Source organism: Chenopodium quinoa, unplaced genomic scaffold, assembly GCF_001683475.1.
Source record: "Chenopodium quinoa cultivar QQ74 unplaced genomic scaffold, ASM168347v1, whole genome shotgun sequence".
NCBI lineage: Eukaryota > Viridiplantae > Streptophyta > Magnoliopsida > Caryophyllales > Amaranthaceae > Chenopodium > Chenopodium quinoa.
In genome coordinates, this window is record NW_018743033.1 from 124,343 (window position 1) to 196,431 (window position 72,089).

General features: G+C 34.6%; 2 protein-coding genes, 1 long non-coding RNA gene and 1 pseudogene across 10 annotated transcripts; 1 reads left to right on the plus strand and 3 right to left on the minus strand.

Moving 5' to 3' along the window:
- Nucleotides 1-2,333: 2,333 nt before the first annotated feature.
- Nucleotides 2,334-3,035, minus strand: LOC110730616 (annotated as a pseudogene).
- Nucleotides 3,036-18,705: 15,670 nt separating this feature from the next.
- Nucleotides 18,706-28,121, minus strand: LOC110730489. Of its 3 annotated transcripts, none has more exons than XM_021910288.1 (11): nt 27,810-28,121; nt 26,746-26,873; nt 23,315-23,359; nt 23,085-23,198; nt 22,223-22,291; nt 22,085-22,141; nt 21,785-21,898; nt 19,791-19,871; nt 19,638-19,706; nt 19,493-19,558; nt 18,706-19,118 (listed from the first exon to the last, which is right to left on the minus strand). In XM_021910288.1, exons 1-11 carry the CDS (start codon nt 28,012-28,014, stop codon nt 19,086-19,088), a joined length of 981 nt encoding a protein of 326 aa, XP_021765980.1. In that variant the 5' UTR covers nt 28,015-28,121; the 3' UTR covers nt 18,706-19,085. The 3 variants fall into 3 exon arrangements, with proteins under 3 accessions (XP_021765980.1, XP_021765979.1, XP_021765981.1); XM_021910287.1 differs by lacking the exon at nt 18,706-19,118 and adding an exon at nt 19,120-19,400; XM_021910289.1 differs by lacking the exons at nt 18,706-19,118; nt 26,746-26,873; nt 27,810-28,121 and adding exons at nt 19,120-19,400; nt 23,687-24,687.
- Nucleotides 28,122-50,740: 22,619 nt separating this feature from the next.
- Nucleotides 50,741-58,555, plus strand: LOC110730490. 6 transcript variants are annotated; one of them, XR_002513070.1, is made up of 13 exons: nt 50,741-51,276; nt 52,015-52,330; nt 54,542-54,611; nt 54,709-54,812; nt 55,503-55,691; nt 56,325-56,701; nt 56,803-57,124; nt 57,220-57,405; nt 57,508-57,618; nt 57,701-57,760; nt 57,846-57,944; nt 58,028-58,200; nt 58,286-58,555. It is a non-coding gene; the product is annotated as an uncharacterized LOC110730490 (long non-coding RNA). The 6 variants fall into 6 exon arrangements; XR_002513071.1 differs by having other exon boundaries at nt 58,028-58,181; XR_002513074.1 differs by lacking the exon at nt 58,028-58,200 and having other exon boundaries at nt 50,742-51,276; nt 56,807-57,124; nt 58,286-58,554.
- A 4,605-nt stretch (nt 58,556-63,160) lies between these two features.
- Nucleotides 63,161-70,495, minus strand: LOC110730492 (triose phosphate/phosphate translocator, chloroplastic). The gene is made up of 12 exons (XM_021910290.1): nt 69,847-70,495; nt 69,687-69,752; nt 66,356-66,421; nt 66,167-66,245; nt 65,032-65,152; nt 64,740-64,835; nt 64,311-64,423; nt 64,128-64,205; nt 63,885-64,001; nt 63,696-63,795; nt 63,496-63,596; nt 63,161-63,396 (listed from the first exon to the last, which is right to left on the minus strand). Exons 1-12 carry the CDS (start codon nt 70,110-70,112, stop codon nt 63,379-63,381), a joined length of 1,221 nt encoding a protein of 406 aa, XP_021765982.1. The 5' UTR covers nt 70,113-70,495; the 3' UTR covers nt 63,161-63,378.
- Nucleotides 70,496-72,089: the final 1,594 nt, after the last annotated feature.

A 72,089-nucleotide genomic window follows, 5' to 3' on the forward strand; every position in this document is an offset into this window, starting at 1 on the left:
CGAATCTTACGAAAAATTTGACGAAGCGAATAAAACTACTAAACTGATATCCTCATACTGATATCCTCATCAAAATAAAAGTCTACCTAAAAGCATGTTACGAAAAATCCATAATCAAAACTAAGACTAAAGAAAGTAAAAAGCTTAAAACTATAACTACTTACGTACCGTCCCTAACAACCCACTAAGCTAATTGGGTATTTATAATCATCCACTAAAACCTATTAACCGACAAAGCATAACAAGGAGGCGCGCCCGGTCACCTAGCAGCATTTGGGCTTGTAACTTGGACCTTTATATGAATGGGCCCAATATCCTTCTTTTTGGTATCCAAATATTGGACTTGCAATAAAATTAGTACTTCAAACGAACCGAGTCCTTAATCACCGAACCAAATTAAATAGCTCAACCTTGGGCTTCAAATATACGTTCATAAAATACGATTCGACTCTAATATTTTCGTAGTGCCTTAATAACCTCGGGAATTATCATAATTCTGCAAATTCCTACAAGAAAAAAACCAACTCTACAAAAACACTAGAAAATGTATATTAGTAATAAAAATAGCTTCGTAGAGCTCAAATAAGCACAAATATGACCGTGGGACAGGGAATAAAAATATATATAAAATAGACTTATCAGCAGGCAAGAAGTTAGCTTGGGGGGAATTGATGTATGCGTTTTATACCATGTTTTACCCCGGTTTTATAGCGTATATTTGCATGGTTTTGGGCTCTACGGAACTATTTCTCGCTAACAATCTCTTTTCTAGTGTGTTCGATCTGTTTTATTGAGTTCATAGGAATATGGAGGTTTCTTAGATGAATCAGACTTGTTTTGGATGATTATAAAAGAATTGTTGAGTGAAGAATGAAGATTTCCCCAATGCTCTATCGAGCATCCCATGCCCTGGCTGCTAGGGCGAAGAAAGGAAGAGCTAACTACGAAGAATAGTCATTAGATCCCACGTGCCCTATTGAGCATGTCATGCCCCAGCAGACTGGGCGAAAGAAGAATCAAGGAAGAAGTCAGTTTTACCTTGTCCGCCCGATCGGGCAGGCTTCGCCCGAGCAAACCGGGCACTGTTGGTTGAAAATCGCCTTTAATTAATTACGGAATTTTATCTTTTTAGGGGTATAAATACCCCTTGTAATCACACTTAGAAATCATCTTTTATTATTCCCTAGTATTAGAACTTCTTTAAAACCCTAGTTTTCTCTCTTTACGTAGTTTAATTTTCTACTCTTTAGTTTAGAATTATGTTCATGTAGATTATTATTCTAGGGTTAGGTTGAACCCTAGACATGATTAATACTTGATTTATTCTTTTAAATTCTTAATTAATTATTTATATTGTTCATGCTTAATTGATTGTGCTTATGCCAATACTAGATTAGGGATAATTGGTGTTGTTATTATTCTATTGTCTTGATCGCAACAGGAGTTGGGTTTTGACGGAATTGAATAGATCAATTAAGGGTATGAATTTCTCCACGGAAGTAGGTAGAATGGATTGTTAGGAAGTTAGGGTGTCGGATTTAATGTCTTTAATTTACATGATTTCACGGAAGTAGGTTTGATTGTTAATTAGGGAAGCCATTGACAATTCGGGAGAGATCTTTGGTATTTATAGGGCGTATCTTTCCTTGTGAACATATAATTAATTGGTTGGGAGGAATTTGTCTTGTATTGATTATGCTAGTGGTGATACTTAATTCTAGATGTTTTTATTATTTGATTTTCTTGCTTTAGTAGTATAATATTTTCAACCTTATTTCGATTGACTCGACTAGTTATAATTCATAGCAACTCAATATTGATACTACCTTCTCTGTGGGATCGACCCTGACTTACCCTACTACATATTAGGAGGTTAGTTAGGCTTTTATTATTTTTGTTACGTGAGCGACCGCCTATCAATACACATCATTAAACTTTCATTATCACCGGTACACCTAAACTTTTCCCTAAATACCTACAGTGACCTTAACGTTAACTAAACGTTAATTAGGTTGTGCTGTCAGCATTTTAAAGGTTAATTAGGCTAAACCCTTCTCATTTAATTTCCCTCCAAATTTCCCTTCCATTTTTCCCTCCATTTTTTCCCCTACTTATACCCCTTCCCTTCCTGTTTGCACTCCCCCTTTCCATTCCCATTCACGCTCTTCACTCTCTCCCTTGATCTTCTTCTTCTGTAATTTCCCCCTTTTTTTGTACCCTTTATATCATTTTTGGGGATGACTACTTGCTCAAAAAGCTAAAGAGCTACAATTTCAGATACTCAAGAACAAGTGTAATTGTGTAAGTGTATGATGCATGGAAAATTCTCAAAATTAGATCAATGGGGAAATACAAAAGTCACAGTTGCTTTTATCTAACAAAACACGACTAAAATCAATTGTCTGGCAAAACAATGTATTAACTGCTCCTGAATCACTTCTTCAGTAGGAAGTTCCAAATTTGTCTCCCTTTCAAAGATGTAACTTCCTTATCTAAAATCCCACAGGAGACGATATGTTTGAAATAATTCATATCAGGATCAATGTTGAATGCCAAACCATAAGATGTAATCCCAGATTGAATACGAACACCAATTGCACCAATCTTTCCATCTTCGACCCGTACCCTAGTTTCACTTTTGTGTCCAAGGTGAGCTTAAATCCATACATGGCTGCAAGTTCGATCATTGTTTGCTCAAGTTTCTCCACATAACTTCGAGCACCAACTCCAATACCACGAAGAGATATGATAGGATATAATATTGTTTGATGTGGACCATGAAAGGTTACGTCTCCTCCCCTTTGAGTGTAATGTAGTTCAGCTCCCATATGTATCAACTCAGGCTCGGGAACTAGCAAATTGTGATCTGTTTTATGCTTTCCAAGGGTATATGTAGGAGGATGTTGTAAAGAAAGAAAAGTATTTGTTATCTTTTGAGCCTTTTTATCATATACCAACTTCTCCCGCAGCTTAAGTGCATTCAAGTAGTTAACAGTGCCCAACTTCTACACTTCAAGACACCGGCGAACTCCCATTCTCTGTTATATAAAGACAAATTTTACTTCTAATTAACCTTTAAGCTGATTAATGTGGAATTTGACGTAGAACATACCAAAAATGTAAAAATAGAATCCCAAATTCCACACTCCTAGTTTTCTAGTATCAATTGAATAATTTGGAGGGAAATTAAATGAGAGGGGTTTAGCGAAGAAGAAGAACAGGGGAGAGAGTGAAGAACGTGAATGGGAATGGAAAGGGAGAGTGCTAACAGGAAGGGAAGGGGTATAAGTAGGGGAAAAAAAGGAGGGAAAAATGGAAGGGAAATTTGGATGGAAATTAAATGAGAGGTGTTTAGCCTAATTAACCTTTAAAATGCTGACAACACAGCCTAATTAACGTTTAGTTAACGTTAAGGTCACTGTAGGTATTTAGGGAAAAGTTTAGGTGTACCGGTGATAATGAAAGTTTAATGATCTGTATAATTGATAAAAGCCAAAACCCGGAGGGTATTATTAATAATTTCCCAAAAGAAAACCCCGTCCTTCCCAGTTCTCGATTTCGTTCCCTTTTCCACATTTCAGATGCTAGCACCCCTTTTCCTTCACGCAAGCTCTCTCTTTTCCCATAGGCTAGGGTTTGATTGAGTTTGAGAGTGGATCAGCGCGCGGTTTCATGGTGATGGAGAGGGAGGGCGGTGATTTCATGGCGAATTCGAAGGTGATGGGTGGGGATTTGTGGGTTTGTTTGAAGTATGGGGATGGGAGGGAAGGCGGTTTTGAGGGTGGTGCTGGGGAGAGAGGTTGTTTCCAGTTTGGCTGGTTAGGTTGGGGTGGGGTGGTTTTCGGGGAGTTTGTGGTGGATGTGGAGGTAGAGGAGGTTCACGTGAAGAGGGTGGTGTTTGGTTTTTTATTTTTTTCCCTTTTTTTTCGAAATTTTAGATTTTTTTTTTTAAAAAAAATTAAGATCATTAATATTAATAAAATGTTAAAATAAAAAAAAAATCTTAACAAATTACAACAAGACACGTGTCAAAAGTCGTGTTATTTTGAGATAATCCAAAGGTCTTTTTATTTTTGGAACACTACTGAAAGGTCGTGTTATTCTTGGCAAATATTCCAAAAAAAAAAAAAATCTTACCATTTTTGTTCTTTATTAGTTGTGTTATTCTATTTAAATGTTACTACGTATTACGTATTAAGTTAGATAGGGTGTGTGTCTTTTTCTGTTATTATTAATTGTATCGCTATTTGATTTGATAAGTAAGCTATTTTAGTATTTAATAAAATAGATGATTTAAAGAGTTAGTCAAATCATTTAAAGTTACCAGTCAGATTGCTAATCAAACAGTTTAAACAACTAGTTATACCAACTAGCTAGGTATCTGCTAAGTACCAAACAGGGGCCTGAACACCCGCATACTTTAATTTGTAGTTTGGATCCTAACAGCGTTAACCTAATGTTAAAAAAAAATTGAGTTCAATGGAATGCAATTATATAATATTTTGAATTTGTTTAATAAATCAAATTATTTTACTACTAATTTTTTTTAATTATCCTATTTGGAGCTTTTAGAGATTTCAATATTAAATATATATAATAATATCTAAAAGTGCATAAATACATACAAGCTACTTCACCTTTGATACCTCACTTGAACTATTTGGCAGAAGAGCTTCCAGACTAGAATAAGAGTACATTTCATAATATTTTTAAAAAGAAACGCAATCTCCTTGCTAGAATTGCAGGCATTCAACGAGCTCTTACACTCCAAAAAGCAAGGGATTTAATAAACTTGAATCAAAATTAAGGACAGAGCTGGATGCAGTCCTTGCACAAGAAGAATTACTTTGGTACCAAAAGTCGAGAGTGGAGTGGATTCGTGATGGGGATCGGAACACCACATATTTTCACCTAAGTACTATTACTCGTAGATGGCGTAACAAAATTGCAGCAATTAAGAAAGAGGCCGAGGGTGAATGGTTCACGGATAAGCAGTTGAATATTTTGAGAATTTATTCAATAGTGAGGAGGAACAACCCCATGAGGACCTGCCTTGTGATATTTTCCCTGAATTCACAACTCAGGATTGGAATAATTTGACCAGACCGTTTCTCAAGTGCGAAATTGATAAGGCTATCCAAGATATAGGTGCCCTTAAAGCCCTGGGTCCGGATGAGTTTCAAGCTTTGTTCTTCTAGAAGCATTGGGACCTTGTGGCAAATAATGTGTATGCTCTAGTCTTTGATGCTCTTACTGGTAAGGGCTTGCCGCATAATCTAGATAATACCTTTTTAGTCCTAATCCCAAAAGTTGATAAACCAGAGTTAGCATCCCAAATTCGTCCAATTAGCTTGTGTAATGTGGTTTACAAAATAATCACGAAATCTATTGTGAATAGAATTAAGCCTATGATGCCACATCTTACTTCTTGTACGCAAACTAGTTTTGTTCCGGGAAGGCAAATAACCGACAATATTGTTATTGTACAAGAAGTCATTCACACAATGAGAAATAAGAAAGGCAACAAGGGGTTTATGGCTATCAAAATTTATTTTAAAAAGGCGTATGATCGACTTCGATGGGACTTTATTTGAGATACTTTAATGGAGATACGATTTCCTATCTTGCTAGTTGACGTTATAGTGGAATGCATTACAACTTCTTCTATGCGTGTGTTGTGGAATGGTGAACCAACTCAAGCCTTTTCTCCCGAACGTGGAATTCGGCAAGGAGACCCCTTATCACCATACATTTTTGTATTATGTATGGAGCGACTTAATCAATTAATTGAAGAGTCAGTCATTCTTAATAGGTGGAAACCTATAAGAGCCAGTAGGGATGGTCCAAGGCTTACAAACTTAGCTTTTGCAGATGATATAATATTATTTGCTGAAGCAAACTACGAGCAAGCTAGTTGAGTGAAGCATTGTTTGGATAGATTTTGTGCAGCTTCAGGACAAAAAATCAGCTATCCTAAATCCAGGATTTATTTTTCATGGAATACGAGTGAGACACAAAGACATGAAGTCACTAATTACTTGGGGATTGAAGAGACTGCAGACTTAGGAATGTAATTGGGCATGCCTACAATGACGAGCAGGGTAACTCGGGATACGTTTGGCTATTTGTGTGAGAAGATAGATCGCAAGCTCTCGGGGTGGAAGACAAAATATTTATCACTTGCGGGAATAATTACTCTAGCAAAATCAACAATTAGCACTATGACTTCCTATGCTATGCAAACTGCTAGAATACCAAAGTATGATTTGTGATGATATTGATAAGAGAACAAGAAGATTCATTTAGGGAGGTGATGAGGAAAAACGCAAGGTCCATTTAATTTCATGGGAGAATTTGCAAAAACCAAAGGAGTTGGGAGGCCTTAGCATACAATCAGCTAGACAAACTAACTTGCTTTCTTAATAAAACTTGGGTGGAGAGTTCTCACGCAGCCAAATGCATTATGGGCAAGAGTCCTTCAAAGTCAATACTGTAAAGGGAGGTGTGACGTGGATATGTTTGAGCCAAAAACAAACATGTCAAATGTATGGAAGGGAATTACGGAAAGTGCTAAGATTATTTCACAATGGGCTAGGACTGCAATCAGTGATGGTACTACAACTTTGTTCTAGGATCATAGATGGGCCTGCGCGAATACCCTTAGGGAGATGGCTGTTGCGAGTATTCCATTGGATATTGAAGGTGCGACTGTAGCAGAAATGTGGGATAGCAGGTTGGAAATGGGTTGCGTTTGCGGATTTATTACCCCAGAACACGCTGAAAGAAATTGAGGCTCACGCCCTTATAAATAACCAAGAGAGGGGTGATCTTATTTACTGGAACAAGGGAGGCAAAGGCAAGTTCTCTATCAAGTCAGCCTTGCAAATAATTAGAAAGGATAATACAGAACTTGAGGATGGCTCATGGAAGCTAGTGTGGAAATTAAGGGTGCAGCAACGTGTTCGAATTTTCCTATGGCTAGTACTTCATGACAGGGTAATGTGCAATGCTAACAGATACAAACGTTCGTTGACTGAGGACCCATGCTGTAAATTGTGCCCAAATGTTGAAGAAAATACAATCCATATTATTAGGGATTGTAAAGCAGCGTGGGAGGTATGGCGTCAAATGGGAGGTCCTGCAAATGCACTTGACTTCCGGAATGGCTCACTCCAACAATGGGTAATTCGTAATATCAAGGTACAAAGTCACAATGATCTTTCTCCGGAAATTTGGCCAACATACTTTGCTATTGTTATTTGGTGGCTTTGGAGGTGGAGGAATGCAGTTGCTTTTGGCAAATCAAATGAAAATCCTATTGATGTTAAATCCTTTTTGTTAGAACGTTTTGAGGAAGTTTGGCGGGTCATGGGGGATGGTGTAAATAGAAATATAGAGGCCATGGCAGCTAGACGAGAAGAATTTATTTAATGGGCGACACCACCAGCTGGATGGATAGCCTTAAATTCGGATGGGGCTGCTAAAGGGGCTCCTGGTCCTGCAGGAGGAGGGGGGATCATACGGGACAACAATGGCAGACTGCATTATGCGTACTCTTTGAAGCTTGGTCACTGTATGGCCTTTAAAGCTGAAGTTCTTGCTGTGGAATATGGGCTGGAGCTAGCACGACAAATGGGGATTAAGAAGGTGCAGATCCAAGTTGATAACCAAGCGCTCTCTTATATTCTCAAAAGCTCGGAGGACTATAATGGAGAGTGTATCCATGACATTCTCCATTGCAAAAGCCTAATAGCGAAGCCGGATTGGGAAGTAAAAGTCATGCATATTTATCATGAAGCAAAATTGGCTCGCCAACCAAGGGAGTTTCACAGAACAACAAATTTGAGTTGATTTAAGTCCGGTCTTTAGCTCATGAGATCTTATTATCTCTATTTTTTTTGAAAAAAATAGTATTACAAAGTATGTTTTTTATATTATGTACCTAGAATTATTATTATTATTATCACAGAGTATTACAATATTACATTAAAATTGTACAAGATTTTAAACGAAACAATAAAAAAGTCCTAAATCCACAAAAAAAAAAAAAAAAAAAAAAAAAACCTAAGCATTGAAATGTGCAAGTTGTCAACAACTCAACATTATCAACACAACCAAGAGAGTTTCTCCACCACATACACAAAAAACAAAGAAAAAAAAAGTTTCATCAACCTACATTATCAAACTGCTTCAAGGATCATAGAGAGGAATTGGACCCCAAAAGAGGACCCAAACCAACAAGACATTAGGAACCAAAATTGGAATCAAAGGATTAACTTCACTCAATAGCTTCCTTCTTAACAATCTTTTCCTGAAATACAATCTTTTACTTTCATCATCCCATTTAGCTTCTTCAACTCCTTTGGCCAAAATCAGAGGTGGGGGTTGATTGTAAGGGCACTTTGACCTTTAAGAAATAGGGGGTGCCCTTAATCTTTTAAGGAAGAGAGAGAAACTCCACTTTAAGTTAAATGTTGGGTTGTTTTGATATTTGGGGCAGAGTAAAGGTGGGTAATCCCAATTAAGATAACAAGGAATTTGGTTAGCAATCAAGTATTGAGAGTGAAGTGATGGGTTTGTTATTGGGTTTGTTAAGATGTGTGTTAGGGCTACGAATTTTTTCTCCCATGTTGTATCCTCCATTTTTGTTGCTTTGAAAGAAAGCTAGAAATGAAAGTATTGAGTGAGAGGATTGGTTTGAATTTTTTGTTCCATACGTCTACTCTTGTAGTCATTAGTCAAGTGTAAGATGGCTTTGGGCTATGCCTTGTGCCCACCAAGTATGTCTTATGGTTGGATAAGCCAAGCCCGACCCATCCTACTTGATATGTAGGCCGTATTACACAATTACACATTGCGTCATGTCAAAGTATGTTATTTCGACTCTATTTTGTGTTCATGTTAGACACTTGACACTCATACGAGGACATGAAATCCTTCCTTTACACTTCAATGCTTACTTAGATGCTTCAATCGTCTTTAACCACAAAACCATAGAAAATACTCCATATAAAAATAAAGGTACGAAAAAAAGAATATGTGCTATAAATAGACTTCAGATAACATTTTAACAAGATTAACAATCAAGTTAGTTATAATGTGTATAAGTATTTTTACAATATACTTGCAATTCAAGTAGAGTTATTTTAAATTGGAAAAATTGATGGGAATAATCCCAATTTTCAGTACTTCGCTCAAAGCCTCAAAATAATCCCAACTATCATTATTCTCAAAATAATCCCAACTATCATTATTCTCAATATAATCCCAATTTTGACAAAATCTACTCAATTTTGGTCCAATTGACTTGTTACTTGCTAAGTAAATTGTTAAATTAACTAATTTCTTTGAAAAAGATAAATATTGGGATTATGTTACTATTTTGTTAATCCCACTCTTTCTCTCTCCTCATTCCTTCTATAAAGCTGTCCCTTTTCGTCGCTATCGCCATCGCCATCTCACTCCTCGGTTGTCTCACTTCAATTCCCCATCTTCGTTGCAACTCTTCCTCTATCTTCCTTATCTGTTGTAATGTTTTATTTTCCACCTTTTCTAAAAATGGGTTGTCACTAAACGGTTGTGTAGATAAGGGGCGGATTTGGTTGTGGTTGTGGGGGTGGTGGCCTCCATATCCTTCTTTGAGCGTCATCGTATGCTTATTCTCCGAATGATGTACATTATAAGACTACATTGAAGAAGTGCTTACTTCTCACTCAAACCGACGAATAACCAATGCAAAGGAAGCAATCATACTTCCCAATGATAATATAATATAATAATGAAGAATTACTAAAACGTTTTTAATATTAATTAAGCAATCCTTCAATCAAACAATGATAAAACAAGGATGAGTAGAATATAAGTGAAAAAATGATGATATTCATCTAATCTAAGAGCACTTACAGCAGAGAAAAAATCCTCCTCTAGAATTTTTTTTCCCCCCAAAAAAGTACCCCACCAATGAAATTTCTCAACAAAATTCTAGAAAAATTTCTCAACTTTTATCTTACAGCTATGGGCTGACTATTGGTGGGGTAGGGTGCAAGTTTTGGTTTTTTTTTTTTTTTTGATTAATTTCGTGTGGCCCACCAAAAAAATAAACATACAATAATTATTCAACGTAAAATTGCAAAAGTTGTGGTGAGATTAAATGTTAGCCAATGATCTTCTTACACGTGTCATTTTTTGGAAGAACTTTATTCTAACAGTAAAAATATTATCGTTTTAGTGTAAAACGACTATTTTGTATATAATAAATTATATTTTAAAAAAACAAAAATTACTGACGGAAAAAAAAAATCTCTATAAGTAGACATCCATTTTTTCATATTTTGATACAAATGAAAATATCGTTTTTCACTCTTTAAATTCCTTAACTGTATCATTCAAGTGTTTAATCAAATTTTATCCCCTAAATTTTTGTGTTATTTTGTTCCCTTTTTTAAAAGTAAAAATGGATCCTAATAATCCCAATCGTACACATTTTGTGAACGACTTTGATCCTTCATCACTTATGAATCATCCACAATTTTCTCATTTTTTTCAAATGTATGGAGAAAATTTTTCAAATTTTCCTAATATTCCTCCACAACAACCACCTCCAGAAGAAATGATTCCACCAACTCACCAAAATTATAACCAAATTCCACAAGTCTATCAAGGAAGTAATAGCCAATTCAATAGTGATGAAGAAGAAACCGTTCCAGAGACACCACAGTATCCCCCAGAGCGAAATAAGCCAATTCCAGTTGCAAAAAACACCCGTGATTGGTCTGTTAAAGGAGAAGAAGCTCTAATCGAGACTTACTTCAACAATTACACAAACGCAATTATTGACAAAGATAGAAAATTTGCTAACCTTTGGAGAGAGATACATCGAGAATATCATGCGGCTCATCTATCTCGACCATATGAGATTCCAGAGCGGAACAAGAACATGTTGGAGACTCATTGGAGGAGGATGACTGCCGTCCTACTCATCCGGGCAAGTGTTATGGAAGAAGCTGGTAAAATAACGGGAAGTGGGTAACATGATAGTGATGTGGTAAAAATTGCCCATGAATTGTTTCGAAGGTTTTAAATTTCAGGTGAACGAATATCCAAAGTGGAGAAAGTTCATGAGGTGGGGTCTGAATAAGGAAGAAAGGAATAAATTTGATGCTAAACACAATGCGGAAAAAGAAGTTGAAGAGAGCAGCGGTAGTGGTAAAAGAACTAGAGATGATGCTACTAGTTGCTTTGTATCTGGAGGTATAAGTCGCCCTGCTGGTGTTAAGAAATCCAAGGCCAGAAGAAAAGGCAAAGGGGTAGCATCAGAAGATTTGGCTGTTGTTGGTGAATAGATGTTTACAATGGTAAATGCGATATTGAGGTTACCCTTAAACAAAAGAAACTTGATTTTGATATGCAAAAGGAAACGAGGAAGCAAAGACAACTAGAGTTGGAGGAGAAAAATCTCCAGATGCAACAAGAGAAGATGGAGGCAGATAAACTGAATCGAAAATTCGATACATTGCAAGTGTTGTTGTCCAAGACATCGCTTAGAGAAATGGATGAGAAGTTTAAGCAAAAATTACTCGAGGAACTGTACGGGTAAAAATGAACACTTAGTATTTTGGCTTGTCATTGTATAGTGATGTTTTTTATGGTATTGTGTAATATTATCTCCTTAGTATTTTGGTTTGGCATTGTGTAGTGTTGTTTTTTTATGGTACCGTGTAATTTTATTTATGGCATTGTGTTGTCTTGTTTCTGACGTTATGTAGTCTTGTTTATGACATTATGTAGTCTTATCTATGACATTGTGTAGTCTTATTTATGTCATTGTGTAGTCTTATTTATGATATTGTGTAATCCTTATGGTACTTTGTAAATCTGTAATGCATGTTTTATGACATTGTATAGTCTTTATGAAAATGTAAAGTCATTTTTACAATGAAATGTGTGTCTCCGAATAATCACATCTATGCCATCTGTTGTCATTGTGTAGTCGTAATCACCTTAACATTGGAAATTTCTATACCAACTTTCTGAATCATATCATATGAACAAATGTGCCTCATTCATTTTATATAAAGACTAGGTGAATGGTTTGCAATACACATTCAAAACATCATCCACAGAAATTTACTAAAATTAACACAAATGTTGTTTCAAAATAGCTCTTCAAGCTCAAGTTCTTCATCTGATAGTAATGAAGAATTTCACCAAGTTATTGACGACCTTGTCAATAATCACTTACCATCTAAATTGTACCCAACTAGGGGTGGGACTTTTCAAACCGAACCGTGAAACCGCCCGTTACCGAACCGAACCATCACGGACCGATCTGTTTATAAACCGATAAATGTAAACCGAAAACCGAACTGAACCGTTCAATATCAAACCGAAACCGAATTGAACCGCTCAATGTCAACCCGTTACGGACCGTAAACCGATAACAAACCAAACTGCGCAAATCCGAACCGAAACGAAACCGAACCGAATGGTTTATAAACCCGTTAATGACCCGAACCGTTTATAAACCGAAACCGTTTAAACCGAAAAAAAAAACCGTTTAAAACGAACCATTTGTAACCCGCTAACCGTTTAAACCGACCCGTTTATGAACCAAAACCGTTTAAACCGCACGTATAAACCGAACCGTTATAATCCGCTAACCGTCTAAACTAAACTGCCATAACCCGTTAAACCGTTAAAATCGAACTGTTTTCGAATCGCAACCTGTTTAAACTTATCCGATTACAAACTGCTTAATTCAAATTGAATTATTTACAACCTAAATGGCTAAGTAGTAAATACAATAAAATAATTAATGTTAATAAGATCTAATCAAACGGCTTAGGTTTATACAAAGGTTTATATCACCTAGATCTAGGCCAACGGCATTATTAATATCATTTTAGATTACTTATTTATTTTAATTACAAGATATATCATTTGTATCTTTTCATTCCAGTAATAAAGTCCACCCAAATTATCTTCATTGTTCCTTGATATTCATGATCATCCAATAAGATAACATAAGATTGGAGATAAATAACATTAAAATTAGAGTAATATCAACAAGCAATTAAAAAAAGTCACCATTTTCATTGATTAAAATTCACAATACATATACCAATACGGCAATACATAATGAAACTACTATCACTACTACCAAGATTAGATTTCAGATTTATCAACTGAAAAAATGATACATGATAAGATGAAGGGAGGAGTGAGAATGTGAGTGATTTGGGAGCAGAATCTTGAAACAGAATCTTGAAGCAGCAGCACAGCAACCAAGAGCAGAGGAAATAGCAGCAACAAGCAGGAACCCGCACAGATTTGGGAGGAACTTATTTTTGTTTTTCAAAATTGCTCTCAGATTTACGTTTATCGTATCATCACTGAGCAATGGCTGTTTTAACTTAAAACTTGAAAAATGCTGCCAGCAAGTACATATACATTGAAGTCTCAACATAAATGACAAGGGCAACGATGATTCAAGAAAAATTAAAACAGCAAGCATAAGAAACGGCAGCAACAAAACTTATCATAAATTCATAACACAAAAGGCAGCAACACAGCACCTCAAGCTGGCAGGAGGCAGGAACCAGCTCATGCAGGCAACAATATAGGCAATAACAACTCAGCAGAGACAACAACCAAAAGGCAAAAGCACTACCAGCAGGCAGCAGCTCATAACAAGTTCAAGCAACTTCAAAATTATAGCTTTTGTTTTTTAAAATTGCTCTCAGATTTACATCACCGAGCAATGGTTATTTTAACAAAAACTTAAGAAATGCTGCCAGCAAGTCTGAAAATAAATGACAAGGGCAACGATTTTAAAAGTCTAGAAAAATGCTGCCAGCAAGTCTGAAAATAAATGACAAGGGCAACGATTTTTCAAGATAAAATAAACCACAATGAGACACAAATACCAGTTATGCAGATGAAGCACTTTCGGCTTTAATCTCTTTACCAATAAGGAGGACGTCTTCCTCAACATCCGCTTGATAACAGAATTTCATTTGCACTAGTCAATGTTTCAAAATTCAGAATTATACAACAAACGTGATTACTCATTTTAGGCACAAATCTACCATTTTCCCGTAAAAAACAAAAATACAATCAACAACAGATTTTACTCATTTTAGGCATATTTCGACTATATTCAAGCAAGAACAACAACAATAATCAAATTATTCAAATACAAAAACAGAAAAACTGTATTAAAAAAAAAACGAAAAGGAAAAAGTAATTACCTTTGACGGCTTGAAGGAGATTTGAAGATGGAGAACTTACCTGAACTGGAGATCAAAAGAAAAAATCAAGAATTTATCAGAACTTGAAATTAAAAAAAAACCGAAACGAAAACGAAAAAAACGAATAAATTAACAAAAAAATTACCTTAGGGTTTGACGGCTTGAAGGAGAGGAAGATTTGAAATCAGAAATCAGAACTTAGATCCAAAACAAAAATGAAACGAAAACAAAAACCCTAAATAAACAAACCGAAACAAAAACGAAAAAAATCAAAACGAAAACAACAAAAATTAACAAAAAAACGAGAATGTAAAGCGAGAAATCAGAAATATAGATCCAAAACACAAATGAAACGAAAACAAAAACCCTATATTAACAAACCGGAACAAAAACGAAAAAAATCAAAACGAAAACAACAAAAATTAACAAAAAAACGAGAATGTAAAGCTAGAAATCAGAAATGTAGATCTAAAACACAAATGAAACGAAATTGAGCTTGAGAATTTCAGAACGAAAGAGTGAGAAACTGAGAAGTTAGAGAGAGAAACTATGACAGAGAGAGAAACGGCTGAATGAGTGAATGAGAATGGCAGAGAGAGTGAGAGTGAGAAATGGCTGAATGAGTGAATGAGGTTTAGGTTTTACTTCAGTTGATCTAACCGTCCATATTCAATCTCAACATCTAAGTTAGATCTAACCGTTCATTTTTTTTTTTTGTAGATTCTAGAATATTCATCTAGATCTAACGGTCTAGATTTTCTTTGTGTTTTTCTAGGTCTTTTTGACCGTTTTTTTTAATTATTTATTATTATTATTGTTATTATTATTATTGTTAGTATAATTATTTGTTAATATTATTATTATTACTAGTTTACTACTACTATTATATTATTATTATTATTATTATTATTATTATTATTAGTTTATTACTTATAAGTTATAAATTGTAAGAAACGCAAATGTTTCAAAATTGAAATTGATTCAATACGACATAGTTAATGACTTAATGAGTTAATGGCTTAATGCTCATCAATGTGACAATATCTGACATCTGTGAGTCTGTGATTGTATATCAGTATATATAATAAACTATAAAACTAATAATAACTTAATAAGTAATAATACTAATAACTAATAAAGTAATGAAAATCTAACCATTGTTTTTCATGGGCATTCAATCTAACCGTTGTATATTTGACTATTCGTACATTACTAACATTAGTATTGCATAATGCTTTCATCACCACTTTAATTAGTGATTTCGTGATTTCGTCCATTTAACTTATTAAGTTATTTGAGTTAGTAATCTAAATAAAGTAACAAACTAAATAACGAATCCATTTAATCTCGTGTAAGTTATAATTTATAAGAAATGCAATGTTTGGAAATGGAAATTGATTCAATAAGATATTGTTAATGTATATGTAATTATATTATTATGTATATGATGTATATCATATCGTACGAATGTACGGTTGGTATCATTATCATACTATCATAAGTATCATTGCCTCATTGAATTATTGGTATGTACTAATCGATAAACATATTTAGTTATTTACATATCTGATCATTAAAACTTAAAAGTTTAAAACACTTGTTGATCAATCTAATTGAATACTTGTACATTCTTAATTATCGATTTATCGTATTATAAGTATCAACTCATTAAATCATGGTCATGATTTCGTGATTTCGTCCATTTAACTTATTAAGTTGTTTGAGTTAGTAATCTAAATAAAGTAACAAACTAAATAACGAATCCATTTAATCTCGTGTAAGTTATAATTTATAAGAAATGCAATGTTTGGAAATGGAAATTGATTCAATAAGATATTGTTAATGTATATGTAATTATATTATTATGTATATGATGTATATCATATCGTACGAATGTACGGTTGGTATCATTATCATACTATCATAAGTATCATTGCCTCATTGAATTATTGGTATGTACTATAATCGATAAACATATTTAGTTATTTACATATCTGATCATTAAAACTTAAAAGTTTAAAACACTTGTTGATCAATCTAATTGAATACTTGTACATTCTTAATTATCGATTTATCGTATTATAAGTATCAACTCATTAAATCATGGTCATGACGCGATCTTTAAAACAATCATGAATTCAATTCATGACCCAAACCGCTTATAAACCGAACCGACATGATCCAAACCGTTCATAAACCGAACCAATTGAACTGTGTAAACCCTCTACTAAACCGGCCCATTTCAAACTGAACCGACATGATTCGCACCGTTTATAAACCGAACCGATATTGACCCGGGTAAATCCGCCCCTAAACCGACCCATTTCAAACCAAACCGGCTTGATCCAAACCGTTTGTAAACCGAACTGACATTGACCCGGGTAAACCCGCCCCTTAAACCGACCCGTATCAAACCGAACCGACATAATCCGAATCGTTTATAAACCGACCCGCTTATGACCCAAACCGAATTTAAACCGCAAAGAAATAAACCGAAACCAAACCGAGCCGTGACTAACCCAAACCGAACCAAACCGACCCGCCTGCTAAACTAAACCGTTTCAATCCGAACCGCTCCAAACCGAAACCGACTCAAACCGAGGTCAAACCGAACTGCCAGACCGAAGTCCCACCCCTATACCCAACACCTCCACCTAAAAATCAACGTAATAATACAATTGCTCATGTTCTAGTTCAAATGGATAGTAATCATGAACAAGGGCATAACTAATTGTTCAACGACTATTTTGCGGATATTCCGGTATATAATGAGAGTCAGTGTCGCCGGAGGTTTCGGATAAGACGACCTCTATTTTGTAAGATTGTGGAAAATGATGAGTTTTTCCAGCAAAGGCGAAAATGCATCTGGGAAGTTGGGGTTGTCTAGACTCCAAAAATGCACGGCAACGATGAGAATGTTAGCGTATAAGGTGGCTCCTGACGCAGTTGACAAGTATCTACGTCTGGGTCAAATGACTGCACGGAAATATCTGAATAATTTCTTTGCAGAGATAATCAAGGGATTTGAAGCTGAATATTTACGAAGCCGACGGACGAAGACCTACGAAAGATCCTTTATAGAAATGACCAACGAGGTTTTCCAGGGATGATTGGCAGTATTGATTGTATGCATTGGGAGTGGAAGAATTGCCCAAATGCATGGAAAGGTCAATATTGCGGACGAAATAAGAACGCAACCCTCATTTTACAAGCTGCTGCACGTAAAGATGTTGAACGTGCATTTGGTGTCCTACCAGCGAGGTTTGCAATTGTACGACAACCAGCTCTTGCTTACGATGAAGATGTGCTAGCTGACATTATGAAGGCTTGTATAATAATTCATAACATGAAAGTAGAATATGAACGAGATACTTATAAGAATGCTGAAGTAACAAGAAGATATTACGAAACAAATCGCCCAATGTCACGTCTAGGAGGTGAAGCTAGTACAAGTGGTACCATAGATTGATGATGAGACATTTCAGTTTCAAATAGGGCGTCCTACCGACTTTAATAAATACTTGGAGATAAGGGACGCTATGCGTAATAGACGAACTCATCAATCCTTGAAAGATGACTTGATAGAGCACATTTGGGAAAAGTTTGGTGACAATAATCCTTAAAATCCAATGACGCTTTAATCATCATGTATCGTAATCATATTTCACTTTTTATTAATGTAATGCATTTCTAGTTTTATTACTTGTGTCTTACAATAATCATTATTATTTAATTAGTTTGTAATTAATTAAAGTCACAATTTTAATTAATTACAATTTAATTATCGTGTATATGGGTAGAAAATATTATGAATAGTAATTAATATAAAAATTGAAAATAAGTAAGAGAGAGAATATAGTAGGGTATAGTAAAAACTAAAAAGTAAGAAAGAGAGTGGTGAGAGAATTTTTTGATTTGTTGTTGGTGGGATGAAAAAAATTCTTTCTTTTAAAAACTGATGTGGAGGAGAGGGAAAGGTGGAGAGAGAGTGAAGAGGGAATTTTTTTTTTTTTTTTCTCTGATGATAGTGCTCTAACAAACATATATTATAAAGATGTAGTATGATAGGGGTAGTGGCGATAGGGTCTGTGTCAGTGATGGTGGAGCCGTGATAGGGCAAAGATGGTAGTGAGTTGGTGCATCAATGGTGGTGGGTGGCTATAGTGTGGGGTGGTTACCAAAATAATAAAAAGCTAAATTATGTAAAACTTTGATTAATTAGATTAGAACCAATGAAAACAAAATTCTTGTCTAATTAACCTATTCAACAGGTTATCAACACCTCTCAACAGGTTATGGACCAAATTGAGCAGAATTTTTCAAAGTTAGGATTATATTGCGAATACTGATAGTTGAGATTATTTTGAGCGGATCATCGAAAGGTGGGATTATTCCTATCAATTTTTCCTTTAAAATTAGGAATATGTTTCACTTATGTCGTTCCCTCTCACTTGTGTCCACATTTAAATTAGGACGGTGTCCTTATGTCTGAAATTTCTTACTCTTACATGTCAGATACTTATTTTTACTTGATTGAATAGGGTCTTCTAATAAGCTTGATATTGAGCTAGGGCTTACTAAACTTGCAAGCTTATTAGTACTTCATATTTTGAACTAAAAACTTGGATAGATCACCAAAGGACTAAGTAGAATTTGTTGAAGCTTGATTTCATTAATTTGATTTCTTCAATAGCTCAGGAAGGTTGAAGAAGCCGTAAAAAGAATGATACCTGAAAAAAGAAGAAAAATGAAAAGGCAAGCCGAACAGATTGACATTACCCATATTTTTCTTTTCCGCAGCTTTCTTATCTAAGCTTGCAAAAGGCTTCCTCCTAGTTATGTTACTCGTGTTCCATGCGCTGAGACAGACTGAAGACAACCGCCACAAAATGATAATCATTAGAACATATTTTGCAAAACACTATACAATCTGTATTAGTCTGCCATTAACATTGTTACACTGAAATTTCGCGTATAGCAGTAATGATATATATAGCCTACATTCTATAATCCTGAATTACGTATTATCAACGCCAAAACTGTGTCATTTCTTCTAGGGCTCTTTTGTATGTGCATTGTTCTTAGTTATCGTCAGTGTGGCAACAATCATCTCAAAGCAAACAAGAGGTAGAAAACAGCTAGAGCAGAAACCTATATTAAATCCAACTTAAGATCAGCTTCCAGCTTAATTATGACTTTATGAGAGAGTATTCACCAGACAAGAAGATCCACATTTGACTTACCAGAAAAGGCACCAACGACAGCACGCTCAAGGCAAGTGTAAGCAGGAAAACAGCCACAGAAGATGCCTACCATAAGCAAACTTGAGATTTGCTTCAGCTCAATCACGAGAAAGAATTGTAAAATCCAGGCTCGTCATAAACTTACCAGAGAAAAAAACACTGATAACAACCATCTCAGAGCAAGAATGGTAGGAAATACAACTACAACAGAAACCTGGAAGAAGCCAACTCAAAAATATCAGTTCAATTATGAGACAACTTGTTTATTAAGGGTCCATAGTTATGTTTGTTAACTTACCAGATAGAACACCAACTCTTCACTGGAAAAAACAGCAGTAAAATCATTTATCTCCATCTTTTGTCTGACAAAACCTTGCAACTATAAGCATATCTATTAGCAACAAGCACACAACTAAATATAGTATACGATAAGCTCAATGTCAAGAAAGCAGTAGGAAAGCATGCACAGTTCAGGTACACATCAAGCTAAGGCTATAAGCGCGCCTGGCTACTGTCTAGTGTCTACCAACTGCCAAGAGCGTAAAATCCCTGAATAAGCATCCAAATAGGCAAGAGAAAAAGCATAGTAAATTTTCCTCCATTACAGAATAATAAGCTGAATCTGATTTTCTGGTCAAATCTCATCAACATTGATTACTAATTTATCACTATTATACATAATATGTGACAGAAGCACATAACTAGCCTCAAACCAGAAACCGGAATTCATTAGTATCCTAAACCCAACAAGAAAGCCTGAAATCTATCAGAGTTCAGTTATTCAATCTAATGTCAAACACAGCATGCTTTTCATGCATAATTTAAATTTTGGGCATAAATCACATTAGCTCCAGCTCATATTGCCCTTATTATGAGATGTAAGCTTCAACCAGATCAAGTTACATGCTTTGATGTATAGCTCAATTAAAACAAATCTAGTAATTCTTTGATCATGCCTTGCTAAATGATAGGCTATAAAGCTATAGTGATTTGGTAGACTATAACATCCTTCGTAAGTGATAGCCTCTAATCCGACATAGATATTTAAGAGACTATTTCACTTAAAAGTCCTAGTAAGTCCATGTGGTGAGCTCACCTATCATTGAATAGATGAGATTATTGTCTCACTTGTAATGAAAAACTGTTATAATAGCTTCTGCCAGACAATAGGTTAAATAAAATAGCAGAGCAGAGGGTTCAAATTACTGTAGTCAGAGAAAATCAAGGGAGCTATGTCACACCTTCTTCTAGGTTACTTGTTTTGCATTTCATTCTCTGTACTGTTGAAAATCGAAATAGATGACCAAAAATTAAGAGATAAAGTAGGAACTAGGACGACATCTGAGGTCATGAGGTGAGAACTAGGGAGTAAAAGATTGGGGAAATACCCCCACATCTTTCTCAAAAAAAGAATCAAATCCTCATTTCAAGATGAAAGTTGGATGTAAGATACTACTCCCAACACCAGGCCACATGGTTTAGGTCCTAAAGAAAATATAATTTAATAATTTTCACATAAATAAATTATGCTTAATTCGGGATACTATGTATTAGGTAATCCATGTCCCTTTGGCTTGATATCAATAAATTTTCTGAAAATGCTAAATATGAATCATTATCAGCAGGCAGGTACCTGCAATATAGTGAAGAAATTGCTAGCCAAAAATCTTAATCACCACTTGAGTTTTGTGACTAAGGGCTTGCCTTGCATTATCTTTTTAGGGAAAATGTACAAGAGATGTTTGTGAATGATAGCAAGGAAAAGCTTATGTAAATTGAGTCTTTACAAGTTCACAAACAAGTAGTCTAGCTTTAAGGGTTGCTGTTGTGACAGATGCAAGGAACATAAACAAAGAACAACACAAACATGCTTCACTAACAATGTGTTAGCTATGTCCACCGGCAAGCAAGAAGATGTTTAATTGATCTAAAGGAAATAAAATCATGGAAAAGGCTAGGTTAAAACCTCAGGAAATAAGCCCAGAGATCCCATGATGTAACTAGTTCCCATGTAAGATCTGCTATTCTCATATGAATTTTGTTTGATTGAACTAAGTAATTTTTTATTGATCAAATTTATTGATGATTAAATTTATTTATATGAGCAAAAATCAAGGCATATTTTAACAAAAAAACACTCAAGCCAAAGCATCAACAAGCAATTCCGAAAGATCTCCTCCCCACACTTCCCAACCCCCACCCCCAAAAGAAAAAGGGGGAAAAAAAGAGGGAGGGGGGGGGGGCACAGAGTGAATGGTAAAGAGAAGGGGACTCAATTCAGAGATGACAAACCTGATGGTGATACTTTTTGATAGCTGTATATGATCTTCTTAGTAGGTTTATAGCTTCCGAAGAGTAGGCAACTAGCATGTCATGATATCTTCTACCAGGTAATTTGTTAATAAACTACAAGAGACGCAGAAAGGTTAACTAAGGAAATGTAAAACATACAGAAGTAGTCAAAGGGAAGGTGCCATATAAATCACTAAGCAATACACATTTAACATATAAAACTTTCACAGAAAAGGAGGGGGTGGGGGGGAGGAGGAGAAAGAATCAAACAAAAAGTTCAAACACGTGCATAGCTACAACCTTAAAGAATAAACATCTTTCATTGCGTAAGTGCTGTCGTAGCTCCCCTGTTCTTCTCTGCCAAAAAGTTCTAAACTCAGTAGGCAGCATAAAAGATATAGTGAACAGAAAGCATTTCAGCAGCTAGGTGAGAGATACTTCTATGACTTCGCGAGCCTGCTCAAGCTTTTGAACATGAAACCAAAGTTCTGGGACGATTTTTGCCATCTGTGAAACAATAGCTCATTAGATGAGGCTAGGAATGACATAGCTAATACGGCATACTGTTTACTAAAAAAAGAAACAAAAAAACCTGTTGGCACCCAGGAAATGCACGATAATAGCGTAACAATTTCAATGGTTAATCAGTAACAACAAAGGCATATAACAGCTTGAATGTCTCTTATAAGAAAGGAGTAATACCTAGTATATATACTCCATACATGATTTACAAAAGGAGGACATCTAAGTGGCATTGTAACTTTAGGATACACAACAAAAACATATAACAGCTTGAATGTCTCTTATAAGAAAGGAGTAATACCTAGTATATATACTTACATGATTTACAAAAGGAGGACATCTAAGTGGCATTGTAACTTTAGGATACTGACAAGTATTTTGGAATATACCATCAATAAGAACCTAAGAGGTCACAAACAAACTGTATAATATCTTTCATGGAAAGCATGCTAGAAAAACAATTAAAATTAAATCAGATCCTGTTGGCACACATGGAATGTATGACAATTTGCAGGCATAAAATACTAGTGTTTTAAGCATTTTGTATTATTTGAAAAACAAAAAGAATTGCTTGCTAGTTTGAGCAGTATTGTTCATTAAATTTTCTTCTTAACTTTGCTTTCATTCTATAAAGGCTGCATATGACTTACTCGGGATGAACTTTTCATGTCAATGTGACAGACGGAATTTTTACTTGTCAAAAAGTGACTATACAGTCTCAGAGAACATTTCAGTTGCATGCATTGATGAAATTACTCTGTTCTAGCTTATACCTTACCAATTCAACTTTTGAAGCAAGCGATTCCACTGATCTCTTGTCAACCTTAACCCTGACTTTCAATTGACTGATGTTCAAGTCATTTCTTCTCACGACAGCCTCCAATTCTCGTACCTAAGGATGCCCAAGTGAATAAATGTAGTGGTATTTATTCCCTTTCAATGGTTTCAATAAATCGTTAAAAGGAAAAACCAATTTAAAAGGCACTAAACCAATAAACTTAAGCATACCTGTTCTTCAAGCAACTTTATCATTTCCTCATAGTCTGGTGCATCCTACAAATTATTGTACAAGATGAGTAAAGATGATAAACTTTATACCCATTCGAACACCAATGCTTCCAGCTTATTTAATCATTTAATACAGTACGAATTAGTAAACATTGAATCACATAAGACAAGATCAAACAAATAAAGGCTTCCATAGGTCAAAATTATTCGGCAAAGTGTTATGCCAAAAAGGTAGTCAAACACTCATAAACGATCATTTATATCAACTAAACAATGAAGGATGACATGTGCAGAAAAAAACCAAGAATACACATTTGGATATGCATAAAAAGGAAAATTTAACATAATACGGTTCTCCCATAATGGACCAACCTTTAAATCTTCGCAAAATAAACACAAGTTTGTATTTTTTCTCCCGTAGCAAACCAAGCTTGTCACTTGACCCATTATACCAGGTTGCACTCCACGTGTCATGTCCTTATTGGTTAATTTTTTTAAAAAAAAATCTAGTAATTTTGTGTTTAAAAAATACTAAATTAAAACACCCTCCCTTACCCCACACCACTGCCAACCCCACTCACCCCCTCCCCTGCCGGCGGCCGGCGGCCGGCGCCCAACCCATTCCCTCGGCGCCCTCCCCTTTCCCCATTCCCGCTACCCTCGACACCACCCCTCCACCCTCGACACCACCCCTCCCCCCTTTCACACAACCGGAAACGACCCCCAAGACGGAGTTTTAAACTCAATTGAACTCAAGGTCAGAAATTGCGATAGAGTTGTAGAACAAAAATGGCGATCGAAATCTTGTAAGCCTATTCAATTGGACCTCAATCTTCAACCTCATTAGTCTGGTCAGCACCTCATTAGAAACGACCTCTGACGAAAGACATGAATGGCGACAATGGGGGAAGGTTCCGGTGAGAATTTGCGGAGGAGATGGAATAATGCGCCACCGAAGATTCCGCTTCCATTGATGCATACGGTGGACGGAGGTGGCGGAGAGGAAAGACATTGAGAGGGAAGAAGGAGGAGGAGAAAGAGGAGATATATGGGAGAAGTTGTGGTGGTTTCATGGTGGGGGGACTGGGAGAGGAGGGGATAGCAGCGGGTGGGGGGTCTGATTTTTATTTATTTATTTTATTTTATTTTGTTAATTTTAGAAAGATAATTAAATGAAAATTAAAAAGTGACCAGTGTTCGGGTCACAGGTCATTTTGGTTTACTAAGAGAAAAAAAATACAAACTTGTGTTTAATTTGGGAAGATTTAAAGGTTGCACCATTATGGGAGAACCACACAAAGGTTAGTTTGTTTATGTTAAATTTTCCGCATAAAAATGAAGTTAATGAACCCACTTTATGTACTGTAGAGTTTATTATCATGACTAAAATACATTCTCTAGTAGGTTTCATGCTCTCAGCAATTTGCCTTTCTCTCGCTATCAGGGCTCTATAGTCTATTACATCCAAACAGCTTTCACACTCAAATTGTGGAGGGTACAAAAATCCTGGCTTGCATATAGAGGTGTCAAAAGCACACCCAACCCGATCCGAAACCGACCCGAAAATATCCGATTTAGATTTCGACTCGTGTGAACATAATAATTTAACATAACTAAACTTTAAAAATTGACCTGACTCGACCCGACATCATCAGACCCGATTCGAAGACCCGAATTGACACCTCTACTCGCATGAAGATTTTGCCGCCTCTATCAATCATACAAGATAACTGAGACCCTTGAACCACTGCCCAGCCTCATTAGCAGATAACCCACATCCAAAAACACTTACATAATGAACTAGTGGTAAAAATACATCAATTTGTTACAAGAGAAAATCACTTTATCTACAGAGCAACAGGATCTTGATTTTTGTTGGAACATTTTTGTTGTTCTTGTTTTGGTCTTTGGATGACATGTGCAGAAAACAACCAAGAAAACACACTGGGATGTGCATAAAAATATACTCATTTATGTACTGCAGATTTTATTAACATAACTAATATACATTCTCTAGTCCATAGTTGACATAGCTAAATTGACAATCCACTGCTGAAATAAAGAAGGCTGGTTGAGATGGTATTAGATAATTTGATTGCATTAAAGACAGTGTAAATGAAAAAAAAACACAATAGGATTTTTGTTTTCCTTGTCGTCTTCTTGGAGATGTACGTAGGTTTACTCATTTAAATTATTTGAATTTTCCAAATCTACTTGCGATATACTAAAATATAATGCTCAATCCTAAAGCGATAATGTCAATATTACCTTTCAAAATATGCACACAATTACGTACACAATGATGAGATTTGATTTATATGAATTAACTTGAAGGAAAAAAATATCAAATGTATTCATTCTCTCTAGAAGGAGAACTCTAGAAGTAGAAGAATGACACCAGTCACTCCAAAAATGTAGGACAGCATCTTCCATACAAAAGTCACTTTTTTGCCATCCATAGCTAAGGTTTAACACAGATGGAAGCAATCCATTTCCTGGAAGTATTTCTTTCACAGCTAAGGTGTCAACCATGAGAATCAACAAGCACTTAAAACATAGAAAGCTAAGACTATAGCCGAAAAGCTCTGTAAAAAAAGAGCATTCTAGAAGATATGGCTAGCTAATCAATGCAAATGACCGAGCCAAGGCAGAGGAAACAAGTTACAAGTGCAAGTACTAATCCAACAAGTTACTGCTAAGCTGCATATTGATACTTCCATTTTAATTTGTTGAAGCTGTAGCTAGAACAGTTATGAAAATAAGCTTAATTTTCAATCCCCTGATAGTTCTAATTTTAAATGCACCTGAACTTGATTATTAGATGCCATCCAATCATCAAAATATCAAGAAGCTCTTTGCAATGTTGATGAGCTCATCAACATAGTTGAAAGTCTCTAGAACAATTATCACTTCAGGCACTTTAATTTGGTTAGGCATGGGTAAGGTCATAAATCATGATGTAGCATATTACAAAATCATACAAACTTATACAAGTGTTATCACATTATAAGCATTTGTATTGGCATATCATGGCTTTCTCACCTCTTTTCCCCTTTCCTCCTAACTTCGCAAAGACAACATGGGTATATTTGTATAGTCAAGCAAATTCAACAATGCAGATGTGTAAAATGATATACTCCTCTAATCTCATACACTTGTAAGGAATACAGTTCAATCTAGTTAAAAATGCATTAGCATGATAAAGTGGTGTCTAATATTACATCGATATCATGAAATGACCTACAATCTTCTATTGATGTTGAGAAAAAAAAATCACATGAAACTATGCGTTAATATTGTAGAGTAACAAACATTTTGGATCAAAAGACGTTGGCTAATTGGCTAACAATCTAACACAACATATATTTTGGAATGAAGGGAATGACAACTGACAACTTTCAGATCATGGAAAAAGGTACGAAGCTGCTGACCTTTAAGTTGGACAAATCAGACTCCAGGTGTTGTATAGTACGACTAAGCTCTTCAATTTTCATCTCACAATTTCCAATAAGAAGGCTTTTACTGTCAAGTTCTTGGCCAGTCATCTCACTTAAATGTTCTGTAGCAATATTGATCCACAACATAGATGAGTAGATATCATTCAGGACAAATATCTAAAGGAATTAAAACGACTGCAAGGAATAATAACCAAATTGTCAAGCAAATCAGAACGAAAATTCCAAGTTTAATGGAACAAAGTGACCACAAACAAAAGAAAAACATAATTAGTCAGCACACAAAAAGGCACAACAGATTTAATCTATTCAAACTTTAAGCTGAGGAAAAGATAAGCCTTATCAAGGCAATTTGCCAAAAGATTGCGGCCTTTAATCCGTTTCACACTGTTTTTGGTTACAGCCTCGAACCAAGACACTCAGCAGGTTTATCTATTTTATCAGTCAAGCAAAATATTAGCAATTGTTTCTAAAGTAACAGGAAAAAAGAAACACAGAGAATCTTGAATCATCATACAGTGTAAGAGTAATTAATTTTATTATTACGGAGTACTTATATTAGCACTGCTCAGTTGGATTCAAATCAGCTTTGAAATCGACAAAATTGCAGACAAATGTCAGCTGTTATTCAAGCAAACTAATCAGAAATTAGCATAAATTTCAATTTACAAGAAAATTTAGCTATTCTTATCCTCCTTTCTACTCAAAATCTTAGTCGTTTCACAAATTTCTTCTAGTGCAAGAAATTAAATCATTCTACATTATGGATGCAACTTCAAATATCACTATTTAGAATCAATTTTCAATTATAAGCCAATCTACGAAGTACTTGTATATTACAATGCGATTTACTGTGCCAATTTACAAAATCAATGCAATTAATAATGCAAATACTTTTAATAATATGCTATTATGCTCTATCAATCATCGAACTTAATTACTCACAAATCAAATCTAATTTACGGAAAATTTTCAGATTAATCTCAATCAAAAACACGTCGAAATAATTATTAAACAAGGAAGAATTCAAGAAGAGATACCTAATCGAGCAATTTTAAGCTTCATATCCTGGATTTCGCATTCCAAATTAGTGTCAGAATTTGAGCAAATTTGGTGACTTTGAAATTGAGGATGGTTGGTCTCAGTGAAATCAACAATGACAGCATTGGAAGTGGAGAAGAGAAGTGAGGAGAGAGAGAGGAAGAATGCGATTGCGAGGTACGCCGTCGGTGAGGCCATCGTCATTGCCACTTTGCTGCTACTCTTCAAGTCTTGACTTCCCACTTCCCTCTTCCCTCTTCCCTCTTAGTTCTGTGCTTCTCGTTATGAAATCGGAGTAAAGAAAATACGGAGTAACGGTGTATGTACAAGTGAAGGCCCTATTCTTTTGAGTTTATGAACAGAGCAAAATAGATTTTATTGTTGTTATTATTATAATACTATTATTATTAGTTTTAATATTATTATTATTATCATTATTATTATTATTATTAATATTATTATTAGTATATTATTATTATTGCATTATTATTATTATTATTAGTTTTATTATTATTATTATTAGCATTATTAATATTATTAATAGTATTATTATTATTATCGCATAAATATCATTAAATATTATTATTATTATTATTATAAAAGCCTACAAAATCATTCAATTTACAAGAAATTAGGGGGGTCGAAATACAACATGGGCCCCACCCCTCTAGATATAGCGAATCCGATCTTATTGAAGATGTGAGCAGATGCACGAGCACCAATATCCTGAGTCTTTGCAAACGCCTGAACTCTCTTCAGCAACGCAACAACATCCTTCTCTAATTTCCCCAATGAAGAAAAAGAGAAAGGAAAAACTCATAGTCAATAGCCCTGCAACTAGGGGTGTTAAAAAACCCAACCCGGTTGTCTCGTCTCGATTACCCGATGACCCGCAAAAAACCCGATGGGAAATTGACAATTTTTTCTGTTTTTCTCGGGTCGGATACCCGTCCCGCTAAAATAGCAGTTTCGTGGGCCGGGACATGGGACAGGCTTTGCTAATCTCGGGTACCCAGATACCCATTATAAGAAAAATAAAAAATTCGTTTTCTTACAACTTAGATCATCTCTATATGGTATTCTATCAAGTTATTGAAGGAGTTGTGTCCTTAGTCGTTTGTGCAATTACTAAATATATAAATTAGGATTAATTATGGAGATAAATAATTTAGTCATTTTAGGTGGTCATAGCGTTTTGCTAGAAACCAAGTATGATCTGTGGGTTTATTATGAAGCTCATTGCTAATTTGACTGAATCCTAGGATGTCACACAATAAAGTATTGGTTTGGATCAAAATCTATTAAGGCTCAATAGTGGGCCTTGATGGCAGATTATTTGTGATTAGGGTTTTACTTTTATATGTGATTGACCTATAAAAGTAAGTTAGACAACCCTAATTAAATACACTGTTATTTTCTGCCTCCTCCCATCAAAAGTAAGAAGAGTGTTACATTCATTCCTCTTCCATACTAGCATACGTGGGGATCCAATTCGTACTTGTGGACTGATTAGAGGAGCAAGACTTGGGGCTCAAGATCTCCGCGGTACAAAGTAAACGAGGAATTCACGCATCAAAGGTTGTAATTCCTAACCTTATTATTGATACTTACTAGATAAAAGCCCGTGCGATGCACGATTTTTTTCATACATAAATCTCAAGAAAAGATATTTTCCTATAGACTCTAAGTTTATATATATATAATTATTTGATTTATTTTACTATTTAATAATTTTAGACGAAAAAAACACATAATAATTTAATTAAAGTGTTATTGCCTATTACAAAAGTATAATTTTTTTTTTAATGTAATTTATTATGCGACTTTATTTATTGTTGTTTAGTATTTTATTCGTTGTTGTTAGTTATATGACAACTTAATTTAATAATATGAATAAATTGTAAATATGATATCTTTCAAAAAAAAAATTGTAAATATGATATTTTATTGATTACATATTAAGTTAAAAGTGAAAAAATATTTTTTTATTTATTTTTGAAATAATTTAAATCCTAAATCATTATTAGTTGTTTTTAAAAAAAATAGAAATATTAAAAAATAATAAAAACGTGTATACTATTTATGTTCTATTTCAATAGAATCACCTACTTTGTTCAGACCCATATCTCTTCCATCTAATAAAAGTGGATAAATAAAACATGTTAGCAAAAAATAAATTATATAAAATTAATTGTTATAGTCTTATAAAATAAATAAATATATTTACCAGGAAGTTAAAATTGTGGTGAAATTGATCTAAAAATTGTAATTGTAAAAAATCAAATCTATGCATTAGAATATTTTCATTGTCCCTAATCGCTCAAACAATAGTATTTTGGAAAATTGAATCATTATTTTGTTGTCACTGACAATGCGTGCAATATTGCTTCTTATTTGTAACGAATGAAAAGTATTTAATTGGGTATATTTTTCTTTCAACTAATTTTGGACGAATTGTACAAAGTTAGCTTTAATTGAGGTATGAACGTAATCAAAATTAAGTTAATTTGATGACTTGATTAAGCTACCTAAATCACAAAAAAATTGTTCTAATTATAAAATTAATTAATATAAACTACAAAGGTTTATAGAAAAATTTAATAAATGTATACAATTTATAAAGATATAATACCTTCTCATCCAATAGGACCATCAGGCGAGAAACTCGTACTTTGATTTTCCAATCATTTTTGCTCGAATCTAATTCTCTGATTAAATCAGATTTGCGTGTAAAAAAAAATCAGTAAACAAAACATAAACATATAATCGTTAAGTATTCCAATTAAACACAATGTAAGCAATAATCACAAATATACATTTAAACATGATTTTTAAAAATTAAGCTAAGAATTACTCAACCATTGATGACTAAAACTGACACAAAATTCGCTTGATTTGGTTTTATATTGATACGAAATTTTGTTGGTGTTGTAGGATGCGTCAATTTATAATGGTATGCATCACAAATTTTAATTTTATTATTATTAAGGAATAATTTTTATTTCTTATCATAAACACTGTCAAGATTTATCTTAGATATATAAATCCTATATGTGCGATGCACGATTTTTCATACATATAGAAAAGATATTTAATAATTTCAGACAAAAATAATAATAATAATAATATTAATATTAATAATAATAATAATAATAATAATAATAATAATAAATATAATATTAATAATAATAACAATAATGATTTAATTAAAATAATATTGCCAATTACAAAAGTATAATTTTTTGTAATGTAATTTATAATGCGACTTAATTTATTGTGGTTTTGTATTTTATACGTTTTTGTTAATTATATGACAATAATATGATATATTTCAAAAAAAAAAGTTTGTTAATATGATATTTCATTGATTACATATTAGAGTAAAATCTTTAATGTGAAAAGATAGTATTTTTTTATTTTTAAAATAATTTAAATCCTAAATAATTATTCGTTGCTTTTTACACTTGAAATTAAACTCTCAAATCTATATATCATTTTGTATATTTCTTGTGATCTCTTGATATCTATATATCATTTTGTATATTTCTTGTGATCTCTTGATATCTAACAAATTATCTGTCTTTCAAATTTTTAGACATAAAATGTTTAAAGAAGGTAAAGTTTTTTATTACATTATAAGTATTAATTTTTTTTATGAAAAAGTCATCTTATTAATCGGGTATTTAGATAAAACCATTAATTTCATAAGATAATTTTTATTCTTTTTAATAATTTAAATCCTAATATCCTACGATTTTTTATAAATAAAATCTCATAAAAATAATTTTTGTAATTAGATCATACTCATAATATTTTTGAACATTAAAAATAATAGTTATTAGATGTAATATTTCGATGTAAGAAATTTTATTTAAAAAAATTTCGATAGGATCGCCAACTTTGTTCACACCAATAACTCTTCCATCTAATAAAAATGGATAAATAGAACATGTTAGCAAAAATAAAATTTTTATAAAATTAATCTTTATAGTCTTATAAAATAAATTAAAATATTTACCAGAAAGTGAATAATTGTTGTGAAATTAATCTAAAAATTGTAATTATACAAAATTAAATCTATGCATTGGAATTTTTCATCGTCCCCAATTGCCCAAACAATAGTATTTTGGAAAATTGAATCGTAATTTTATTGTCGTTGACAATGCGTGCGATATTACTTCTTATTTGTATCTAATGGAGTAAATTTTTCGTTCAATCAATTTTGAACAAAATTGTAGAACAAAGTTGACTTTAATTTAGGCATGAACGTAATCACCCTGTAATTAAAAATAAAAAATTAAGTTAATTTTATGACTTAATTAAGCTACCTAAATCACAAAAAATTGTTTAAATCATAAAATTAATTGATAAAAACTAAAAGGTTCATTAAAAGATTAAATAAATGTAAACGATTTATAAAGATAAAATACCTCCTCATCCAATAGGATCATCAGGTGAGAAACTCGTACTATGATACTCCAAAGATTTTTGCTCGAATATAATTCTCTGATTAAATTAGATCTGCATGTAAAAACAACATTCAGTAAACAAAACATAAACATATAATCATTAAGTATCCCAAATAAACACAATTTAAGCAATAATGACAAATATAAATTTAAACATGGGCTTTAAAAATTAGGCTAAGAATTACCCAGCCATTGATGACCTAATAAAACTGACACAAAATTAATGACACAAAATTTGCTTGGTTTGGTTTTGTATTGATACGAAATTTTGTTGGTGTCATATGATATGTCAATTTATAATGGTAAATATCACAAATTTTAATTTAATTATAATTAAGGAATATTTTTATTTCTTATCATAAACACTATCAAAATTTATCTTATAATAGTAGGTATATAAATCCTATATCTAAAGATGATTATATTTTAAAAGATAAATTAAATCCTAATAAATCAATATTCGTTGTTTTTACTTACGTGACAAAATTCTTAAATCTCATTCGTCACTTTTGTTTAGGTGACAAACGAATTTTTTAATTCAAAAAAAAAAAATAGAAATCTAATTTTTAATTGGTCGAAAATATACCTTTGCTTATGTGGCACGCCGAATGCTCTCCAAAAATTCCTACTTTATTTATATATATTAGATTATTATATGCATATGATCCTGTTTAGATGTTAAGAATATGATTCTTGAAATTTCGCTAAGCACATCTAAAATTCCTATAGTGGTATCAGTTAGCCAAATGCATATGTTAATTTGTTCATATTTTTTTATGCGAATTTTGTTGTTTTAATTCAATTCGGAGAGGGATTTAATATATGGAATAATTTGCATAATTAAAAGTTGTTTTAATTGATTGGAATTAAGTATTTGATATTTAATTAAATTCGTTTAATTAATAAATAAATAAAAATAAAAAAAATAAATAAAGGGGGAAATAGCGTTTCACGAACAAGGTGCATGAAAATCGAAAATTTGACTTTCAATTCGACAAGCTGTGTCGAAATTGATTGAGGGCTTTGTTTTCTTTAGATCTCAATTGCAAAATCATGTAAATAATTGTTATTTTCGCTTTGAAATCAAATTAAAGAGTTTGATTCAAAATTTTAAAAAACCCTAACTTTTTCCCCAATTTGCTTTGAATGAATATCATCAAATTAATTCAATAAGATTGAAAATTGATACCAAAAATCTTGTTTGGGAATAAAATCAAACATCGAACCGCCTTGAAAAACCTTGTTTTGATTCGAAATTGTTCGAATTTTGGATTTTTTTTCCCTTCTTAGTCGCGGCACGTAGGAGGCTGCGTGCAAGGGTTGCGCGCCATTCAAAGGTCGTCGATGGTTGCGGTGGCTAGACGTTTTCAGGCCATCGTGGTGTTGGTGGCTGGAAGTTCATTCGTTGGCTGCTACTTCGTCTGTTCTTGGGTGCTGCCTGCTGCTGCGTTGGCTGGACTTTGCTCCAACTGACGTGGCAGCATGCATTAAAAAAAAGGAAGAATTATCTTTTAATTTTAAAAATCAGTTTTTAATTTAAAAGATATTATTAAATTTTATTTTGTCTTTAATTTTGAATTTGAGATAAAATAGAAAATTTGTTTAAGTTACTTAGATAATTTTGAGCAAATTTTAATTTTGAGTTATTATTCCAATTATGCAAATTATATATTAATAACGATTAATTTCATATATAAGTTCTAATTGAATTTAAAACAAGGAGTTTGATTATGTGAATCAATATTGTATGTTATTTTAGTAAAAAGTTTATATTGAATGTTGATTGATATAATCTTGTTTACTAAAATAAGTTGATTGCATGTTTAATATATATTTGATATTGTGAATTGCATGCGGTGACTAGTATGGCCCAAATTAAGATAGAAAATATGATCTGCGTATCGTTACGTATTTTTGTAATCTTAAATACGATATGCGTATCGTTATGTATTTTTGTAATTTAAATAGTTTATTTAAATTTTCGTATTAAGTAAGTTATGATTGGAGAATCGAGAATGGAGATTCGAGCTTGCTATGAAATCCAGATGAATTGAGGATGGTGATCCAAGATGAATCAAAGAAGAAGGCCCAAGAAAATTAGATTTTAAAGGGTTAGGGGCCATACTAGATCACATTTAATTTTATTGCATTTTATTTATGTTTTTAAAATGTCTTCTTTAAGTTTATGAATGTTGCTTGTTTGTTAATGAGTTCACTCTAAATAACCAACATTATATAACTTAAGTCCCTAAAAGAATATTGAGCTAATTGTCTTTCCAATTCAACACCTATGAGGCCTTGAGAATTAAGGTGTGGGTTTGCCCAAGCAAAGCATTATTTTAAGTCATAGGATAGTACCGGTAATTTTATGAAGGGAATTACATGTTGTTTTGGTTACGCTCAACTAAGTTATCAAAAAGCAAAGTTTTGGACTTAGAGGCAATGAGATAAGTTTAAAACATAAGATGACACTTATCGACCAAGAATTATAATTGTTATAATTAGTAAAGATGTTACTTACCTGGATCATTTAACTTGAGGGCAGGGCCCAAGTCCGCTTAAATTACTTGTGAAAGGATCTTGGAATCATTATTTTATATAGGGACACTTTTAAATAAAATAAGGTGTAATAGCTTATAATTTTGAATATAGCTATTTATTAAAAACATAATATTAATTCTTGCATTTTTCCTAATATGTAGATACCATGTCTCGTAGCAATGATTCGTTTAATTTGCGTTCAATCCTTGAAAAGGATAAGTTGAACAATAACAACATCCTCGATTGGGAAAGAAACTTGAGAATTGTTCTCAAAAGTGAAGGAATGGAGGATGTCCTTAATACCGAAATTCCAAATCTGACTGAAAATGCAACACAAGATCAAAAGGCTAATGAGAAACGTATTCGTGAAAGGTCTGTGCCAATTACTTGTCTCATGTTGGCTTCAATGGAACCAAGTCTTCAAAAGAGGTTTGAGACTATGGATGCTTATTCCATCATCCAAAACTTGAGATCTATGTTTCAAGAATTGGCAAGTCAAGAGAGGTATATAACAGCAAAAGAGTTGCTTGATACCAAACTCTTGCCTGGGAAAAAGCTTCATGATCACATGTTCAAAATGATCGGTCTTTTTGAAAATTTAAGACGACTTGGAGTCAATTATGGCAAAGAGTTCGCTAATGATATTGTGCTTTGCACTATTCATGATGGATACAAAGAATTCCGTCTCCACTACTACATGACTAGTGTGAAGAAGACCTTACATGAATTGCATGAGATGCTTAAAACAACTGAGCAGAACATTAGAGTTGTTGAACCAAAGAAGGATGTTCTTATGGTCAACAAAGGGAAAGGTTTTAAGAAGAAATGGGGTGGAAAGAAGAAGGAGGTAGTTGGAAAAGAAAAAGAGAAAAAGGTTTCCAAAACTAAGCTAGAACCCCCTTCTAAGAAGCAAAAGGTTTCTGCTGAACACACGTGCTTCTACTGCAATGCGATTAAACATTGGAAGCGCAACTGCCCTAAATGGTTGTGTTGCATCTTCTTTAGGTATTTATGTTATAGAAGTTAATTAAGCTAGTCTTTCATCTTGGGTATCAGACACCGGATGTGGTTCTCACATAATATCTGATGTGCAGAAACTAAAAAGAACTAGGCAATTGACAAATGGAGAGGTTGATCTGTGAGTTAGCAATGGAGCTAGGATTGCTGCTTTAGCTGTTGGATCTTATATTCTAGCTCTCCCTTCCGGTTTAATTTTTGAACTAAACAATTGTTATTATGTTCCAACAATAACCAAAAACATCATTTCAATTTCATGTTTGGATTCTGAAGGTTTTTCATTTATAATAAAGAATAATAGTTGTTCTGTTTATTTAAATGAGATTTTTTATGCCACTGCAAAACTAATTAATGGTTTATACATATTGGATTTAGACAACCATGTCTATAAAATAAACACTAAAAGGCAAAAATCAAATGATTTAAATCCCACATATCTCTGGCATTGTCGTCTAGGACATATTGGTCCAAAACGTGTTAAAAAGCTCCATACAGATGGACTTCTCACATCATTTGATTATGAATTATTTGATGTATGTGAACCATGTTTGATTGGTAAGATGACAAAATCACCTTTTACAGGAAAAGGAGAAAGAGCTGGTGAGCTATTAGGCCTAATACATACATATGTATGTGGACCAATGAATATTAATGCTAGAGGTGGCTACAATTACTTCATTACTTTTACCGACGATTTAAGTAGATATGGTTATGTTTACTTGATGAGGCAGAAGTCAGAATCGTTTGCAAAGTTCAAACAATTTTTGGTGTCTTTTTGGAAAAAGAATTTGTTTCCAAAAAGCCAAGTGGGAGAAATATAACTCTCGAAGAAATTCGAGATGAGAAACAAATGGACGTGGTTCACACCATGTTAGAGACGGCCCGACAAGACGAAATTCAAGTTCAGGAGATGATGCATTCAACGCATGAAACTCCTATCGTCCCACTTGAATCTGATTCATGCGAACATTCACAAACAGTTGTAAATGATTCTTCTGTTGTTGTAGCTCCATGTAGGTCTGATAGGCCAAGAGCTCCGTCTAGGAAATACGTTGATTTCTTAATGACGGAGAGCTCAGAGCTTTTACTCTTAGAATGCGAAGAGCCTACCACCTATAAGCAAGCTATGATGAGTCAAGATTCCGAAAAATGGCATGAATCCATGAAATCCGAGATGGAATCCATGTCTGAAAATCAAGTTTGGAACTTGGTTAATTTGCCGAATGAGGTAAAAAACTGGAGGCAAATGGGTTTTTAAGCTGAAAACAGACAAGGATGGGAACTTAATTGTTCATAAAGCAAGACTGGTTGCAAAGGATTCAAGCAGATTCATGGTATTGACTATGATGAAACTTTTTTGCCAGTAGCCATGGTTAAATCCATTCGGATACTTCTAGCGATTGCTGCATTTTATGACTATGAAATTTGGAAGATGGATGTGAAAACCGCCTTCTTGAATGGTTTCTTGGAGGAGGATGTGTACACAACCAGAAGGTTTTATAGATCCTTAAAATCCTAGTAAGGTATGCAAGCTTCAAAAATCCATTTATGGATTGAAGCAAGCATCTCAGAGTTGGAATCTTCGATTTGATGAGGCCATCAAACAGTTTGGTTTTCTCAGAAATGAAGAAGAAGCCTGTGTGTATAAGAAATTTAGTGGGAGCAGTGTAGTCTTTTTGGTCTTGTATGTGGATGACATACTTCTCATTGGAAACGATGTTCCTATGCTACAATCTGTAAAGGTTTGGCTTGGAAAGTGTTTTTCTATGAAAGACCTAGGGGATGCAGAGTACATTTTAGGGATTAAAATCCATAGGGATAGGTCCAAAAGGATGCTAGGTCTAAGCTAAGGTACTTACATTGATAAGGTCCTAAGCAGGTTTAGAATGGAAAACTCTAAGAGTGGTTTTCTACCTATGCGACATGGCATCGTACTTAGTAAGACTCAGAGTCCGTCTAACTCTAATGAACTAAAACAGATGAGTTCTGTTCCTTATGCTTCGGCCATAGGATCCATCATGTATGCTATGGTCTGTACTCGCCCAGATGTCTCGTATGCTTTGAGCATGTGTAGCAGATTCCAATCAAATCCAGGTATGACACACTAGAATGCTACTAAGAACATCCTAAAGTACTTAAGAAGGACTAGGGATGACTTTCTAGTATATAGAGGTGAAAATGAGATAGTTGTTAAAGGTTATACTGATGCGAGCTTCCAAACCGACAGAGATGAGTACCGCTCACAATCAGGGTACATCTTTTGTCTGAATGGAGGAGCAGTAAGCTGGAAGAGTTCCAAACAAAGCGCAGTAGCAGACTCTACAATGGAATTAGAATATTTAGCAACAGTTGAAGCAGCTGAAGCAGCTAAAGAAGCTGTTTGGATAAAGAAGTTCTTAACGGAATTAGGCATTGTGCCTAGTGCTCTAGAGGGAATTAAGTTGTATTGTGATAACAATGGGGCTATTGCACAAGAAAAAGAACCTAGATCAAATGACAAGTCCAAACATGTAATGAGAAAATATCACCTCATTCGCGAGATTGTAGACAAGAATGATGTCAGGATCTGCAAAGTACATACAGATACGAACATTGCTGATCCATTGACTAAACCTCTATCACAGCCTAAACATGATAGCCATACAAGGGCTATGGGAATTAGGCACATTAGAGAATGGTTGTGATTATGTAATAGTTTTAAAAAGGTTGTTTTTGACTATTATGCTTCTTGATATTATGTTTATGAAATAAGTATTTCAAGTTCTATTATTTAATTATGGTTTAGTATTAAATAAAATGTCCAAAGTAATTTACAATTTTCAATAGGTTCATCAAATGCGTGATTTAGTGAATAAAACCCTATTAAGTGAATAGAATTTGTAATTAATGCTTGTCCCTAACTTGAGTCATTAAACTGAACATAAATGACTTGTTACAAGATTAGTTTGTAAGTTGATTGATAGCGTAGTTTCATGGACTATAGAAACATTAGGATGTTTAGTCAATTACATGGATATGTATTGAGAATACATATTGGACAGACCTACATGAATTTCTTAAAGTTATTTCAAGATTTTCATTATTATATTTAGTGAATTCCTTAGACATGAGTATAACACTACTCTCATGCGATGATTAGTATATCTTTAACACTGTTAAACGCCGCGCCGTAAAAGGAAGTTATAAAGGCAGTCGTTGGGATTGCTAAAAATTAAGTGGGAGTTTTGGTTATACAAGATTGGATAAGTCCTCCTATATGATTAGGATTGGTGTTCTTAGGCCTCTTGAAGAGTGAAAAGCTGGAAATGCATGCCCGTGCTCAAATGGATTAAGTGGTTAATCATTTGTCTTGACAGTTTAAACTCGGAGTTCAAAAAACAATTTGAATATTAGTATGGATAAACATAGAGATGTTATCATACTATCAAATTAGACATTAAGCGACTTAAGGTATTTTAACATTGCACACTTTCCTTCGGACAAGTGGGAGATTGAAGGAGTTGTGTCCTCAATCGTTTGTGCAATTACTAAATATATAAATTAGGATTAATTATGGAGATAAATAATTTAGTCATTTAGGTGGTCATAGCGTTTTGCTAGAAACCAACTATGATATGTGGGTTTATTATGAAGCCCATTACTAATTTGACTGAATCCTAGGAGGTCACACAATAAAGTATTGGTTTGGATCAAAATCTATTAAGGTCCAATAGTGGGACTTAATGGCAGATTATTTGTGATTAGGGTTTTACTTTTATATGAGGTTGACTTATAAAAGTAAGTTAGACAACCCTAATTAAACACACTGCTATTTTTTGCCTCCTCCCATCAAAAGTAAGAAGATTGTTACATTCATTCCTCTTCCGTACTAGCATACGTGGGGATCCAATCCGTGCTTGTGGACTGATTAGAGGAGCAAGACTTGGGGCTCAAGATCTCCGCGGTACAAAGCAAACGAGGAATTCACGCATCAAAGGTTGTAATTCCTAACCTTATTATTGATACTTATTATTATATGCATATGATCTTATTTAGATGTTAAGAATATGATTCTTGAAATTCCGCTAAGCACATCTAAAGTTCCTACAATTATATCATGTTGGCCGAGTTTTCTTACAACTTTTTTACCTATAATTTGGAGTTCTGCCTTTTATTTTCTGTGTAAGATTAGTGCTTGTTAGTCTTGGTTACTATTTACCTTATTTTCAATCAAGCCCTTCTCATCATTGGTTAAATGTATCTGATAAAAGCACGGAGCTCTTTAACAAAGATGGTGCCTTTCTGCTTGTTGCTGGAGGATTTGTGGATGATCCTCTGAGATCTCAAAGTGATCGAATTCATATGCATGAAAAAGTGAAGTTGCTTCAACAGAGGTAGGAGCATATAATAGAATTGTGAGCTTTATATTGATCATTTTATTGTAAATTTCCATATCAATATCAAAAGTTGGAGTGAGGTGGGTGGGTGACTGGGTGGGTGTTTCTTTTTTGGGTATCCGGGTACCCGTGTCCCGTCCCGGATAATTAGGGTACCCAAATACCAAGTACCCAAATTACCCGGGACGGGACACGGGCCGACTTATCAACTACTCGAAAATTTGGGTATCTAGATTTCCGGGTACCCGAATCTGAACACCCCTACCTGCAACACGTCACATACTTGTCCCGCTTCCGTTGAGCTGCAACCGACACAACACAACCAGGAATGAAGTCAGAAAACCCAGATTGTGTCAAAGGAGAAGACCCATTCAATTCAACACATAAATCAAGGCCCCTGTCCCAAGAATAAAGCAACACATTTGCTGGTCGAAGATCCCCGTCATTTCCTCCAGTCAACCCAACGTTAACCTCCTTTCTTGCAAAAATCCTGGACCGAAAACAAATATCAACAAGGGTGTCGCAATCAACACTATGCCGGTGTTTAATACCCACCATCCCAAAACAAGACACTGCATGATCTCCAAATATATTCTCATCGAAAACCCTTGAGCAAGCTGAACACGGTGCCAAAACCGAGAACAATGAAACACCCAATCAGTAGCAAAGAATAGAACGGTAAGCTTTACCATTCATAGACTAACCAACCTCGATATTGGGACCGCCCGCAACTAGGAAGAAGCGTGATCCCCCTACTGGGACTTCCATAAGGAAACCTGACGTGGAGAAAGCGGATGTTGCAGAAGTGGTAACCTTCGTGAAATATCTAAATGCCACTTTCTTCATGAGTTTGGGGGCAGCGATCTCACTAGGGTTACGCATAAGGTCAGTCTCCACAGTCCTATTAAAAAGACTTAGAGCATCATCGAAGGTCCATCCCGAACCAACAATACCAGAATCGTGAAGAAGGGTAGCCTGAAGACCAGTAAACTGCAAACGCGACGCAAGGAAATCATAGTGTCGAACATCACACGCTGAATAAACACCACGTCCACCATAAGCAAAGGGCAAGGTGGCAAGTCGCTATTGTCAATCACCAAAACCAAGTCCTGAAGCAGTTATAATGCGCTTTAAATATGCTCGAAGGGCCACATCAAAAGAAATTTGGGCCGCTTCAAAAAGATGAGGGGGACAAGTGCGCATAACAAAGTAAAGTTTGGAAACCTCAGAACATGCACGAAGAATTAACAACTCACATTGGGGATCACCGAGCTTATCAACAGCATCCATTAGCACAATGGTTTTCGATACTCTTTTCGAAATAAGCTCACCACAGAAAGAGAAGTCCGCACTAACAGGACCACCAAGCAACTTAACACCGAATCTGCGGTGTTTACTATTACTATTACTATTACTATTACTATTACTATTACTATTACTATTATTACTATTACTATTACTATTACTATTTTTACTATTACTATTACTATTACTATTACTTATTTACTATTACTATTACTATTACTATTACTATTACTATTACTATTACTATTACTATTACTATTACTATTATTACTATTACTATTACTATTACTATTACTATTACTATTACTATTTACTATTACTATTACTATTACTATTACTATTACTATTACTATTACTATTACTATTTACTATTACTATTACTATTACTATTACTATTACTATTACTATTACTATTACTATTACTATTACTATTACTATTACTATTACTATTACTATTACTATTACTATTACTATTACTATTACTATTACTATTACTATTATTATTCAAGCCTCTCCTCTATCTTCTCTCTCCTACACTCTAGCCTCTATTGTTGATTTTGAAGGGGCTTTCATCAGATTTCACCGATGGAAAGCCTTAATCTTTGTTGCTTTTACGCTTTTTTTTTTGTTTCTTAAATTATAAAAATGTCTCTCTCAAAAGAAAGGGTTTATCTCCTTCGAAAGACAAGGGTTTTTCGATCTCCTTCGAAAGACAAGGTTTTTCGATCTCCTTTGAAAAACAAGGTTTTTTGGAACTCTTTCGGTTTTTCGAACTCTTTCGAAAAACAAGGTTTTATTTGCGCTTAATATGGTCTCTAGTTGTGCGGGGCTACGATTGATTATTGTTCGAATTCGGGTCACAGAATCAACACAAGAATTTTCTCTCTCACAATCAAATTATGAAGCGGCGACGGATCCACTCAAAAAGTTGTATGAGACAACGAATCGAGAATATGCCGAATTGTTATATCTATGTATTTGGATTCTTAGCCCTTCCCCCGGTTAATTCTTGTTTGATTTTGTTAAATTTGTTTTCATTATTATTAATTGTCAATTGTAGATGTCGTATGACTTTCATAAAATTAATGTCCTTTTGGACTTCTTTTAAAAAAAAAAATATAGTTATTATTATTTTAATTATTATTATTATTATTATTATTGTTATTATTATTATTATTATTATTATTGTTATTATTATTATTATTATTATTACTATTATTATTATTATTATTATTATTATTATAGAAAAATAACACAAACCTACAAAGTCAATCGATTTACAAGAAATTAGTGGAGAGCCGAGAATCCCGATCTTGTTGAAGATGTGAGCATCTGCACGAGCACCAATATCCTGAGCCCTAGCGAACGGCTGAACCCGCTTCAGCAACGCAATAATATCCTTCTCTAATTCCCCAATGAAGAAAACCATAGCCAATAGCCCTGCAACACGCCCCATACTTATCCCGCTTCCGCTGAGCAGCAGCTGACATAACATGACCATGAACGAAGTCAGACAACCCAGATTGAGTCAAAGGAGAAGACCTCGTCAATTTAACACATACATCAAGGCTTCTATCCCAGGAATAAAGCAACACATCTGCTGGTCGAAGAGCCCCGTCGTTCCCTCCAGTCAACCCAACGTTAACCTCTTTTTCTCGCAGAAATCCCAGACCGAAAACAAATATCAACAAGGGTGTCACGAACAACGTTATGTCAATGTTTAATACCCACCATCCCTGCACAAGACACTGCATGATCCCCATAAATATCCTCATCAAAAACCTTGAGCAAGCAGAACACGGTGTCGATACGGAGAACAAAGGAACACCTACACTAGAGGAAAAAAGGTAATGGGAAGCCACAAATTGGAAGCGGTTCTTGAAATCCGCTTCCAATTCCCTACAAAAACCCGGCAAAAAAAAAACAGATAGAATTGGAAGCGGTTTTGGTTGAACCGCTTCCAAAAAGTAATGGGAAGCGGTTCAAACAGCTCCCCTTTCTTAAAAAAAATACCGGGACTTAAAAAAAAAACTCCTTCCCTCGTCATTTCCCTCCTTCTGCTTCAATTCGCTCCCACTTCTAGCTTTTTCTTTGACACACCGTCACTCCACCACAACAAAATTGTCGTGAAACTTAAACCCACCACCCACAACAACCACCAACACCGTTGCATAGAGCCGCCGCATCATTGTTGTTTCACGTTTGGTGCAGTGTTGTTAGGTATTAGTTGTTGCTCCTGCTCCGACCACCATAGGGATGAGTTGTCTACCTGCCGCAGCACCGTCGCCGCCTCCACCACAGTCGGCCTCCGTCGACGCTCCTACTGCTGCGACATTGCCCCTGCTGCCCCTATTTCTTGCACTCACTTACTCCATTGCTGCGAGTTTGCCTTTGCTGCCCCTCTCACCTTCACACGACACCACCACCACACCTCAACCTCTCACCCCACATTCCTTCTGTTAGGGTGAGTTGATGCTTAATTTTACTTCCTTATCTATATTTTCTTAACAATTTCCCAAATTTTAGGGTTTTAATTGTAGTTAATCATATTTTATGTTAGTTATTTTATTAATTATTTGTATACAAAAAGTTAATTGTTACCTTAATTGTATAATGTTATATTTTGTTTGAATTTGAGTAGCTAAAAAGTGATGAATTAATGAATGGATTGTAAGTAAGCTTAGTTTGCTTGTAGGTAGTCCAATTAGCATTATATGAATGAATGAACTTGTGTTTTGTTAAATGTCAAACAAATGCAAATTATTGAATGCTTGCATCATCATTTGCCTAGATACCCCTTCGAGTCTTTCTCATTAGGAGGAAGTCTTGAATAGTCCCCGGTTGGGACTGTTCTTGGACGTTTAATCTCACTTAGGTAGTGAATGTATGTCTCTTTTTCGATTTTAAGTAATATCTCGGCTTAGCATTTTTTCACCATGTTCTCTAGGTGCATATGTAGGTAAGTAATTACCTACATTGTGTACTTGGAGAACTGGGGGGAAATGCTGCAGGATTTTCCTTAAAATTGGAAAGTTGACATACATTCACTAGTGAGATTAGACATTCAAGGATGGGTTAGGTTGGAGTGATAAGGACCTTTTGGGATCATTCATTTTTACACTATATGCATGAACGATATAAATACATACTATGTGCTTTGATTATATGTTGCATTTATACATTATTTGTAATGTGTTGGTATGTGTAAAGGCAATTTAAAACGTCGATGGATTGCGGTTGGATGTATGGTAGACATGATACATTGGAATTCTTTAATGATGTCCAAGAGTTTTGCGAGAGTGCTTCACAATGTTAGATCAGAACGGGTGTGAATGACCTTTATTGTCCTTGTGTCAATTGTAATAATGTCACAATGGTCGATAGTGTTGATACAATATGGGATCATGTGGTATGTCATGGGTTTAGGCCTCAATATCATGTGTGGGTTTGGCACGGTGAAAAGGGATCGTATTGGGAGAATGTTGTTGGGAATGATACACACGATAAAAGTGCCGAGATTCGTGCGGAAGATGAATATGGGACTGATGATGGAGATGGGGATGAGGAGGGGGATGAGATCGAGGACGGTGTTGGTGATCACTTGGATGAGATGATGCATAATGTTGAAGGTGAATTTGGTGACCGATGTGATGTATTTGAGTCATTATCAGAGGCTGCCAAAAAGCCTTTGTATCCTGGGTCCAAAAATGTATAAGAAGATACATGCATGTCCTAATGATTGTGTTCTTTATCTAAATGAATATGAAGAGTTAGAGGAGTGTCCACGTTGTGGTAAGTCGCGTTACAAGCGAAAGAGCTGCAATGCTGGTATGAAGGGACCTCCTGCCAAGGTGTTATGGTATCTTCCCATAATTCCAAGGTTCAAGTGTCTATTTTCAATACCAAAAGATGCTAAGAACTTGAGATGGCATGCAGAGGGAAGAAAGAAAAACGGTTTGCTGAAGCATCCAGCTGACTCTCCGGATTGGAAGAACATTGATATGAAGTTTAGGGCATTTGGTGATGAAGTCAGAAATTTAAGGCTTGAGTTGTGCACCGACGGTATGAATCCATTAGGCACTCTTAGTACCCAACATAGCACATGATCGGTACTTTTAGTGATCTACAACTTGCCTCCGTGGTTGTGCATGAAACGAAAATACGTAATGTTGTCACTTTTGATAACAGGTCCAAGGCAACCAGGAAACGACATAGATGTTTACCTTGAGCCCCTTGTTGATGATTTGAGAAAGATGTAGGACGAAGGAGTTTCTGTTTTTGATGCCCATAAGAACGAGATGTTCCTATTGCGTGCAGCCCTTATGTGGACCATTAATGATTTTCCCGCATATGGCAACCTGTCCGGGTACAAGAACAAAGGGCGTAAAGCATGTCATATTTGTATCGATGACACACCAAACGTGTACCTTAAACACTACGGCAAAGATGTGTACGTCGGGACCCGAAGATTTCTTAGGCGCGATCACTCATATCGTAGGCAGAAAAAGGCCTTCAATGGGAAAGTGGAAGAGGGGGCTGCACCTAGGCCATTGAGTGGACATGAGGTGTATGGTCGAGTGAAGGGTATACCAACTGTTTTTGGTAAAACATCGAAACCTTTAGACCCACATGCTCTCTTTAAAAAGGAATCGATCTTTTGGAAGCTTGAGTACTGGAAAGAACATGATGTTAGACATTGTCTCGATGTGATGCGTATAGAGAAGAATGTTTGTGATGCAGTTGTTGGGACAATAATGGGTATTCATGGCAAAACAAAGGATGGAAAGAGCGCGCGATTAGGTTTGGAAGCGTGGGGGGTTCGTCCGGAATTGTGGGTCCAGCCAAAGGTAGGGAAGGCAAAGGTAATGGAAAAGGTAAGCGAAGATGGTGGCAAAAAACGTAAGGGTGAGCGCAAAGGAAAGGGCACCGGTGTATTAAAGAAGAAAGATGATGGAAAAGGCAAGAATGAAAAGGTTTATTTACCTCCAGCTTGCTACACATTGTCAAAGGAAGAAAAACGAAAGTTCTGTGCTTGTTTGTATGACATTAAGGTTCCATCTGGTTTCTCGTCAAACATGAAAAGATTCGTTTCCTTAAATGGGGAATTGAAGTTGACTAGTATGAAATCCCATGATTGTCACATGATGATGCAAGTATTCCTACCGATTGCAATTCGCGGTATTCTACCGAAGCACGTGAGAGAAGCTATTACAAGCCTTTGTTCGTTTTTCAATACCATATGCAGCAAAGTGCTTGATCCTTTTACACTTGATGCTCTCCAGGCGAATGTAGTTATAACTTTGTGCAAATTTGAGATGTATTTCCCACCGTCATTTTTTGACATAATGGTGCATTTGGTTCTTCATTTGGTTCGTGAGATTAAGATGCGTGGTTCAGTCTTTATGAGGTGGTGCTATCCTTTTGAAAGACATAGGGCACATTGCAACATAAAGTCAGGAATCCAACCCATCCAGAAGGTAGTATGATTCAAGGGATTGTGGCGGAGGAGATTGGTAATTTCGTGGCGGAGTATCTTGCTGTTGTCGAACCAATTGGGCTTCCCACTTCCCGACATGAAGGGAAACTTGATGGTCATGGCACACTCGGTTCGAAACGGATCTCATCTACTCATGATCAGTTCTTCCAAGCTCACCTATTTGTGCTTCATCATGTTGCGGAGGTTCACCCATATTTAGAAGAGCACATGGATAGTTTGCGTGCGGAATTTCCATCAAATGGGGAAAGGGAACTAATGCAGTTGCATAATAAGATGTTTGTGACGTGGTTCCACGATCGAGTTATGCGTCAATTGGACGAGAGTGTCTTTGATACTATAAAGTGGCTAGCTTATGGTCCAAAGGAAGATGTTTATTCTTTTGAGGGATATGACATAAATGGGTATACATTCTAGACTGAGCATCGTGATCAGAAATCCTCATCGACTCAAAATAGTGGTGTTACTCTCGTGGCTTCATCAAGAGAGTTTGCAAGTGCGAAGGATACAACACCGGGTTGACGCACAATTATCCTACTACGGACGAATTTAGGAAATATGGGAACTAGATTACCGTGAGTTCAAGGTAGGTCTATTTAAGTGTAAATGGGTCGATAATAATAGGCGCAACGTCAGACATGATTACTTCACTCTTGTAGACCTTGGCCACTTGCGGGATAGTTTGGAACCATTCATCCTTGCATCTCAAGCTAAGAAAGTGTTCTATGTAACCGACCCAGCTGATCCAAAATGGTCCATCGTCCTTGCTAGCAAAAGAAGAATTTTAGGGGTTGGAGATGTTGAAGACGAGGAAGAATATGATGCGTTTGATGATTCACCCCCTTTCACTGCCCCTAGACTTGATGTAGCAAATGATGTAGACAAGGATGCAAATTGTATTCGATCAGACCACAATGAGGGAATACTCAAATGAGGTACATTTTTTTTCTATGCATCGTAATAACAATCCCATTTTTGCCATTTTGAACTTATTTCGCTCCTATAACCTTGTATTAGCATGAAATCAATGACTTTTAAGCATTTTCAACTTGTAAACATGTTTTGTATACCAAATATGAGTTGTTAGAAGGATTAGATGTGAACTAGGAATGAAAATAAAGAAGTTGGGAAAGTTAGAACCTCATTTTTTCCATTTTGAACTTATTTCGCTCCTATAACCTTGTATTAGCATGAAATCAATAACTTTTAAGCATTTTCTTGTCTTACTAATGACTGAATGAAAATAAAGAAGTTGGGAAAGTTAGAACCTCATTTTTGCCATTTTGAACTTATTTCGCTCCTATAACCTTGTATTAGCATGAAATCAATAACTTTTAAGCATTTTCTTGTCTTACTAATGACTAATTATTTGCGTTGCTTGTGGTGGTAGGTGTGTACATAAAATGGGTGGTGATGAATACCTTCACCACGAAGAGGATATGGACGATGAAGATGACCGTGGTAGTTCTCAATCTGGTGACGAGTTGTATGATATCAATAAGGAGCAAGATTTGGGTGAACCAGAAGACCAAGCTCATGATGACTTGCAGCGTAGGCTTGATGCTTATGAGATAACAGCTGAATGTGCCCCCCTATTATGGATGATATTGTCTCCGAGTTTGTACGAGATTCACAAGGACAAATGCACATGCAATGTCAAGTGAAAACCACCGGTGGTGGAAAGGCACCGGGGAAGAGAAAGGTTAGGGGTGCAACAAAAGCTTTTAAGAAACCCTAGGAACCCATGGTTCTTGAGTTTGACGAGTTGGGTCAACCTATTGGGCAATGGCGCAGCAAATATTCCACTCACATTGGTATTCTCACTCGTAAAATACCTATTACACTTGACTGGGCAGAGATACCTAAAGGGTTGCTTCAAATGTTTTGGGATGATACAATGGTAAGTGTTTTTTGTTTGAATTTTTGACATAAAACTTCGTACCAAAATCAATGCGCATTCACCAGAATTCACGAAAAACATCAAAATTCACTAAAGGGTTGCCTAGGCTGCTGTGTAGCCTGCTAGGGCGGCTGTGCAGCCTGCCTAGGCTGGCTGTGCAGCTGCCTGGGCTAGTTGTGCAGCCTGCCTGGGCTGCTGTGCAATTGCCTAGGCTAGCTGTGCAGCCTCCCTAGGCTGCTGTGCAGTTGCCTAGGCTGGCTGTGTAACATGCCAGGGCTGCTGTGCAGCCTGCCTGGGCTGGCTGTGCAGCTACCTAGGGCTGGATGTGCAGCCTGCTTGGGATGGATGTGCAACCTGCCTGGGCTGCTGTGCAGGTGCCTAGGCTAGCTGTGTAGGTGGCTGACCTGCTGTGTAACTAATTTAGCCTTTTTTTTTGCCCTTGACTAACATGGAAGTTTGCTATTCTTACAGAGTGTGTTTAATATTCCTGATGAGCCAGACAAGAGAAGATCGTTTGAAGGTTTTGTACAAGAGAGATTCAAAAACTTCAAAAGTTCGTTGAGAACAAGATGGATCCATAAGAAACAAAGGCATAAACCGAAGAAAATTATGATGGGTAATGCAGGAGAGGAGGAACCTGAGAAGAAACCGTGGGATGTATATCCACAAATAATGGTGAAGGACTGGGAGAAGTTTGTGGCGAAATCAACTACTACTACTGCACTTGTATGTAGTGTCATATAAATTAAAGTTGTTTCCTAAATTTTGCTCACTACATATAATGATGCGAACATTTGTTAATGTGTAGGAAAAAAGTCAACAAGCTACGAGCAATGCTGAGAAGAAAATGTATACCCATCATATGGGTTGTAAGACATTTCCGGAAAGTAGACCAAAGTGGATCAAAGAGGGTCTATACCCCACATCCAAAATGTCATCATCTGATAAACAACTTTCGTCCACGGTGACAACTTTGGTAAGTCGTGCAAATGATTGGTGGTGTGTTATGCATGGGATCGACAAGGAAACCGGGAAGTACGTCATCAAGCACTCGGATACAAAAACGGTAGCAGATGCACTTGTACGCACACAACTACATTTATGATAATATTGCACTGTTACTATTTAATATTTCCATAGAACGTACATCTAACTAGAAAATTTTTGTGTCGTTGCAGCTCGAGCATACGTCGGAAGTGGTTGAAGGCAAGCTCACTCCAAGCATAGACAACGATCCTTTTACCTTGGTGTTGGGAAAACCATACCACCCGGGGCGAGTAATTGGTTCGGGAGGGAAACAGCTAGGGTGGGAAAAGGTTATGGGTTCAGAATACACTAGATCAGGAAGAACTAGATCAAGTGTTAATTCGCCACACGATATGGATGCCAAAGAAAAGGAATCAATTAAGGCAGAGATACGCAAAGAGGTGCAAGAACAATTACAAAGTCAATTCAATGCCATTTTGAAGCACATGAACTTGCCAAGCTTGTCATTGCCACCGATAACCCCAGTGTACTCATGTAGTCACCAAAAAGACGTCGGGGACGATCCACTTGTTGACAGCGAGGTAATTGCATTACAGTTAAGAACATGAACTTCATATCGTCACACGAGGCCTTATGTAGCATAATTATTTTACTATTGCAGATTCCTAGTCCTACGCATGCAGACTCAAGGGGGATTGCAAACCAGACACCTGATCCTTTTCCAGATGTTAAGGTAAATATCAAGAGCTAATGAAATGTCCTTGTATATTAGGCTTACGTTGGTTAATTAGTTCATAACTTGTCCTAATCATATGTGTAGGATGAGACGCCTTGTGAGCTTCTTCACCCCGGGAAAAACGTGGATGGAGAGTTGGTGGGGTATGGTAGCGCACAACCGTTTGACAAGGTCCATTTCAAGTCTAATACTAACACTAGTAGAAAAAATGAAATAGGCACCTGACTTCGCACCGGTTTGAACCGGTGCGAATTAAAAAAGAGAAAAAAAAAGGAGAAAGGGGTTTCGCACCGGTTCAGACCAAACCGATGCGAAATGATGTTACTAGCACCGTGCGAAATTAAAAAAAAAATATGAAAAAAATTCCACTGACCCTTCTTTCTCTTTCATTCCCCTCTTCTTTCTTTTTGTTTCCTCAGCGCCATTTTATCTCTCTCTTCTCTCTTCTCTCTCCTCTCTCCTCAAACAAACCCTAATCAACGACCTCCTGCTCCTTCCTTATCTTCTTTCTCTTCTTCCTCTTCTTCCTCTTTCATGTTGTCGGCGTGTTGGTCGGTCCTAGCAACGGCGGCAATGGCACAAGGAGCTGGTACAAACCCACCTCTCGTCATTTCCCCCTCCCGAAATGATTTTCCCTGAAGGTTCGTGCTTTTTTCTTCTTTTCTCTTTGAATAATTTCATTATTTCGTGGTTTTTGAGTTTTTGTTTTGCTCAAATTTACAATTTCATGTTTTCGGAACCCAAGGGTTTTCTGATTTTCTATTTTAATTCAATATTACTCCATAGAAAATGTTCCTTTCTCAATTACATGCAGCACCGCAAATCTAGGGTTTATGTTTTATCTGATTCATTTTAATTGTCAATGCCGTAAGTTTAGGGTTCGAAATCTCAACTATTTTTGATGTTTGAATCAAATTTCCCTCTGAATTTTAGACCCTAATTTGATAATTGAATCAAACATCCCTTAAAATATGTTATTTTTCGAGCATAATTTGATAATTGAATCAAATAACCCTAAAAATATGTTCTTTTCGAGTTTTAAGTTTTAAGTTTTGAAGATTACTCTGTTTTTGGTTGAACAGTAATGAAATTTATCTGATGGTGATGTTGTGTTATTGAATTGTCGGATTTTTAGCTTTTCGTGTTCCGTTGAGATTTTGGGGTTTTTATTTTAGTATATGGGTGAGATTATTACACTACTAGATTTTTGTGTTCGGTTTAGTAAACTTTAATTGGTGATGCTTAATTTAGTAATCAATCTGCTTTTTTGCTCTTTGTTATGCTTGAAATTGTTAGGACTTCCGTCTGTTTTTGTTTCAATTTTTAAGTTGATCATTAGATAGATGATATATTGATAGTTTTTTAAATTAAATGTGCAGGATTTCTATGAGGATTTATTCGAGGAACTAAACAAGTACGGGGAGATTAAGAGTCTCAACATTTGTGACAATTTGGCTGACCACATGCATAAGCACAGAGACGCCATTCTCTTTCTAGTTGAAAATCATGCTACAACCATTGTTGTCGGCGAAACTGGCAGCGGAAAAACTACTCAAATTTTATTGTTTCGATTGTTAATTAATTTTGATGAATTTTGTTTGTTTTTGTTGGAATTTCTAGTATTTGAATGAAGGAGGATGGACTGATTCTGGTCATGTTATTGCTTGCACTCAGCCTCGCCGTCTCGCTGTTCAGGTATTGTGTTCTTAATCTTTCTAATGTTTTGTACTTTTGTTTTGTGCTTCTTTGCATATTACTGTAATAAGTTCTCCAGTTGATGGTTACGATGGAGAATGTTGATAATGTGGTGTTATTGATGTTGATAATGTGGTGTTATTGATGTTTACTTGTTGCTGTAATTGTATTTCTTATGTGCTAAAAAGCATATAATTTGGTTTGTTAGGTTTAAGAAAATGTATGTATTCAACAAGTTGGTAGCAAAGTGCTCATAGAGAAACAGTGACTGATTATGTAAGTTAAAGTCATTGTCAATTGTCATGGAAATTTTTTACATTTTTTATTCTGGCTATTTCGAATTCGGGAGAAGTAATATTAGTTTTTTTTACTGCTTAATAAACCTAATTCAGAAGTTATTTTAGGTTAATTTATCAATTTGAAGGGAGAGAAAAGAGAGCCTGGTTTCTAAGTTGAGAGTCTGGCTGCATTTTCGTGTTTTCCTTTTGTTTTTTTCCCGAATAAATAGAAGTATGGTTGTCTATGCTTACAGTAGCTATTGAGCTTCGAACTCTAATCTTCGATTTGGTTTTTGGACTATGTACTGTGATTCTAAAACATGTGCTTCAAAGGTGCCTTTTCCTTACAATTTGCACTGCAGTGTTTATGATGGTGAGCTCTAGCATATGTAAGCCATGTTTCCATACTTTGGTGCCTTATTTTCTGTTTTTTTGTTTTTCTCATAAAACCATAGTTTGGTGTCTTGATATGCTATATCTTTTTATTTTTTCAGGAATAAAATATAGATATGCATGCTTCAAAGTTGTGTTCAAAAGAATGTATCACTCTCATTTTTGCGCTACAATAAATTTGGGGGGGGGGAGGGAACTCTGGCATGCATATATTAGGAATGTTAGCTAGACCTATATTTTGTTGGTTTTGTTAGAGTGTATCACCTAAATATGTTTTGACAAACCTCATCCTCATCCCATGCAATCACCTTCCCTTTTATGGGACCATGAAGAAATCCCTCAATACAGAAAGCAGGTTAAGTATCAAGATAAGCCGCAAAATTATAGATAAAGCATTTGGTGATAGAATACACGACTGGATTTGTAAGCATTGTAAGAATATAAAGAGACTAGACCTCTGTGGACGCATTGGAGATGACGGAGCATATATGCTAGCTTCTCACTTCCCTCAACTTATGCACCTGAATATCCAGTCGTGTATCCTATCACCAAATGCTTTATCTATAATTTTGCAAGGCCGGACGAAACTCACTTATCTTGATACTCGACATGCTCTCTGCATTGAGGGTCCTATTCATGGTGTTATAAAAGGGAAGGTGATTGCATGGGATGAGGATGAGATTCGTCAAAAAGCAGTTGGTGTCAAAACATATTTGCATTGTGCTCGAAAATATTGCTCTTAATGTGCTCCACTCTATTCGCCGAACATTTCTCGCAAAGATTTATTCCGTTTTGATACAATGTAGGATGCCTTTTTGAGTTCAACTTATTGTTGTTAACTTGCATTAAAATATCGATATGATAAATTTATATACTGGTCATGTTGTGGATCGTCTTGCAGACTTATTTGCAGTATAGTTTATGTGCATTAAAAAGAAAATTAATTAATTATTGGGTCATCTCTTTGAGAGTCTTAACTGAAGTTCTACTGGACTTTAGACCTGTACCCAGACCAAAGTCATGGGCTAAGCTTGTGTGGCTCATATCTGAATTTATGCAATAAAAAGAGAAAATGGAAAAAGGAAAGGTGAACAGATTTGGAAGTTCTATTCATTGGAATTATGTATAAACTCTGACTGTTTTGTACATTACTGTTAGCTATGGATTGCACTGGTAATGACATAGAATTCAGCCTGAACTAATTAAGAGAGTAAAATCTGATGAGGCAAAACTTATAGGAGGACCATATTCTGTACTCAGTTTAACTCAACTATCTTTATAAAAAATTGGTAGCTTATTGGCAGATGTACAACAATCTTTAGTGTTTTTAGACCTTTATTTTCTTGTATGGACCTTGTAGTTACTCTCTTATCTGTTGTTTCAATTAAGCAACTAATTTGTTCAAAAGTCAGCTTTGATGTCTTCTTTGGGTTCAAATATTTTGCTTCCTGCATAAACATGAATGGCTTTCATGCTTTTTGTGAACTTTTGTTGAGAAACTTTTTTTAGTCTATCCATTTTTTGCTTCTTGGCTTCTCAGAGTTGTCATGGTAGATGAAGCACATGAAAGGTCTATTTCAACATATGTTGTACTTGGTCTCTTGAAAAAGGTATTTCTTAAATTGCAGTTTATGTTGACTTTGAAATGTTGCCATGCCGACATCATTTTCTTGTGCTTAACATGTTGCCCTTGTAACCAAATTTCAGATTCAAAGGCGTAGGCCTGAACTGCGTTTGATTATATCATATACGAGTGCAACTGTACAAGTTTTGACAGTGGTTTCCATTCCCTATTTCCTCTTCTGGTGCAGGTGGGCAATGTTTATAGTTAATTAGCTTTCTCCCCTGTTGTGATTAATGATATATTGATATATTCAATTCAAGAAGACAAAGTGTTGATATTTTTGCCACCACTTATATAAAGAAATTCTATTTTTCTTCCTTCTTTTTCAATGAAATTTTAATATTGGTGTAAATAGGTGTTGAGCAAAATGTATGAGCAAAATTATACTTAATTCCTTTAATAGGAATGAATTGCATAGTGTAAGTCTGAAATTTGTGTAAGAAACCTTCTGTTAAATCTGGCTCCTATAGGTTTGGCATTATTGCTTGTTTATTAATTTCTTGTTTTTCATTGCTTTTGCACATTTATGTTTTCAACAAGGTCAATGGGAAGTACTTTTCAGAGTCTATGAAAGTACATGGGATCACAAATGTAAATTTTATATGAAGAGGCAAACAAATGCAGTCAGGGAGAGGTTTTATTTAAAGTAAGGAGTATGATATAAATATCCCCCGCTCCCACCCACCCCCCACCTCCCCTAGGTATTGTTATCATACTCTCTTCTTCAATTCTTGGTGGTCCTCTGTGTTTTGACTTTTTTTAGTGTTACTTGCAATTTTGTTCATGTCATTCTTCTGGGGTCACTCTTGTGTAGATAACCCATGTGAAATTTCTTCTCATTAAGTGAAACTTTGTTATACTATGCTTTGATTATTAGGATGGCATCCACAATGCTTATTGAAAAGCTCTCAATGAATCTCTGCATGATTTCAAGTACTAATCTGGGGTAGTTTTCCATGAGCTAAAGGAGTTTTACCCCCTGAGCTTTGGAGCCTGAAGGATGACAGAGTAAGCTATGGCGGAAGATGTGGAGTACTTTGTACACCTTTGAGGATTACACAATAAGGTGACCTTTCGTTTCTACACTTGGGTCTATCTTTGGATAGGTTTTTTGCTCCTTCATTTGAATTTGTAGCTTTAGATTTTGTTCATATATCTAAAATACCCGGGGATATGGATTCATTATACTAATTTACTTAGTTCCTGTGTCTAATTTTAACTCTTAAGGGTATGCTTCTGTGTTTATTTCCTGATCCGATATATGCTAATATGAGCTATCTATTTCATGTAAGAAGCCTGAATTATTTTTGGCTCCTAACCCATGTAAGCAACGCTTAAAGCAAATGACCCTATAATTATCCCTCAAAGAGGTGTCTGTGTTGCAGAGGATGTCCATGCTGTTTCCAATGTCAAAATGCAAAATGACTCATGATATTCAAGTTATGAATATGACATGTCTCCCAGATCTTTTATGGTTAGAAAATTTCTCATTCAGGATATAACCTGAACTCTCTCTTCGAACAGCCATTGAATTATCTCTTTCTGTGTCTAATGTTTCTTGTTGCTTACTAGCTGAAATTGACTATAAATTAAGCTTTCACCAGAGAAAAGTGGTTAGCATTTATGAAGCTTTTTGGTTGAACATTGGTCTATTTGCTCTCTGCATTTTTTAATCTGAATTTGAATCATCAAATTTCAGGAAAATGTCAGCAGAAGAGGAAAGGCAAAGGCAGGTTGGCATAGCAGAAGTCCCTACGTCGAAGTAAGGCCCGGTTCAAAACCGGTGCTAAATATCTTTGTTTTGAACCGGTGCGAAATGTATGGGGTTTTAGCACCCCCCAAATATAAGGACCGGTTCAAAACCGGTGCTAAATGGGGGGTTTGAACCGGTGCGGATTACGTGTTTTCGCCTAGTGTAATACCCACTATATCTCGGTCGGCTTCAATTCCATAGTACCTGGGTTTGAGGACTTGCCACTACTGGTGCCTAGAGAGGAATATGACTTCATCACGCTGCTTGATGCGAAAGGTAGCTTTGTGCAATGGCCACGTGATCGGGTGAGGTTGATAGGAGGGGTAAGTGTACACTACTTAGCTTGTCTTTAAAACATGTCGTAAATAGCTTGTACTATAACCATGTGCTTTTATGTTACAAATGAAAATCAATCCTCTAAAAGGAAGAAGGTGGAGAAGCCAAAATTTAAGAATGTCCGACCTACAAAGAACATGATTAAGGATAAGGGTTGAAGAAGAGTTCGAGAGGTTCTGCCACGAGTTGTACTCCACTAGTAGAACCCGATGTCCTTCATTCGCTCTCTAAAGCTTCTACTTTTCTTCACAACCGTGTTAGTGAGTTGCCTAGGGGTAGATCTATTGAAGTGAATTTACCTAAGGCATTGTTCCACTATGATGAGGATGGGATCGCACCAATTGCAAAAGAGGATGTGAAGGAATTTCTATCCGGTGCCATGCTTAACATTTCCATCAAGATTTCATGAGGTAATTCAATGCCACTATTCCTAAACATATTGTTCTTGCATTTTCGAATGTAAACAATGCAATTAATAATTATTCCCCACATTACTGTCATGAAGGGCACTACAGGAGCACTTTGGTAGTGGATGCAATTCCGAGGCTGCAGTTGGGTGGTTTTACCCCGAGCAGACCTCCATTACCAGATGCTTATGCAACCCTCGTGAAGTGGAAGATTACCTAGAACGGAGTATTAAGGAATCAACGTGTGCGGGATATAAGTTCATATTAGCCCCATGTTTTGAGGAGTACGTCTAAAAATGTCATAATTCAGTTGTTATTTTTTTCCAAATTCTGAAAATGCAGTTAACTGTAGCGTATATATGTTGACGTTTTTTAAATATATGCAGTGCTCATTGGAGCCTTTTGGTGATTTGTGTTTCCAAAAACACAATCTACCACTTTGATTCAGTTCGTGAGACTCCACCACGGAAGTTGCTGGTGAAGAACCTATTGAATAGGTACATATTGCTTCCTTTTGTTGATTGACGTCACCTAAATCATTGAGTATTTATGTTTCTAACTTTGAACTTATTTTCCTAGAGTGTTATGAAGAAGCTAAATTGTCGTTCAGTTGTGGGTCCTACGTGGAAATATGCAAAGGTAATGCCTTGAGTTAGTGATTTGTTTAATATACTTGGCTTCGGTTATGGCTATGCATGATTAGATTACCTTTGTGGCATGTCAGTGTGCGCAACAAGACAACGAACTTGATTTTGCCCTATACGTGATGAGGTTTATGCTTGACATAGTCAATAGTTGCATGGAAGCACAACACCTATATGAGGTATGCTTTTACTATATTCAATCTATTACTTGCTTCCATTATTGCACCGAACAAAACACAAGCATAACACGCATGCTGCCCAGGCAGCTGCAGTAACCAAGACAGGCAGGCCATACCACTGCAGCAGCCCAGGCAGGCAGGCCAGGCAGCTGCAGCAGCCAAGGCAGGCTGCCCAGGCACCACTGCAACAGCCCAGCCAGGCAGCTGCACAGCAGCCTCTACATGCACGTGATTTTGGTGCATTTCGGTGATTTTGGTATTTTTGGTGAATTTCTGTGATTTTGGTGCATTTTAGTGTTGTGATACTCATGACAATGTTTGGTTTTTTTTTTCCTCTAAAGTTTTGCAAGGTTCAAAGAGAAGGCTCGTTAACAAGCAAGGAAATCAATGAAGATCGCGACATGTGGGCTTTTTTCGTCACATTTGATGGCATCTAGCTAGAATTGTCGTAATGGTTATATTGGTTTTTTAGCTTAACTTTATTAATTAGTTATTATCAACATTATATATTTTAATTAAGTACATGTTAGTACGTTGTATTTGTAATTGTAATCTTAATATTTGTTTGGTGTAATTAAATATTGTTGTTCATTAAATATATTAATGATGTTACTTTTTATATAAAAAATTATTTCGTGTTATATATATCATTGTATTATTTTGTTTGTAATAATAATATTATTATTAATTAATAATATTAATTTTATTACTAATTAATAATAATAATTTTATATCGATTAATAATATTATTTTATTATTAATTAATAATATGAAAGGTCACTAATAATATTATTATATTAATATTATTAATAATTATTAAAAAAAAGGCTAAATTGGAAGCGGTTTGGCGCCAGAACCGCTTCCAATTTCAATTGACATTGGCAAGCTCCCCAAACCGAAGCGGTTCAAAACCGCTTCCAATTAGGGGGTTTGAACCGCTTCCAATTTAGTTTATTCTACTAGTGCTACTCAATCGGTAGCAAAGAACACAACGATAAGTCTTACCATTCATAGTCTGACCCAAACCTAATATTGGGACTGCTCGCAACCAGGCCGAAGTGTGATCCCCCTGGGACTTCCATAAGGCAACCTGACGCAGAGATAAGGAGAAAGTGGATTCCGCAGATGCAGTGACCTTCGTGAAATATATATGTGCCAATTTCTTCATGAGTTTGGGGGCAGCGATCTCACTTGGGTTACTCATAAGGTCAGTCTCCACACTCCTATTAAAAAGAATAAGAGCACCATTGAAGGCCGGTCCTGGACCAACAATACCAGAATTGCGAAGAACCGTAGCCTGAAGACTAGAAGACTGCAAACGCGTTGTTATTGTTATTGTTATTATTATTATTATTATTTGATCTTTTTTAGATTTTACTCTTTTTATAACATTAGAAAATGTGTTAAATAATATCAAATATTAATTATTATCATTAAATATTAATTATTATTATAAAATATTAATTATTATTAATATCAAATATTAATTATTATTATTATCTATAAATGTTAGTTGTTATTATTAAATATTAATAATAATTATTATTATTTTTATTAAATATTAATTATTATTTTTAAGTAGAGCAGAGCTTAGTAGAGTAGAGCAGAGCAGAACAGCTCAAAAAAACAGGATCTTAATTAAATATATAGTGAAGTTCAATATTAATTAACAATTGGATACTAAAAAAACCAATTATAGTATCCTAATATACACTTATTTATGCTCATTTTTATAACAAAATTATTTAATGGAAAATATATACATATAAAATATTTCGTTTGAGTGTGTATGGAAAAAATATAATTTCCAAAGTGGAATGTGAATATTAGGCGCTATAATTACATACTTTTTATTAAAGATAGACAAAAAAAAAACAAAAGAAAAGGTAAATTGGAGGAAAAATCTTCAACCAGTGGGCGGGCAATGGATGACATGTGTCATCACTCATCACTGGTTTCGCTTTTAGTACTAAGTTATTTGGTCAAATATTATTCACTAACTCACTATATCACCTTTGGAAAAGAAAAAAAAACCTCACTATATGACCTTGTATATGGATTTTTGGGCTCAGTTACTAAAAAAGTCGAACTCGAGTAATTGGCTGTTTTAGGCTTGCTAATAGTTCATTTGTAAATTAATTCTTATTGTGTTGTAGTTTTCATGTGAAAACCTAATATACATACGTAAATCAATCATCAATCAATAATAAAATACTAAAATAGACACCAATAATGACACTCATCACTTCCTGATACTTTTTTTTCCTCCAAAGCCCTCTTTTTTTCCTGTCAAATCTTCTTATAAATTATATTTAGCATAGCATTTTAATATAACCTTCGTATTAGACCACTGTATTTTTTCCATACAATAAAAAAGATTCATGCCATTTATAATATTATAGAAAATATCTTAAATTTTCCATATTCTTATGTAAAATATTTCCACATTTTTATATAAAATAGGATTCAATAATTTTCCATACCTATTATTTCATATTTTGTATATTATGTTGTCATATCTTTAAATAAGAAAATACATCATATTTTATTCCTTCGAATCTTCAATTTGCTATCTATACTAAAAGCGAACTAAAATGACATGTGTTTCGACCCTTTTTTTTCTTTTTCATTTTTTTTTTGTCAAATTTTTGTGCCATTATAATCTATAATATTTTCTTTCTATTTTGACAATCATATCTAATCCATATAGACCCTATTAGAATATTTCACATTTTTTATATACTATAATAGGTAATTTATTTAAAAAAATACTATATATATCGCACTATATTAGAATAATATTTATCCATGATGATTATAATATTATCATTCTTTTTTTCCTAACATCTTTATTTTTGGCTTTGAGTTTTTTTCGTTTTAAAATAGAAAATAATTTTAGTAGCGTATATAAATATATATATATATATTAATTTTCTACTCTTAAAACTATTAATAATATCATGTAAGTTTCTAACTAAAAATAATAATAATACAATACATAATCTTAACTAATTAATAAAATGAATTAATCTGTCGGTAATACAATTTTTCTTCTTTGTTATTTTTTACGTAATTTTCTTTCCCTACTTTAATATAATATAAATGTTTGCAATAACCTATTAAAAACAATTGTTATTATTTTAATAAATTTCATATATAGTACATTAATTAAAAGAATGATTATAATTATTACTTAGTAAAATAAAAAAGAATAAAAAAAATTAATTAATTTGCATTAAAAGTTTTTTTCAGTCAAAGAGTGTCAATTAAAAAAGGGACAAAGACATGTGATTAATTGATTATACCGTACGGATATTAATCTCATTATCCCTAAATTTCTTTCTTTTCATTGTATGAAGTCTAATACTAATGCATTAATGTGTCTTTGGTATGAGTATAAATTAATTTAGATTGAATTTTTTCCATTTTGAAAAAAAATATTCTTTTGGTAAGTTAAAATTACGTATGATTGAACTAATATTTTTCATTACATAATTTGAAAAATCGTGCATGGCACCGGATTTAAGCTATTATAATATACTCCGTACTAAAGTTATTAAAATAATTGCATAAATTATCTGTAAATACTTGTATAGATGAATTTTGAATCAATAGTTACGGTTATCTTGGTAAAATCTATAAATTTTGGTTAATAGCTACAGTTCACATCAAAAATATGATTCTTGGTTTTGTAAACTTTGTAGTTATGAAATCTGTTCAATAACAATTTTTGGATTGATAATTATTTGGAAAATTTGTCAAATAATACCTTTTATAACCCTTTTGTTGTGAAAAACCACCTTATAAAGTTTTTTTTGGTTAAAACACACCTAAAACCATAATTTTTTTGCGAGAACACACCTTAGGGTGGTTTTAGGGTGATTGACTTGGTTTTCCGGTGTTGACCCTCACGTGAAGGTCATGTGCCGAAACCCTTCCTTTCCTTTTCCCCCTTTTTGCTCCCATTACTTTCTCTCTCCTCAAAACCACCAAACCACAACCTATCACACCCATCTGCCGACACCGACACCACCGCCTAGCCAACCCAACCGCCGACACCACCACCCACCTAACCTAGCCTCCATCACCAGCCAGGCAGCCACCCAAATCATTCCAAACCCACCATGTACACCATCCATAACCATCCATCACCCTCCAAAACCATTGGACCCACCATGAAAACTACCCAAAAAAAAAACCCTAAGCATCTCCATAAACACCCCTAACCACCTCATAATCAACCCCAAACATCTTGACAATAACCCTTCCCTTAAAACAAACCAATAGAGAGAGAAGAGGGTTTGTGGCGGTTTTTTCCCCTTTCATACTTCCAATTAAAAACCCTAAACTAAGGTAAATAAAAAACTGACGAAATTAACAACCAACTTCATTAGTTTTAACAACTTACTTGCCTTAAATTTAGGTTGATTGAGGTTCTTTGGAGCAAATTTGAGCAAAACAATGGAGTTTGCCCCTTCAATTGATAGAATTCGAGGGTTGTTAGGAAGAGCAGAGGAGAGAGAAAGTCTAATTAGAGGGGGAAAAGGGAAAAAAGAAAGGTAGGGGTTTTTTCAGGTGGGTGGTGATGGAGTTGAGGATAGGTTTTTTCAGGTGGTTGTGATGGTGGTTGGGGTTGGCTAGGCGGTGGTCTTGGTGGTTTTGAGGAGAGAGAAAGAAAAAAGAAAGGGTGGGTTTTAATTCTGAGCGAGCATGTGACCCCCACGTGTGGGACAACGTCGGAAAATCGGGTCAATTCCATGAAATCAGTCTAAGGTGTTATCTCACATAAAAATCTGATTTTAGGTGTGTTTTTACAAAAAAAATAAAATTATAAGGTGGTTTTTCACAACTAAAGTGTTTTAAAAGGTGTTTTTTTTGACAAATTTTTCTATTATTATAGGTAAATCATCAAATAGAAGTGCAATCAAGGCCATCAACTTCCAATTCTTAAGCAAACATCGTCTCCCCATTAAATGATTCATATTGTTTGGGCGAAATAAATTTGAGCTCAAGTTTAAGGAAGTCGAGCTCAATCTTTATTTAACCCTTTTAAACTTACTTTTAACATACAAGAGAATGTTAAACTATAAAATGATTCAAGTATTCAACCATCAGCATACACCATGATTCCGGGTAACCTTTAATGTGATTGACCTTTCAAAATCTCCTAAGACAACCATAACAATTTTCTTCTTCTCTAATGCCCATTCAAACACTTGCCTCGAGTTGAGGGACCAAAGACAGTACGATATATGCTTATTATTGAATACAAGAAGATTACAGATTGGCAATGGTTCATTCTCCAAATCGAATAAATTGACACGAAAAAAAAATAAAATTTACAGCATTTTTTTTGTTCTCCTTTTCAGGAAGGAAAATTATCAAATCTACAGCACCTTCCAAGAAAATGCAGTTTCGGGCCAAGTCATTCTACTCAAGTGGTCTTCATTTGCTGCAAACAACAATTTCAAATCAAGTTAATTGAATGTCTGAATGCCATTACAGGGTAGCAATTTTGACATTAAACTGTTGAGTGCTACGTGTGCCTTACTCGTTTCTCTTCTTCCAATTTGGCCTTAATGAAAGAATACATGGCTACACCGGCAATAGCAATGCTTGTTCCAATGGCGGTTTGTGTTGAAATCTTGTTGCCTGCAAGGGGAAACATGTTAGTTATAAACCCACCGAGAAGACATTTTCTCCCCAAAGAAAGATATGATACAGAGAGAATGGTTTGAAAATGATAATTACCAAAGGCGATGATGGAAAATCCAATGACAAACACTCGTTTCAAAACATTGCCAACTGCATGGGTAAGTGGTGCTACCCTCTCCAAGGTGTTGGTTGCTAGCTGCAAATAGAAAAGAGGTCAAATATCTTTGTTAGCATGACAATAATGTAAGTCACTGAAAATACAAAGAGAAGAGGACGAAAATGGACCTGGTTGTAGAGGTGGTAAAACATTCCCACCCAGAAGAGGTCTGATATAAATTTGGTCATCCCCACTTTCGCAATGGCATCACTAAAACCATGCTTGATAAGTTGAGGGCCCTCGACCTGGATATATCATACGTAGAAAACATGAACAAAAAATAACAATTAGAATGATAGAACAACTCACAATTTTATCAAAAGAAAACAAAATAGTAGATTTGCTGAACAAACAGATTTCTGTGTACTTACAATTATTGCAGGGGGAAGGCACACAAATAGAGCAATTATGGAAATGTAGGCATAGAGATTAGTACTGTCCATGTCAGTCTGAAAATGGAGAGAAAAATTGTTAGGAAGCGAAAGCCAAATACCCTAAATTGTTAGGAAGCGTAAGCCAATTGCAGATGGAAGAAGTTGCAAGAGAAGCACAACCATGGCTTTCTTTGAGTAGATACTCCTGTAGGTGAAGGAAATATTTGAAATCATAGCGCTGATAAAGCCAAGCCAGTTGAATGATAACTCAGTCAGGGAAGCCATAGAAACACCTGCACTCAAAGAATATTTCATTAGGCAAAGGGTTTTTGTCAACACACCCTTATAACGAAAATCAACTACGTAGTAGTGTAACCTTGTAGTTCTTACTTGCTTTCTTTCATGTTCTTACTTGCTTTCTTTCATATGGTATTTGGAAAAGTTTTATGCATGTGTTTGTGTTTGTCTATTACTTTATATTTATTTATCCATTACTTATAAGAAATCAGCCACCAAAATCTTTAAGTCAAGAGAGCTCACTACTATTTAGTAACTTTACCCTTCTTGTGTTTAACAGAATGAAGATGATAGTCAGGAAGAGATACATACCAATTACAACTGGAGCCAAGGAGAGCCAGAGAGTAATGGGGATAGACTGTCCGAGAACAAATTGAGAAGCAGCAGCATTGAAAAAGGGCTCCAGAGCTGCATGATAGCAAAGAGAATCATATATTAAGAATTAAAGACTAACTACAAATGTAGTCAGTTAGGTGTCCACCCTAAAGATCGGCTGATCACAACAAAAAATATAGATCCAAACCGGTTGCACAGAAGTTTTTAAGACAATTTTAAGGATGGTAGCATATTGCTTGCATAATGAAAATTAGAGTTGAAGTGTCACCTTTAATAGTGTGGGTGAAAGAAACCGCAACAGCAGCAAAAGAGACATTGCTGGTAACATGGCCTAGAGCATGACATACTGCGACTGGAATGAGCAACTTCAGAAGGTTTGAGTCGATAGGCTACAAATATATGCAAATGAAAAATTTCATGGTCAATATTAAGCAGAAATTCGCATGATTACTACATACACCTTATGATGATCTAACTCTTATGCAAAATACTTCATTTGCTAGTAACCTTAAACCAATGGAGACTAAAACACTATGAATTGTAGCTCTTATTGAAGAACAGTAAGCTAAGCCATCTCCTATACTGCACAAATCCCGTAGTAGAGATGCTAGCTAATCATCATGAATTCAGGGATAATTGAGTTGATGAGTAATGTGAGTTAAGGAGTGTTAGAGATCTTACACAACTTATACTTTAAATTCTTGTATTATGATGCCGTGATATCTTTAAAATTCTCTCCATTCCATATTACAACTTACAAGTCAATACTATTGTAAAATGTCGAAGTATAAACTTCCAAAACAACACATGTAAATGTCTCACATTAACATAATAAGGGAGAGTTAAACACTTTACAAGGCTAAGGGGCTACTCCTCCTATTGTCATATGATTTTAGGATGGAACCTCTTTTAATTTTGTGAAGTGGACTCTTTTTTTTGGTTGCAGGTGCAGCCCAGACCCGTATTTGACATAAAAATGTAATTTGTAAGCTGTTTTATAAAGTTCTACCCATTCATATTTCAGCAACTGTCTTTTGACCCCCAAACCAAACACAAACTATCCCCTCCCTGTTTGAATTTTTCATCTCTTTGTTTTATTTATTTATTAATTTTTATATTTTCATTCGAACTAAAATGTCTCAGCCAAAATCCGCCAAGTAATTACTTTTTTAAACTTAATTGCATGTTTACAGTCAGTAACAAAATCCACCCAAGTAACTAATTTCCAGCAAAATATGATTATGCAAAAGCTGTGGGACCTAGAGGAAAGAAAAGTAGTGGGAGAAATTTCACAGTGAAAAAATGTATTAATATGCACCACAAAGTTTATTGGACTTTTGGGCTACTTGGACTGAAAAAAAAAAAAAAAAAGTTAATGGGCTTTTTGTGGAGAAAAAACTTACAGCACGTTTAGGAAGGCCCACACTCCAGCTAGCCAAACAGTACACCACACCAACAAATAAATGGATCACAGACACGAAGCTGCAAAACCACAAAAATGTCTTAGTCACAACTCAGTTATGTTTCAATGGCCAAGAACATGTTTCAGATATTTACAAAAATTAACAAGAAATAAGGGCAGGTATACTTACTAAGGATATGGGAAGTAATTGTAGATCTTCTTGTTAAGTATGTTGAATATAACGTTCAAGAAGTACCTACACAAGGGAGAAAGATATAAATGTCGGCCCTAAATAATCTTACATAGAATTATGAATAGCAAGCTGTCGGACTTGTATAATTTATTGTAAGGCATTAAAAAGTTATCCTTTCAAAAAACAATTCGGATGTTACTCTGTCGCATTAAAATTATGGTTTCACAATAAAAAAAAATTGTAACTCTGTCGCATGTTACAAAACAACAATAACAAGAAATATAAAAATTAAACCATTTTACTTCCGTTTGAACATTATTTATCAAGTTTACAAATTGACCAGACTAGTGTAGAAATTGAAAAGGTGAAACATTCCATTCTAACTTTTGCAAACTAAGTAAAATTATTGAAGAATCAAAATATGCAATAGAATCATGAGTTATGCTCCCTGAAAGTTGAAATGAATTCGAATGAGCTAATTGATAGTGAGATGCCGGTACTTATACAACACACATTCAATACTAGAGAAAACTCATAGCATCTCTTCTTTACATATTTTATGTAAATTTTCATTTGATAATCAATTAATAATTATTATTAATATAACAGAAGTAGTAATTTACAATAATGAACATATTGTTCAAAGATTCTAAACTTTATGCTATGTTCTTAATCTATGATTTATAGGTTCTTTTTCATTGCTAAAATAATAAAAAGAACTATGTTCGTAATCTTTGATCGGGCCTATATGTTCTTGGATTTTTAAGTGTAATCTCTACAAAATACAAGACTCAAATGTTTGAGGACTAACTCAACCAAAAACTTAAGTTAATAATTGATAGTTAGAAAAAAAAAAAATCATACTCGCTCACCACCCTCTCACACGAAAACCCTTTGGACAAATGTTTAGGTGGACAAATTTAAGGAACTAAGGAAGCTTATTATTATGCGAACACATTGGACAATAAATTATAAGCAATGAAAAATAGCAAACCATATATTAGTCACACAAAATAAAGGAGACTAATACATCTACTCAATAGGTCTTCTACTTACATGAAGCACACAAAAAAAATATTTGTTATATTCAACCGATTTCGAATGTCTATTTTATGTGGATAGATATAGATTACCTACTAATTAGATGAAGATTCTCTAAGCTTATTGGGTATTTAGGTACTCATACTTGTAAATTTTAGTGTACATGGAATATTTTCTTTCATACATTTTTTTTTTTAGAAAACCCTATTCACGAGAGAAATTCCTAATACGATTCTCTTTTATACATATAAGCATATTATTGATCACTAAAATCTTATACGAAATACTCGTAATTCAAAATTATTGTGCACAATTGCACATGTAGCCTTGTCTTGCTTTGGATATTGACTTTCATCTACTTGTATATAAATAGATACAATAATTCTAAAAAACAACTCACTTTTACCCAATTCTCTTCAAACTGATGATAATGATTTTAGTTAAATCGATTGTGATAAGTAAAATTCACTTTTAATCAAATTCAATTTTAACAGACTAAATATACTAATAAAAAATAAATGATTTCGAACAGTATAAATCAATTTATTCCGCGAAACACAATAGTAATTTAAATTAGTAATAAGACTAATTCTGCAAACTAATTTAATTCATAGAAACTCAGTTCAAAATACGTCTTGGTTTACCAAAATGGCGTATTTCTGCAAAATGCACGATTCTTGCCGAAAACTGGTTGTCGATTAAATGAAGTAAGAAAGCTTTGAGTTGAAACCTTGGACACTACCTGTCTGCCACTTAAATTATTGTCTAAACTGTATTTTAAGTACATCAGATTATTTCTGTTTCTTAATTTAAGTTAAGTACATAAATTTAATTAATGTTTCAAATTTGATTGGTTAGAAACTCAGAATAATCAAGTTGCATACTTAGAAAATCCTTAATTAATTTTCATTAGATAGAGATATACAAGTGCTTAGTATTTCTTTTGAGTTTTGAGTTTTTGACCAAAATATATATATATTCTTTAATTCTAGCCAAAAATAGATAAAATACTGTATAAAATGCTTTTGATATTGTAATAAAAAATAAATAAAAAATTAAATAGACTTGACTAATTATATGAGGTTGTATTTTGTTTAAGATTATTTAAGGATAGCTTATACAATTTTTAAAAAAAGGGAATCACTTCCAAGCAGGGACGGACCATATAAGAGACTCAACGGGGCTTGGCCACTAATAGATTTATAAAAAAAAAACTAACATGTAAAGGGCTGATATATTATACTTTTCCAATAAGATAATATTGGGTAAAAATGTGAAAGGCCCAATATAATACAACTACGAATAACTGACTGCCTTTTTATTTACTAGAAAGAGTAGAAACTAGAAAAGCTTGACTACACTCATGACTCATCCCTCTAACTGTTTTCAATGATACTTTTTCCAATTCCAATGTATTTCATATTTTCATGATTTTCGTCTACAATCATCACTTCATCAGATAATTTACGAGTTACGGAATATATTATTGTTTCAATACATTTTTTTTACGTAGTAATTAAGGAGTAATTATTTTATGAATTCAATTTTCAATAATTTTTTTGTGTAGTCAAATTAGAACTCTGACTAATTTTAACACTTAAAAACAAATTGATGGTAGTATAGCAGGTGATAAGATGATATTGAGGTAATAGATTGCTGACTTAGGATTATAGAGTTTTTTCCTTCAATATATCAATTTTTTTTAAAAAAATTATCTATCGATTGTCAACTTGTTATTTAACTTTTACTATACTTGTGATTTGTGAATTGTGATGCATTGATAATAACTAAATTAAGTCATTGCTAAACATATGAAAGTAAGGCATGTTCATTCAATAATTACTTTAAGGGTTTAACTATTTAGAGTTAGTTTCTTGAGTTTGTTCATATTATAATCCTAACATACCAATACTTTCTTTATTGTTTTTTGTTTTAGACATATATTTATGTTAAAAAAATAATTGGCCCCAATAAAAAATTGTTCAAGATCCGACACTGCTTCCAAGCTCCAAAGTACCAAGGTTTGGTCATAAGTTCCATCCTACGTCCCTATTGAATATTATAATCCTAAAATAAACATAATCTCTATTATAAGCAAAAACACGATTGATCCATCTCACATACATAAATAGTAATATTGCTTAAAACACGTAACATGTGACTGTGTGAGATTGATTAATTTGGGATAATAACATCGACTTTATTTCTACTACCTAACATTAGCAACATTGATTAAAATGAACCGCTTACACAGTAACACTCAACACAAAGATAATGCAATGCATACCACATGAAGAAGAAAAAACCGGTGACAAGAGCCGGATACTTCTCCAAAAATCCAACCTTAGCTTCCCTGATCATACCAAAAAAAAAAAAAAAAAAAAAAAATTAGTCCAACACGACAACCCGATATGAACCGGATCACAACGAAGTTAAACGAACCTCACCCGGAAGAACCACTAGCGGCACGACACGGCTGAACCGCTGTCTTCTCCCTCCTAGTAGCACTACAAATCGAACCGATCTGAGCCGGTTCAAGCAACAAAACCGGCCTAAGCTGCCTTCCCCATGTCAGACTCCCACCATCCTTAATCAATCCAACCGGCGTCTTCACCCCGGTGGCGACACCTAAACTCGCCGCCTCTCTCGATGGCCGGAACAGCTTCGGGAGGGCGGCGATCGCCGTAGTGCGCGACAATACTCGCGACTCCATACGAAAACAGTGAGCAATTAAGCAAAAAACAAACAGCAGAAATTGTAAGGAATATGAATATATGGCAAAGTTTGTGGAGTTGAGTTTTTTAAAGCATTGGAAACCAAACAATGCTTAAAACTAGCGGTTGATATTTTGTTTTGATTCTATGAAATCTATTATCAGGTACACCCAGTCTCATGTTAATTAAAATGGACCATGATTAAGGGACCCAGTGTTTGGGTTTGATTGAGAAATGGACGGTTGAGATTATGGGAGCAGGGAAATTGAAGGTAGGGTGGAATGTAGAGGATCTTGTGGAGAATAAGGGTGTGTTTGGATGAAGAAAATGAAAAGGATGAGGGAGTGTTGAAAGATGGCGGGATGTTCGTGATAACCTTATCCAAGCTCACTCCATAGTAAGTGAGTGGTATGCATTGTTTTGTCTTGTGATTATATGATTCTTGTCCAATCATAATTTTTGAACACTTCCTTTTTTCAATTTTCTTATCTAATATTCTTTTTATTATTTGTGATTTGATTGTAACATGGGAATATAAGATGAATTTTAGAAGAAAAAAAAAAATAAGAGAAGTAAATGGCAAAAGAAAAAAAAATTAAAATATATCGTGTGTTTTGAATACTTAGCCTTAATTAATCCACTCAAATCATGTGAACATCAACTTCGTAGTAGGATAATTTGATTTGAGCTCGTGTATAGTTTATGAATACGGGAGCCTAAGTAAATGTGATGCAATTGACATATTTTGTTACACGGCCACATTAATTTTATTGATCAAATCATTTTTTTTCCATTTTGCTGCTTGATTTGGAATCCTTATAGAAATTTCAATATAATGCAAATTAAAATTAAAATTAATATTGTTTCGATAGACATAAAAGAAGCAACATACTCATGTAATACTTTGATTGATTCCCAATTAATGTATTGTTTTACAATATTAAATGTTTATATTTATTTTACAATACGTATTTGAATATGATTATGTTAAATGTGTGCATTAAACTATGTAAACAATAAAGATTATGATATAAAAGGAAATAAAAGGAGTATAATTTAAATACTCAGTTATCATTTTCACAAAGAAAAAAAAAACATACACATTAGGTTATTTGTAATAATATTATGTAGTGGAATTACAATGATATTCATTATAATTCTTACATGACCTGAAGGGAAACAAAAACAAAATTAGGGAACAAAATGTGGTGGAGCGTGGAGGACATGGCCAATTTGCTACATTTGTACTTTCTTTGTTTTACATCAGTTTACACATTTTAACTTCAATACAATTCACATAAATTACTTTACTTTATATCGTGTTTTGTATGAGTACTTAAGAAAAACCATAATTATTTGAAATCTTATTAGATTCATTGTATTGTAGCGTGTATTTTTCCAATGGGAATATTAACTTTTATATAACTTTTGCTTATTGATAATAGAAGAAATTAATGTTTTAAATCGATATAGAGGAAGTATTAAATAGTACGGAGAAGTGTTAATATAAAAATTGAATTCTACAAGGATTTTTTTTTATCTTATTTTAACTTATACTCTGTATTATCCTATTAAAATAAAAGTTTAAAAAATAGATAATTTCAAATAAAATAAAATAATTTTCATAAATACATGTGACATTAAAAATTAAAAATATAAATAAATAAATAAATAAAATAAAATAAAAAAAAATAAACCAACATCCTTCTCTTCCCTCTAAAATCCTAGTCTCCATTGTTGAATTTTAGAGGGAGTTCAATCGGTTTTTAATAGTAAAAAGCCTCAATCTTTGTTTCTTACGTGTTTTTCTCTTTACTTTTGTTTGTTTTTAGGTTTATAATAACTCTTCCTTTTTTTTAAGATGAACTTTCTCCCTCGAAGACAAGGTTTTTCTTTTCCTCTAGGATACTTTCTCCTAAAATTTATATATCAATCTCTCAAATATATTCAAATGAATCACATGTAAATCATCCTCA

What these genes read in the sequence shown, in the direction of transcription:
- LOC110730492 (XM_021910290.1), bottom strand. Translation starts at nt 70,112, where the DNA reads ATGGAGTCGCGAGTATTGTCGCGCACTACGGCGATCGCCGCCCTCCCG. An exon ending in GGTTTTTTCTTCTTCATGTG is followed by an intron (nt 66,422 to 69,686) that starts GTATGCATTGCA and finishes TCCCTTGTGTAG; the next exon opens with GTACTTCTTGAACGTTATAT. An exon ending in TCTACTCAAAGAAAGCCATG is followed by an intron (nt 64,206 to 64,310) that starts GTTGTGCTTCTC and finishes CTCCATTTTCAG; the next exon opens with ACTGACATGGACAGTACTAA.
- LOC110730489 (XM_021910287.1), bottom strand. Translation starts at nt 28,014, where the DNA reads ATGACGATGGCCTCACCGACGGCGTACCTCGCAATCGCATTCTTCCTC. An exon ending in AAGAGTTGGTGTTCTATCTG is followed by an intron (nt 19,707 to 19,790) that starts GTAAGTTAACAA and finishes GGCTTCTTCCAG; the next exon opens with GTTTCTGTTGTAGTTGTATT. An exon ending in TATCAGTGTTTTTTTCTCTG is followed by an intron (nt 19,559 to 19,637) that starts GTAAGTTTATGA and finishes TGCTTATGGTAG; the next exon opens with GCATCTTCTGTGGCTGTTTT.